Source organism: Diabrotica virgifera, chromosome 1, assembly GCF_917563875.1.
Source record: "Diabrotica virgifera virgifera chromosome 1, PGI_DIABVI_V3a".
Taxonomy (NCBI): domain Eukaryota; kingdom Metazoa; phylum Arthropoda; class Insecta; order Coleoptera; family Chrysomelidae; genus Diabrotica; species Diabrotica virgifera.
Window position 1 is genome coordinate 310,827,510 of NC_065443.1, and position 72,089 is coordinate 310,899,598.

General features: G+C 33.1%; 1 protein-coding gene and 1 pseudogene across 1 annotated transcript; both read left to right on the forward strand.

Moving 5' to 3' along the window:
• Positions 1 to 28,110: 28,110 nt before the first annotated feature.
• On the forward strand, positions 28,111 to 39,037 carry LOC126879232 (probable 3-hydroxyacyl-CoA dehydrogenase B0272.3). Its single transcript, XM_050642285.1, has 3 exons — positions 28,111 to 28,374; positions 32,864 to 33,440; positions 38,753 to 39,037. The coding sequence occupies exons 1-3, from the start codon at positions 28,261 to 28,263 to the stop codon at positions 38,989 to 38,991; spliced, it is 930 nt and encodes a 309-aa protein (XP_050498242.1). The 5' UTR covers positions 28,111 to 28,260; the 3' UTR covers positions 38,992 to 39,037.
• A 5,460-nt stretch (positions 39,038 to 44,497) lies between these two features.
• Positions 44,498 to 52,923, forward strand: LOC126879233 (hydroxyacyl-coenzyme A dehydrogenase, mitochondrial-like; annotated as a pseudogene).
• Positions 52,924 to 72,089: the final 19,166 nt, after the last annotated feature.

Sequence of the window (72,089 nt, forward strand, 5' to 3'; positions counted from 1 at the left end):
AATTAAATTCAGATATGGAAAAAGAAAAATCAGAACAACTTAAGGTACTATTGAAAGCATTGAAAAAGTCCATACCTAAAATTATAGAATTCTGCACGGAAGGAATAACATAAAATGTAATTTCCCTACATAAATCTGCCACTGTGATTTTAATTTGGAGTTTGCCCGTAATGGACTGAACTGTACCATCTGCAGTAGATACTTGCAAAGATGAAATGGGCATAATGGGAATACTAGAATTTTTCAATAAATTTAACGAATGTGCCCCTATCAATGAAATATTAGAGCCACTATCTAACAAAGCTAAACACGATTGTCCTAAAATTTGAATAGGAAGATATGGCCTATTATCATTTTGTTTCCTAACTAATAACGAATTAATATCTAGATCTAAAGTATTTGGTTGTCTACAACCGTTATATGGAACTAACCCAGACGTATCATCATCATTAACAAAACTAGAATCTAATATAGATAATGGAACCACATTACTATCACAATTATTATTGTTACGTTGAACACTACCAATCAAAGAAGCGTTTGTAAATGACCATCTGTGATCATTTGAATCAAGCGAATCTAACGTATTATTTATAGAAATAAATTTCTGGTTTAATTTTGTTTTGTGGTGTGTGCTGCTTTCTTGAACGACACCCCTTTCCCTTTTCGTGAAGATGGGTTTGGGTTGCTGGATGTGCTTGGTCCAGCAGTTTCGTTTGACGATGGGGTTTGATTCCCTGATTGGATGTTGGACGGAGAAACGTTCAGGGGACGGACCTCCGACGTGTCGTTTCCCGAACACTTAGAACAGTTTCTTTTAAGGGTGTTCTCTCGGCCACAACCATGGCAGAAAATACGATTTTGAGGAATCCCACAATTGTAAAATGGGTGACCAGGCTGATCACAATTCCAGCAGACAAGAGAACTAACAACCGAAACATTATGTTCATGACCCTTATTTAGCCAAGAACGTTGCCTAAAGGAAGTTGGCTGAGAAGAAGAGTTAGAAGAGGATCGAGATGTGGATGGAGGTTGAGAAGACCAGGATAACGTTTCCTCCAAACGTTTGCATTTTATAGTAAGGTCATCAATGTTCTGAATGTCCATAAGAGCTAATTGTTGATGATAAAAGGGCAATAGACATTTAAGGATGATTTTAATTTTAGCTAAATCTGACAAAGGAGTGTCTAAACGACTACACATACCTAATATAGTATTAATAAACATAGTAACAGATTCCCCAGGTTTCTGCTTATGATTCTTAATTTGATCTAATAAATCATCCTGGAATGAATACGGAAGAAAATCCGACTTCAACTTTTTAATCAGATCAGACCAACAAGAAAAATTACCCCTGTTATTCATAAACCATGTAAAAGCGGTCCCGGTGAACAACTCAGCAGAAGCAGCAAACAAATCCTCTTCAGAAACACCTCTAGATATTCGAAGACATTCAACCCTTTCTAAAAATGACATCACATCAGTGTGCTGTTTTTCACCTGAAAATGAAATACCCCATTTGTGTACTTGAACAGGTTTGGAGTACGTAAAGCTAGGTACATTGACTGAAGCATTAGGAGTAGAGGTAGCAATGGGGTTAACTCTAGAATCAAGTTCACCCTCTAGTGTTAATATTTTAAGAGAAACAGACCTCTTGAACGGTTCCTGTTCTTCAGAAGGACAGTGTAGCAAGTGTACACGGGCAGAAATATGGCCTAGACGAGATGTTAATCGCGCATACTCTGTATCCTTTACAGTTCCCCTAAACTTTTCGATTTTTTTAGACAAGCTGTCCAATGTTTCAGTGATTCCTTTTTGTTGTTCCTCAAAAGGAAGGGATACAGCTGAAATTTGGAGAAAACTTCTATTGCCAGCTTCTTGTTTCAAAGCACCTCTCAAAAGATTGCGTTTTTTATCGACAGTTGTCGACTCCTCTGGCATTATGTCCCGAATCTTTAATTCATAATCCAATTCATCCACCAGAAGATGTTCAGCTTTAAAAGCACACATGATGAGAGCAAAGTTATTGACAAATAGTCCAAAGAACAGAAATATGAAAAATATGAAAATATGAAAGTTTGCACGCAAAATATATATAATATAAACCGAGAAAATATCAGCAACACACCAACAAAATCAAAATAGCCAGCAAAAAAAAATATATATATAATGCAGTATATAATCTAATAAATAAGATCAAATAAATATATAAGATCAAATAAATGGATAAATAATCCAATAAATATTGTATACTCAAGTAAACCTACTACCTAAATACTGGAAGTAAATTTTTTTATTTATATGTAACTTACCACCACTCTAGAAAAAATATATATCTATAATAATAATAATAATAATCAACACTTAGTTGTACCTCCAACTATACCACTATTGACTGAAGAAATAAAATTGTTATATGAATTATATTATTAATAGCAATATTAAATATAAGTTCCCAATAAAAATTCAAAATCTAACCCAGAATGTAAGCTGCACAAACATATACTATAATGAGGTCCCAAAATATAAACAAAAATCAAAACAGCGTTTAAGAATACCTGATATGTATCAGAAATTAAAAATAAAATAAATAAGTAACAATATGTGTATAGGATACCAAACGGAAATAACAAAGAGATTTCAGATAAAAGAGAAGAATTGACCTAAATGAATACTGTCTCAGACCAAAAATAAAGCCACCACGTTGGAAAGCCGATGTAACAACTAGCTGATGATTTTCTGTTGGAGTGAATGAAAAGGGAGTGGTAAACTCCAACAGAAGTAGTAAAAAGAAGAAGATCTACTTAATGTAGCCAAAGGACAAAAATGTGTGGCTTCTCCGTTGAAGAAGCTGGAGTAACTAAAATACAACTTTGTAGTAGTATTTGTATGGAAGGATGCCAAGACAAAGAATATCGAATTGATACAGGACTAGAGATGAGAAATCATTAATAGATAGATATAACTTGAATGGCTAGCTAAATATGTATGAGAAGGGCCACTTGACACTCAAGGAAGGATTCGGCCAATTTGCACGGCTATTTTTGGCCAGACAATAGATTAAAGGAAGTGACAATGATGGCTCGAAAAGAAGATATGAAGATAATGTTCAGAAAATAGATAGAGTAAATATAATAATATACTGAAAATAGAATGAATTTTTGGGCGCCAGAAGAAGGATAACTAGGTTAACGCTCTTCCAGGTATTCTACGCTGCTATAGAGTATGTTAAATTTGTAGTACAAGTATGTGAAAAGTTATTAAAGATTATTAAATTATAAAAATATACTACTAAAAATAAAGGAGTAATAAGAAAAAAAAAATCACAATAAATGTATATTTATTGAATGTAACTACTAGATCTTTTTAACAATCTCTGAGTTAGGACAAGTAACTAGTGTGTAACTCTAACATGACAGGAAAAAGTGATACTAGTGAAAGTCAATTACAAAATCATCATACAACTATGATCTAAGAATACTCTTTATAAGGTTAGAAAAACTGACTACGGGTACCTCTAATACAGGAAGTACAACTTACAACTAGGTTAGTAGAACCCTCACCAAATAATAATTGTACGTTTATAATACGTACACCTTAATTAAATACTACCTGATACTATATATAACATATAAATACCTCACTGTGAGTGGGACAGGCACAAGCCTTATTGAATAAATAAACCTACGAGTGGATACACAGATCCTTTTCCTAACTCGTGGTTTATAATAGTAATAATAACAAGTGAAACCAAAAACTAATCTGAGGGATTAGAATCCAGAAGTTCATATGAATTTAATAAATTAAAGTTAAAGTTAAATAAAGTTAATAAGTTAAAGTTAAGTAAAGTTAATAAGTTCAAGTTAAATAAAGTTAATAATTACAATTTTGACTAATATGTGAAGTTAATTTTTAAAAATTTAATTAAACATATACTAAAATAATGGAATGAGTTTAAATAATTATACAAAAGTGGAACACAGCCTAAAAATAATCAAGATAAGAGTACCGACTACTATTATCAGGGAAAATATCTGAGCTCAGAAATTTATACCTTTATAGATTGCAGAGTGTTGGGGAACGCTATCAATTAAATATTATGTTGTAAAGAAAAAAAAAACCTATAAAAAATATAAAGCAGGAAAAATGTGTGTGCAATTGAACTATAAAAAAAAATGTACTAAATATCACAAAACCAGTCTGTCTTTAATAAGAGCACAGTAAATGTTCCCAAACAAACCACTCTTTCCTAATCTTGAAGTTGATGTAATGAGCACCCAAGGGTGCTAACTCTCGCTAGCAGCTGTCCTGCTGGAGGTACAGGAGAGGAAGACTGGTAGAAAGCAGCTGAAGGTACTCAAAACTGTTGGAAAGCAGCTGGAGGTACTCAAAAAAAGAAAATGTGGAAATAATCCAGGCTGGTCGCCTATTGATTGTTTCTCTCTGTGTGGTCTGGCCTTGGTGTTGTTGTAGGGTGGCTTTAAGATTTCATGGTAGGTGCTAAAAAAAAACACAGTGTGGTGTTACTACCAATCTACCAATGTCAAAAAAAAGAAGCAAGAGATACGAGGAGGTGTTTTTATTCCTATGGGAATAAGAAGAAATAGGTCATTAAGTCCAAAAACTTGAATGACTAGACAGCTTGACCTTTTATCAGGTTGCTATCAGATGACCTTGGTCAAATAACACAAGTAATTTCCAATTGAAATACAAAATATAATTACTGTGAAAGAATATTTTATTATAATATATACACCGGTATATAGATATATTATACAAGGATGAAATATAGTAAGACTAAGCGATGGATACTTATTTGATCATCGTTCAAAAGATAGGAGTTCTGTAGACTTGAAAGGAATATAAAAAATGGAGTTTAAATTAGCTCTATTTTCCAACTGGAAGCACAAATTAACAACGAATATTGAATTATCTCTAGATGAGTTTGATCCATGAAAATAAAACATAAAAACCATGAAAATAGACTATGTGAAACTTAGTTAGCAAATGTCAAGGACTTCCAAAATGGCTGAATAAAATACTTAATAAAATGTGTATTTACCGGGGTAGAACTCATTGGATATAGTATGCTCTAAAATTCTTCAAATCCACTGCTGCTGGATAACTTCACTATACTTTTATTGTAATATTTAATCAATTTGGAACTGAGAATTAGAGGTGAATAATTGAGTCTAATGACCCCGCACACTACGATTCAGACCGAACACTCGAGAAACAATGGCAATCCAAGGCTCACGTTCACAGCTGAATCCTTCGTACCCCTCTACTAAGCATTGGCTGTCAAAGTGGGGAAACCAATGTTGCCACGTTTTAAATGTGACGTCATCAAGCATTTAAAAATTCTGAGATGGGTTTAAGTTCTATTTGAATAAACATTGAAAGAAAATAATTCTGAAAATAATTAAATAATATTTTGGATAGTTAAATAATATCTTCCCATCAATAATCGATTCTATAAGGGGCGGAACGTCACACCAAAATGTGTGGTATAATTTATGACCAATCTTTTCGGGACACTAAAAATTAAAGTACGGTAATGTTACTTTTCAATAATGATATAAAATACAGAGTGTTCCCTTTAACATTACTGAGAAATAATTGATGGATTCGACCGTTACTTGATGGAAGTTCATTTTATCTAGCAATAAAAAACTGAAAACGTTTGTTTTCTATACTTCCACAAAATTTATTATATCTAAGTGACTACAGCTGTTTCGGCGGAGTGCCTTTCTCAAGTAATATAGTTTACAATGTGTTTGCCTTTTTAATCTTCAACTGAAGAGGTTGAGGAGTGGGGAGCTGTTTGTCTCGAGTTGGTCATTCAGAATTATATCTGTATTTTTCAGTTTATTAATTTCCATAGATTCTAAAAAAGATAGCTTAAGGCCTTTATTTTGAATATGTAGAATTTTAAACTCTTCATTGAAAGAATGATTATGATCTAGAAGGTGAAGTGCGTATGTAGAAGTGTCTGTTTTTCTATTGTTGAATGCCCTTTTGTGTTCTGCTATCCGTTTGTCAAAAGTTCTGCCAGTTTGACCGATGTACGTTTTCGGACAGTCACCACAAGTTAGTTTGTACACACCACTCTGTAGTTGCTTTCTCTTTCGGCTTTTATTGTTCTTAATATATTTGCTTAAGTTGTTGTTAGTTCTGAAAGCTGGTGTTATTCCTTTCTTTTTTATGTATCTGGCTATTGTTGTTGTTATCTTGCCAGTATATGTGAGAGAGCAGAAGGTACTGGGTTCTTTCTGTGGTGGTGGATACACTAATTTCAGGGCTTTCTTATGGAGTTTTTGGTTTAAAATTTTGTAAACAACGGCTATAACGAACAAACAGTTAACAAAATTTTAAACCAAAAACTCCATAAGAAAGCCCTGAAATTAGTGTATCCACCACCACAGAAAGAACCCAGTACCTTCTGCTCTCTCACATATACTGGCAAGATAACAACAACAATAGCCAGATACATAAAAAAGAAAGGAATAACACCAGCTTTCAGAACTAACAACAACTTAAGCAAATATATTAAGAACAATAAAAGCCGAAAGAGAAAGCAACTACAGAGTGGTGTGTACAAACTAACTTGTGGTGACTGTCCGAAAACGTACATCGGTCAAACTGGCAGAACTTTTGACAAACGGATAGCAGAACACAAAAGGGCATTCAACAATAGAAAAACAGACACTTCTACATACGCACTTCACCTTCTAGATCATAATCATTCTTTCAATGAAGAGTTTAAAATTCTACATATTCAAAATAAAGGCCTTAAGCTATCTTTTTTAGAATCTATGGAAATTAATAAACTGAAAAATACAGATATAATTCTGAATGACCAACTCGAGACAAACAGCTCCCCACTCCTCAACCTCTTCAGTTGAAGATTAAAAAGGCAAACACATTGTAAACTATATTACTTGAGAAAGGCACTCCGCCGAAACAGCTGTAGTTACTTAGATATAATAAATTTTGTGGAAGTATAGAAAACAAACGTTTTCAGTTTTTTATTGCTAGATTACTGAGAAAATAATGTACTTGCGTTTTGACTCACCCTGTATTTGATATAAAAAAAATTAGCAATGTCAATAATTCTTGAAAATGTTGATAATAAATAAAAAATATGGCATTAATAAACCATTGCTGTTGTGCTTATTTTTATTTATACAAGGAGTTGAACTTGTTACGATTTTCATACAAAATTGGTTATAACTTTGGAAATACCCTGTATAACATAACAAACCTTTATATTTTTGTGATGGAGAAGTTAACAGAATTTTGAATTTAAAATAAAATATAGGGTGTTCCATTTAAAAAAATATAACTTTTGTCTGCCACTGTATTATCGAACACCCTGTAGCATTCTAACTAATTTCGTAATGTAAAGCTCAAAGTTGGCTACAATTTTTGTTATTAACTTTTATTGCTATTTATTACTATAGCGGATCTATTGAGCTTTACTCCACTAATCAATCACCCTGTATATAACATAAGCAACACTGATGATGGAATTATCATTCCGAAAACTTTCTTTGATATACCTTGAAAGGACTGGAAGGGACATTTTTTAATAAATATACCTTTTATAAAGGATTTTTAATACATTTGTTTGATTTAAAACGTATTGAAGTTTCCAGGGGAGAAGAGATCCCAGTGACAAGGGCGAATGGTGGATGATTCTGAAGAAGGCTTTTGCTCATAACGAGCTGTGATACCACTGATGATGATGATATAAATATTGAGAGCGAAAAGAAAGATATTGTGCCTAAACGTGTTGGTTTTTATAGGTGATTTTAACTTGATTATTACTATATTATTCTGTCAATTAATAAATAGGTATAATACTGACATTCTATTATTTAAGTACTTATGTAATTTTATTTCTTAATTTATTACTCTGGTATTTTTTATATCTGTCGTAATAATGATGTAAGTTTAATGTTTTTATTACAAAGCAATTACAACGAGTTATATGACGAGATAATTTTATGATGTCTGACTTGGCAAAGAAAATAATAGAACAAAAGTAAGTAAGAATGGAGTTCCTGTTTTCTAGAGCAAAAAACAAAAAGCCCGCAATAAATCATCCGACTTCACCTACCACCCGTCAAATTAGATGTGTTTCTTTATCTTGCAGAAGTTCAAGACAAACCAAGTTCCGTAGTGTATCCGTATGCGGTTTGCAGCAATGACTCAAAACTTTTTACACAGCCAGAGTGTCGGCAAACAAAGTTCTACATACGGCCACAACTTCAAGAAGACAATCCGTTACTCCGTACAGAAAACAACAGCAACTTCTTCTCCGCCATCGGCCCATAAAAGCTGTTCCTTGTATTTTTCATAAGACAATTTATCTAAAAGTAACTGGTGAAATATTTAAGGCAGTTTTTACCCTTTAAGACTCGCTTGTGACAGTGATTTTTCCAACTTCTTATTCCGACACTGACGTATAAGCAAAAAGAAATCAAGACAGTCGCAGCTCCGAGTTTTCTTTTTCTTATTTTTCCTCCGTTTTGTACACTGCGAACCAAGTTTACACGTTGATAAATTTGAAAAGCAGATGATGAAATATTTAACTTTTCACACTCTTTGCTATGTTCCGGAATATTTTATTTCGTTAGACGTCTGGGAACTAGATGGCTGGTTTGTGTATTAAAATATATCGACTTTTGTTCTTTTTCTTTTTCTTTTTCTTCTTAAATGTCGTTTTAGTATCCAACTCGAGAATAACGTCATTAGACTACGGGGAACTTTCCAGAATTATTAAAAGACTGTTACTTGGTACATGCTGCATCTTTTGAAACTCTCTCTACAAATATAATTTTTCTGCGACTATTCTAAAAGCAATATTTTATGCATTAAATCGTGATTATTAAACTTATTGTAACGGAATCGACTTGTGAATTTTACACTATAGAAACTAGTGTAAAATTGTGAAGCGACCAAATTAATTCTGAGAATGTGGGAATTAAAATTTCTGTGGTAAAGTCTACGAGTCTTTCCTTAAGGATCCTCCGGAAGACTTTGGCCAAGACATTTGGAAGAGATATCGGCTTGTCAGAGGTAAGATCGGCCCGGGGTTTGCCCTTTTGAGGGAGCAAAATAGTGTTGGCTACTTTCCAACGGATTGAAAAGTAACAGAGTTTGAGTGCAGCGTTTGAGTTTGAGTCCAGTCGGTTAGATGGGAATCTTTCATGTTTCTTCATAAAACAATTAAAAAAAAATCAAATTGCTTGCTGTGTATTAACATAAATGTTTTTAGTGGTTTTATTGTGATGAGACTGTAATAAATATCTTAGATTAGGGACACATATATAAATATACAGCCGTACCAGTCAAACGCAGCTGAAAAGCAGTCCCCACAGCATAGTTTCAGACAGAATAAGTCACCGCGCAAACATTCATGGTCGCCCTAAAAGGTGCAGATAAGTACATAACTACACCGACGCCGACCTAACAACTACCCTGACCGAGATGGACGTATCCGTAGTCCGAGGAATGGTTCTTATGTCGAAGTCAAACACACCTACCTCCTTCGTGAAGGTAATAATCACGAGCTAAATAAAATTCACTGAGATGTTGACCCGCGGAGGTTTCATTTTTGGCCTCCGTTTACACGTTGAGCTGACTATAAACGCTAACTCAATCTCAGCTAGCTCCAAGTATTGCAAGAAGTGCTGTCACAATGATCATACCATCACGGAGTGCATTGTTAGGCAGTAAATCCTCAGTCTGTCCCATACCACAGACTACCAAATGCTCTAACTGCAGCGGTAAACACGTGGCCTATTCGGCCAAGGTACCAGTAAAGTCTACAAATTGAGTCGAAGCAAAGTTGTAGCTCATGAAAAATACGTTCTTATTCGTCTAATTCCAAATCGAATAATTCAACGCGAAATCACCGAAGAAAGAAGCGTTTTACGGGAAAACCTTATTAACATTTTTAAAGTATCAAAAATAAGCTTATTATTTGATTTTTACAAAAGTTTACAGCATCAAAAATAAACGAGTTACACTGAAAAAAAGTTGGCCCCTTTTTTTGGTAAAAAAATCGTGAAAACCTCCCTCTATTTAGCACCCTAAATGAAATTAATCGTTTGGCTTTACCATCTATTTTAACTGTGTGTGTATTATTTATATGATCTGTAAGTTTGATTGGTTTAAAATGCTTATTTTCGAAAACATTTGGTTTTATAGTAAAAAAAATTTCTAAAAATTTTTGAAAAATTTCATTTTTTCAAAATAACTTAAAAAGTATTAGTGATAAGAAAAAGCTTAAAGAGTAAAAAATGTAGGTTTTGCTATTATACATATATGCTAGTTTCATTTTGTTTCTCCGTAAGACAAAAATTGGATAAGATATGGCTGTTCAAAATTTGCATACACTCGTGATAAGTGACAAATTAAAGCTTTCTCAATCATAACCCTTTTAAAAATAAACACTTTAAACCGGTGAGACTAAAAGATCATATAAAAAATAGATAGGTAAGTAAATTGTTTGTAAAGCGGTAGCGATTAATTTCATTTGGGGAGCTAAACACGGCGAGATTTCATGATTTTTTACAAAAAAAAGAGGGCCAACTTTATTTTGAGCGTAACTCGCTCATTTTTAATGCTAAAACTTTTGTTAACAATTAAAACAAAGCTATTTATAAACACCTTAAAAAAGTTTAAATGGGGTTTTCCCGAAAAGTGCTTAATTTTTCGATGATGTAACCTTGAAGTAATCGATTTGGAATTAGACGAATAAGAACGTATTTTTCATGAGCTACAACTTTGTTTTTATTTGATTGATAGACTTTACTGATACACCATTTTTTTGGGTTTTTTTATAAGCTACACTTTTGCTAAGGATATTTTTTTCGATAAAATATTTACTTTTTGAGTTATTTGCGAAAAACCATCTGAAAACGTAGTTTCTTTTTTGTCGAAAAATCAACATTTTCAATGGCAAATAACTCGAAAAGTATTGCCTTACGTAAAAAACTCTATAGAACAAAAGTTGCTTAAAATCAGCTAATTTCTCCATTTCCGGTCTTATTTTGAACGTATGTTTTTTCACCCCCCAAGAAGGGGTGGCTGTCACCCCCCAAGTAAGAGCAACCAACGGCACAATTTCAACTTTGAAGTGGAAGGTAAGTAGAACCTAAATCCAAATTTTCATGCAATTCGGAGTTGCCCCTGAAAATTACACGGTATCGCCGAATTTCCCGTTCATTTACTGGGCTATTAATGAAAAAATAAATAAATATAAAATAAAATTTACACTATACCATTTCGGAAAACACTAACCTAGAATGACCATTGTCATTTTGCCCGTTGACATTGTGAAAGTACTGCCACGATCGAGTAATTTTACGTCAAATTATCTTTAATCGCATCCTTGGTTTGTCATCTAATATGCAACTACCCGTCAACGAATATGCAATTTTCTAAGTTCTGGTTTGAAGTATACTATGTTTTTAATATAGTATTATGTAAATAAACAAACTTTTCGTTATGATTATGCTCGCATTCTCAGCTCTGCCGTGCTTAGCGAAAACGCCGTATCTGCAAAAATCTGAAAAAATTAGATTTATACATTTTTCTAACCCAAATGTGCATATCTATCTTATTTGCTTACTAAAAATGACGTAAGTTAAGCCAAAATACATTAAACACAACGCATTTTATGCTTTATCTGCAAAAATGTTCATGGATACTTAGAATAAATGCGTCATCTGAAAAATACTTAGAAAAAACGCCGTATTTAAAGGACACTTGCCGCGTTTATCCTAAGCAGGCACTAGATGCGGCGTTCTGCCTAAGCATTTGACAGATTTTTACAGCATGTGTAAAATTTTTAATAAGGTTAGTTTGTTGCCATTTTTCAACGTGAACGGTTGTTTGATATAATTTTTTAAATATGTCAAATAGAAAATAGAACAAAGTTAATACTGCAGAAGACTATTTTTTCTTTATCAATAGAAAATCTAAACACATATGTTTGAGTTGTTGGTGATCAAGAAATAATGTGAGGTATAGCGGAGTTTCCTATGTGTATGAATATTGTTGTTGATGCGACATTGTATTATTACGTTACATCAGGCATTTTAAACAGTGCAAATTTTATAAAGTTTGTTCGAGATAGGAATTTTGGTACGAAGTATTTTGATCGCCGTAGGTCGTAGAATTTCCAAATAAAAAATGTGTTATAAAAGTACATAGTTAAATCAATGTATAATAATTAATAATTAAAAATAAACTTGATCGTAAATGTTAATCGTTTCTGGAATGTTTTTAATTTTAAAATTCAAGAAACGCCCCTTAGCGGCAAACTTATAATTCCAAAATTATTTTCAACACGTTTTTTATCCATTTTCATGACACACTTTTATAAAAAATGTTTTTTATTCTCCTTTTTCATCGTTATATTGTATTTATTATACAGTAGACTCCCTCTATAACGAGAACTGAAATGGCAGACTAATTACCTCGTTATACGCGGATCTCGTTATATCAGACAACAATTATATTGTGCATACATACCTATATCGTTGTCTAAAATATTAACTTTCTATTATATAGTGATGCCATTCGGAGCAATATAAGTTGCTAAATATTGTTTCTTCCACAATAAGGCTTCGCCATCATAAATTATAAATTTTTTTACAATATTCAGTATCGGCCAATAAATAAACAGAACAGGAAGAACTTTATTATAGGTAGGCGTGGATTTTTACTAAAGCACTACCCTCGATATCTTCAGTGGAGTCGGCCTCAACAGAAAACTGTGGAGGCATGTTGTCGAGTCGGCTAAAACCCACGATGGGTTGTAACGCCACGGAGTATTAATTAAGTACTACCCTGGAGAACCGCACAGATGTTGGGAATTTATGTATACAGGTAGGTAGTTGGTCTATTTACTTATAGCCATTATGGTCTAAGAGCTAGCAACGTTTTCGAGCAACTATTTTAAGACGGCTGATTCTTTAATATAATATTCCCTATGCATCCTAGAACACCTTACCGGCCATCTGGCTACTGAGACAGGTTGCGTTCATTACTGCGCAGCGCACCTGTGCAGGTAAATATATCGAATTTAAAATTATTTTAAGACGAAAAATTTTTTTGCCATTCTTTTTTAAACATTATTAGAAATATGAATTATAATTGCCAGACATTTCTGTGGTTGCTAAATACGTGCCAGACGCTATAGTCTAAATGGCTCTCAACGTTTTCGAGAAAGTATTTTAAGACAGCTGGTTCTTTCCCTATGAATCCTCGAACACCTTCCCGGCCATCTGGCTACTGAGACAGGTTGCGTTCATTACTGCGCAGCGCACCTGTACAGGTAAATATATCGAATTTAAAATTATTTTAAGACGAAAATTTTTTTTGCCATTACTTTTTAAACATTATTAGAAATATAAATTATAACTGCCAGGCATTTCTGTGGTTGCTAAATATGCGCCAGACGCTATTTTTTATAAATAATAATTGAAAAATTTAAATCATTTTAGTATGTCTGAAATTTTAATATCATGTTATTTACACATAAATAAATGCAAAATTAATTTGCCAGACATTAACTCGGTTGCAGTAATCAGCCAGATGGATTTAAAATCATTTAAAATGATATATATTTTCATCAAAACGTACGCTGGCTGTGTTAAGAAATAAGACAAACAAAAGATTCAGGTAAATATATTTGAAATTAGTTTAAGACAAAATTTTTTTTTGTCATTACTTCTCAAACGTTATTAGAAACATGAATTATAATTGCCAGACATTTCTGTGGTTGCTAAATGCGCGCCAGACGCTATTTATTATAAATAATAATAGAAAAATGTGACTCATTTTAGTATGTCTGTAATTTTTTTTTTTTTTTTTTTTTTTTATTTAAAATTAATGTGCTCGGCTACTAAGGCCACTTGCACAAGAACGGTTACAACAATATTACAATAAATAATATGTTACACAATGCAAAAAAATATGGTACAATGAAAATTATATTTTATAATACAACTGAATGTCTTTTAGAAATTTTATGGCGCACTTGATTTGATCCGCATTATTTAGTATGTCTCGTATATTGTCTTTGAGGTGAAAAAATAGTCTTCTGGCAGAATATTGGAGGCATTCGGTGAGAATATGATTCACTGTCAGTTGTAATTGACAGCTTTCACAATTAGGTCGGTTGCTGGATGACATTAGGTAACCATGTGTTAATTTTGTATGCCCGATACGGAGTCGTCTTGCCACGACAAGATCTCTTCTAGACAAACTTGTAGGTCCAAAAATAGGAGGACTATCGATTAGCGGTTGAATTTGATGTAAAGCTGAGCAGTTGGTGTCCCAGTGTTGTTGCCATCGGACTCTTGTTCTTCTTTTAATGTAAGCTTTTAAATCCTTGCTAATTTGGATGTTATCGGCGATAACAGATGATGTTGAGGCAATCTTGGCATGGTGGTCTGCAAGCTCATTACCTTCTATCCCAATATGAGATGGTAGCCAGATCAGAGTAACTGTTATATTTTGGGAAAGGATACGTTGGTAATGGTCATGGATCTTTTGGACGATAGGATGATCAGTGAATATGTTTTGGATAGACTGGATTGAGGCTAGAGAGTCTGTGCATATAGCAACTTGCTTATTTGATAGAGAAATGTTTTTGATAGCTTGAAGTATGCTGAATAATTCGCCAGTATGAACGCTACAAAAAGGGGGGATAAGGGATGCCGTGATAAGATTATGTGACGTTGTAACAGAACAGCCTACCCCTGTATCATTTTTTGAAGCGTCAGTATACAGAACTAAGTCGTATTTCTTTGTAGAGATTATTTCTTTAAATCTATTCCTAATGAGTTCCCTCGGAGTTGTAAATTTATCGTATCTTGAGAGTGATGTGTTAATATGAGGAATGACTATAGACCAAGGAGGATAAGGGGTTGGGAGAAGTGGAATTATTTGTGATAGAGAAATGTCATCAAGTAACTGCGCCAAAATTAGTGGGACGGGTTTTATCGAAGGTAATTTAGAGTGGTCATGTAGTTTATTCGCGGATGATACAAAAAGAGGATATACTGGGTTAGAGGGATTAGAAGAAACAGATACTGCGTAGGACAGCAGCAGCTGCTCCCGTCTAATCCAAAGAGGGGGTTCATTTGCTTCACAATATAAGTTCTCTACGGGACTAGATCGGAAAGCTCCTATACAAATGCGGAGAGCTGTGTTATGTATTGAATTTAGGAGGTTAATATATCTTTTAGGAGCAGAGATGTATATGTAAGAACCATAATCCAGTTTGGAACGAATAACAGATCTATATATCTTCAGAAGAGAATTTTCATCTGCACCCCATTGATAGTGTGAAAGAGTTTTGATAATATTTAGTCTTTTGTGAGCTTCACCTTTTATTTCTAATATATGTTGCTTCCAGGTAAGTCGTGAGTCAAACGTTAAACCGAGTATTTTACATTCTCTGACAGAGGGAAGATAAGCTTTGTCAATCGTAATACTAGGAGATGGTGATGGTGGTCGTCTACTAAATTTTATTATTTTTGATTTTGTATATGATAATGATAAGCCTATGGAGCTTGTTTTCTTAATGAGGGTATCTACTGCGGATTGAATGAGCTTAGAAGTTGTAGAGATAGATCGTCCGTGGCAGTAAATTATTAGATCGTCTGCATATAAGACATGTCTAATGGGGGAAAGTATATTAGAGCATAAATCACTTATTGCTAGATTAAAAAGAGTTGGGCTTAATACTGATCCTTGTGGTACCCCATCGGTTTGAGTGTGAACTGATGAAAAAATACCATTGACAGACACTCTAAACGATCGAAGTGATAAGAAATTTTGTATAAAATTGAATATGTTACCCTTAATATTATAAAAGGTTAGTTTGTTCAGTATAGATTGCCTGCTAATAGTATCAAAGGCGCCTTCGATATCAAATATAGCAGCGACGACTTCCTGACTTTTGTTGAAAGCATCAGAAATATGACTTTGGAGAAGTATTAGATTATCTTGAGTCGAGCGATTTCGTCGGAAACCTGACTGTTCTTTGGGAATTATGTTATATTTGTTGAAGAACCATATAAGTCTTTTGTTAATCATTTTTTCTAAGATTTTGCACATGGTGCAAGTGAGTGATATTGGTCTATAAGCACTGGGTGACGAGCGAGCTATGTTAGGTTTTTTAATGGGTATTATAATTGAGGTTCGCCACTGGTTGGGAAATTTGTTGGATGACCAGATTAAATTAAACATTTCAAGAAGTTTAAGGAGACCTAAGTTGGATAGTTTTTTTATAAAGATATAGGGAATATCGTCGGGGCCAGAAGCAGTGTTTTTGAAAGTGTTAATGACCGAGGTAAGTTCTGCGTAAGAGAACGCCGAATTCAGATAAGTAATATCCTTAACTGTTTCGGAAGAGCATGGAGGAAGGGTGTTGACTAATGGCTCAAGTAAAGAAGAATTTATTTTGCTTTTAAATTTTGTATCGAAGTGTTTTGCTAGGGTTTCGCCAATTTCTTGATTATCACTGATAGTAATATTATTTGAGATAAGACTAGAGATTTTAGTGTTTGTATTGATGCCTTGGATTTGGCGTATTTTTTTCCAGAGATCAGTAGGATTGGTATTTTCGTTAATAGAAGATACATAGTTTTTCCAAGAAGATTTTTTACTTTGTTTTATAATGAACCGTGACTTGGCTCTAGCTTTTTTTAATGTTGTGAGATTTTCGGGGTTTTTATTTTTTCGATAATTTTTTAGTGCCACTTTATGTTGTTCTACAGAGCTTTGGCATGAGGTATTCCACCAAGGAACTCTTTTTTGTTTATGTGACATAGTACTTTTGCCAATGTGCAAATTGGCAGCTGAAAGTATGATGTCTGTGATTAATGATATGTTATTATCAATATTATCTGATAGTATGAGAGAAGGAAATGCGATATCTGTTTGGGATGTATAACTTGTCCAGTCAGCATTTTTAAGTCGCCAGTAGCTTCTGGGCAGAGTTTGTTCAGTATTGGGAATATTAGATGATATAAAGACAGGATAATGATTGCTATCATAAAGGTCATCAGAGACTTTCCAAGTTAGTAAAGGTGCAGATTTGGGATCACTAAAGCTAAGATCTATCGAAGAAAACGTCCCAGAGGAAAAATTTAAATGTGTATTAGAACCTGTATTTAATATGCAAGAGCCTGTACAGTTAATTACATTCTCGATAGTTTTGCCTTTATTTGACGTATGATTGGATCCCCACATAGAATTATGAGCATTAAAATCGCCTACTAGAATGTACGGTGTAGGAAGCTGATAAATAAGGTCTAGAAGTTCAATTTCCTTTAGTGAGTGGTTGGGTGGAATATATACACTACAAATAGTGAGCTTATTTGGACACCATACGGTTATGGCGATAGCCTCAAGTTCGGTGGTGAGAGAGAGGTGAGATGAAAATAGTTCGCTGGAAACAAAAATTGAGGTTCCACCACTGGCTCTATTGCAGTCAGTTCGAACATAGTGATAGTCTTCAAAATTTTTTAGTTTAGGAAGTTTGGATAATTTGGAATTAGTTTCTTGTAAACATATGATTTCAGGTTGTTCTTCGGCAACTAATTGCTGGATTCTTTCCAAGCGAGGAAAAAATCCATCGCAATTCCATTGAATTATTTTGAAAGCGAGTTTTAGTTAGCTTGAGAGGTAGAAAACTGTGAAGATGGAAGAGCTTGTTCAGAAATAGGAAAGGTGGTTTCATCTTCAGTTTGGTAGTCAGACGAGGCACTCATATTGTCATTGTCATCAGGATTAAGTTGTCGTTTAATTTTTTTTTTGTAGTCTAGTAATGCGGTTTTTAAAAGACCTCTCAGTTGATTTTGAATGGAGAAGTGATAAATCGTTTAGTAATCCTTCAATGTTAGAAGTGAAATTAAGAGCTTCTTTAAGTGGATCTGGGATGCCATATGTAATTTCTAGGAAAGCTGTAAACTGAGTTTCGGTAAGAGTTAGTCCCGATGAATTATTTTTGTAGATGCCTTGAACTGCATTAAGTGAACTGACTGTTAGTTTATGTTCTTCTGTTATTGTTGTTTTGGATTTTTTCTTTTTGCGTTTACAGGGAGTATTAGTTTTGACAAGCAAGGGTGGAAGCATTTGGTTGTTAGTTAGATCCGGTGTAGTGACCGGAGAAATTTGAAGTGGGGTGCTTGCATTGCTGTCAGTAGATATGGGTCTTTTATGGCCGTGTGTTAGGAGGGGTAGTGACTCTGTAATGTCAGTTTGTGTTGAAGTACTTGGAATTTCGGAAGAAGTTGCATTTAGTAAATTAGTTTCAATATGACTGCTTTCCGTTGGAGATAATATATCGGTGGGAAGAGATACGGGGGTAGCGGGTGTAGAAAGTTCGGTATGAGTTACTGTGATTGGAGCATTTGTACAAGCGTCAGCAGTGTGGCCAGCTTGTTTGCATAAGAAGCATTCTAATTTGTCAGTAGACACAAATATTCTATTTGGCGCGTTGTCGTAAGTTATTAAGATAGAGGTTTGAATTGAAAAGTTTTCGTTATCAGGAATAACATAAGAGACTCTTCGGAAGCTCATTATGTGGGCATAATCATCACTAAGTGAGCCACATTTCACGAATGATACAGGAGAAGCTATTTGTAATCCGATATCTTTAAGTGCTTTTTCTATTATAAGGTGCGGTATTGTGGGCGATACATTTGATATGAGGATACGTTTAGCTGGAGTAATAAGTCGTCTGATAGGGACAACTATTGAGTTTATGGTAATACTTTGGTGGGTACTCAGAAGTTCGTCGACTACTGCAACGGAGGTTAAATAAATACAAATACGATTATTAGAAATTCGAGATGCAAAGGTAATATTCTTGGGGGTAACAATGTCACCTATAGCTTTTATATACTCAAACAGAACGACATTTGGAAGTGCATGTAAGACAAGGGCTTGATTTTTATGAGGAAACGATGGAGGTGCAGGTTTAGTTAAGGTTGCGGCGACATAAGACTTATTCATTGTTACGTTAGTTTGTAAATTTATTTGAGAGTTATTTGAGGTCATTTTTGTGAGTGGTCCTGGATGCCAAAACCACTACACGTAAATTTTATTAATGCAACAGACGTCCTAGTAGGACTCTGTGGATAAAGTGATAAAAGAATAACAGTTACCTGGTATGATGTTACGCCACTGGATAATCAAATTGTTCAATTAATGTAGTTTACGATGCACAGTTTTTTAAAAAACAACACTGATCTGTAATTTTAATATTATATTATTAACACATAAATAAATGCAAAATTAATTTGCCAGACATTAACTCGGTTGAAGTAATCAGCCAGGTGGATTTAAAATCATTTAAAATGATATATATTTTCATCAAAACGTACGCTGGCTGTGTTAAGAACTGTGACTGACCATCTTAATAACATGTGCGGACAACATTCACCCCCGAAATTGTCGTATCTTTTGTGTGCCTAGTTTCTTAACCCAAGCAGCGATCGTTTTGCTGAAAATACACATTATTTTTATGATTTTAAATCCATCTGGCTGATGAATGTAACCGAATTAATGCCTGGCAAATTAATTTGGCATTTATTTATGTGTAAATAATATAATATTAAAATTTCAGACATACTAAAATGACTTAAATTTTTCAATTATTATTTATAAAAAATAGCGTCTGGCGCATATTTAGCAACCACAGAAATGCCTGGCAATTATAATTCATATTTCTAATAATGTTTAAAAAGTAATGGCAAAAAAATTTTTCGTCTTAAAATAATTTTAAATTCGATATAATTACCTATACAGGTGCGCTGCGCAGTAATGAACGCAACCTGTCTCAGTAGCCAGATGGGCGGTAAGGTGTTCAAGGAAGCATAGGGAATAATATATTAAAAAACCAAGTGTCTTAAAATCACTGTTTTCCCGACGTTGCTAGCTCTTGGTCCATTACAGCGCTAAAAATAGATAAAGAATAATAAAGATACATATTTTACGATTTCATTTTTCCTCGTTATAGAAATGTTCAGTTCAATAGGAATTTTATGGGACATCTAGTGTACCTCGTTATTAGCGAAACCTCGTAATAACCGTGTTCGTTATAGAGACAGCCTACTGTATTATAAAATAAGAAAAAGCTTAGCGCAAACGCAGTACTGCATTCTTCCTAAAGAGGAAGAAGTTAATTTTTATGTAGTATACTTAGAAAGAACGCAGTAACATGAGTTTTTAGAGTAAATAAAATATATTTTGCCAATCTTATGTATAAATATGAATTATATGATATTTATTATGTATATAAAGTAGAAAACAAAAAAAAAATCTAAATAGTTTTCAACGGCTAGACATTTAAACAAAAACCGATTTTACTCAAATGCGATCTCTCTGCACATACGGCGTTTTTCCTAAGGACGGCAGAGCTTGATAATATTCTTTTATTAGCAGCAAGATATTTTAAATCGCTCTGTATATGTTTATTCCACCACCAAAGTCTCCAATCTCATTATTTAATCAATTCGATATCATTAGTTAGAGAAAACAACAGATATAAGCCGTTTTGGAAGTATGAGCCAGCAAAAAGGAAACATGGAAAATTATAACCACGTTATCAGATGATTAAAGAAAGTGGAAGGATAGAGACAAAGGAGAAATTTATAAATATACATTGCTGACGATGATATTATGAGATTTTCGAAAAGAAGATTAACTGTATTTATTTAATGCTGATTTTCTACATAAATTGAGTAATATTATGTTGGTTATATAGTAGAAAATTGTTGAGTATATTATTCATAAGGTATTGCTTTCTGCTAATACCGAACAAATCAATCATTTATCAAAGAAATCGTATCAAGAATTAAAGTAAATATAGAATTGATTATTATCAATTAATTTGTACTAATGAAACAATTTGCTACTCCTGAGTGGTTTATTCAAATATTTAATTCTTTGTCATAGATTATATGGATATCCTCATTGATAAAAAATGGAATACACAAATACAAAATCAGTATACAAGAAACCTAAAAGGGACCATTATGACACACATTAAGGGATATTTTTGAAGTTATACTTCTTTACGATCGAGAGTGAAATTTTATAATACCGGGCGCAAGCGCACACAGACAGTAGTATATTTAAAGTATTTTTGTATACTTCACTTGGTCTATTAAATTTGTCAGTATGTATGAGAAATATTGTAACCTGTAAAAGCGAAGGGAATATAGCTCAGTGGGAGAGCGTGTGACCGGAGATCGAGAGGTCCCGGGTTCAAATCCCAGACGATTCATATTCTTTTTTTTTTATTTTTGGTATCGTTTTAATAAAAAAATTTTCAAAGTGGTAGGCAAGAAAGTTAGTTTAATATTTAAATAAAATACAAATAACCTGTTAAGTATATTTATTTCTTTGAAATTATATAATAGAAGTATCACTTCTTACGTGCGTACAAAGTACACACACATTCTTTTTTTTCTTTAGTTTAAACTTTGAATCTTGATTTTATGTCGAAATTTCCACTACTTTAAGTTTAAGGAAGGTTCCACATCCACAGAAGTAGAAATAAGAAGGGGAGTTAGACAAGGATGTGTTCTTTTACCCTTGTTGCTTAATTTTTACTCCGAGTTTTTATTTAAAGAGGCACTGGATGATTCCAATGATGGAGTCCAGGTAAATTGCGTAAATATCAACAGCATCAGATACGCCGATGATACGGTGTTGATAGCGGATTCCAACTTGGACTTACAACGAATCATTAACAAAACCAACTGGACCTGTGAGCAATTTGTTATAAAAATAAACATTAAAAAACCAAAGTGATGTCAATCCGAAAAACCCAAAACGTCCCTCAACCTTTCACAACAAATGGGCACATTTTAGAACAAGTCAATAGATTTAAGTACTTGGGATGTTGGATCTATAGCAGCCTAAATCCTGATCTAGAAATAAGTTCGAGAATAGAACAGGCCAGAAAATCTTCGAAAAATCTAAAAACTGCTTTGTGATTCTCGAATAAAACTCGAAATTCGACTACGTTTATCAAAATGCTATGTCTGGTCGACTCTTCTCTATGCAGTTGAGACATGGTCCCTTAAAACATCAACCGTAAATAAATTGGAGGCCTTCGAAATGTGAATCTACCGGAGAATTCTCAAATCGTCGACATCGCATACCTCAAACGAAGAAGTGCTGCATAGCACTTATATAGGCAAGGAAATTCTTGCCTATATTCTACCTGATATTCTATAATATCATCTAAAACCTATCCAGGAGCGGACATATCCTCCGATCACAACCTTGTTGTTTTGTCTATGAGAGTGAAACTAAAGAAGGTAAAGAGCCCTAGCTTCAATAAAATCATGGATACAAGGCGGCTCAAACAAAACAACACATATGCGGAAACGAAACTTAAATTAAACGAGAACTTAAGGAAAGTCAAAGAAGATAGTGCGGAAACTCTGACTGTTCACCAAAAATGGGGAAAAATTCAATATGCCTTAGTGTCAGTTGGAAAAAAAACCCTCGAACCACTTGGAGAAACAACAAAACCTTGGATGACAGTAGAAATTCTTGAATTTATGGAAGAACGAAGAAAACATAAAACAAAAGAACAAAAGTCCCGAATAAATACAAAGAAATTCAGAGAAACATCAGAAAGAAAATTCGAGAGGCAAAAGAGAGGTGGCTCTCCGACAGATGCAGACAAATAGAAGGCCTGGATAAAAAGTATGACAGCTTTAATTTACACAAAAAAATCAAAGAAATGACAGATTCTAGAAAAAGCACAAGAACGAATGCCCTTAAAAATGATAAAGGGGATATTATTACTGACGTGAAGGAGATATTGTGTCACTGGACCAATTACATCCAACAACTATTTAATGATGAAAGAGGAGAACTGTCATTAGAAATCACAGAGGATACCGGATTACCAATATTAAGAGAAGAAGTCATCTATGCCATTAAAAACATGAAAGAGGGTAAAGCTACTGGACCAGATGATGTGCCCATCGAATTATTAAAACTTATTGATGAAGATGGTATTGATGTCATGGTTGAACTCTAATCTAATATATCAGACTGCCACAATACCCAGACAATGGCTGCAATCGACCTTTGTAGCAATTCCCAAAAAGCCAAGTACAACAACCTGCTCGGATCACAGATCAATATCTTTAATGAGTCACACACTTAAAACATTTTTGAAAATAATACACAGCAGAATTGTTAAAACTTTCGAATATGAAATCAGTGACACACAATTTGGCTTTAGAAATGGTATGAGCACACGAGATGCTTTGTTCGGCTTAAATGTGCTGGCCCAGAGATGCATGGACATGAGTCAGGATATGTACTAATGTTTTGTAGACTTTGAAAAGGCATTTGATAAAGTTCAACATAAAAAGCTTGTAGATATATTAAAAAGCAAAAATATTGACAGTCGTAATATGAAAATTATATCTAATATATATTGGAATCAAACTGCCAAGGTAAGAGTTGACAACCAGGACACCCAAGATATCAAAATACAAAAAGAGGAGTCCGTCAGGTTGCGTACTGTCTCCACTACTTTTCAATGTCTACAGGTCTACAGTGAAGCGGTATTTCAAGAAGCGCTCTCAGATTCAATAGAAGGTATATCTATCAATGGAGAAGTTTTGAACAACTTACGTTTTGCAGACGATACAGTAATAATAACGGATAACAACAATGATTTACAGATCGTAATGCAACGCCTTAATTAACGCTGTCATGAGTACGGACTGGAGATGAATTTAAAGAAAACTAAATGCATGATCATAGCTAAATCAGCACACGCAAATATCCAATTAACTATTGAAGATACTGTAATTGAGAGTGTGGATAACTACAAATATTTAGGAACATGGATAACATCAAATGTAGACCAAACCAAAGAAATTAAAACACGTAGCATCATTCATTAAACTTGAAAAGTTTCTTTGTTGCCGGGATATAAGGTTAGAACTACGCCTAAGGATGCTTCGATGTTACGTGTTCTCTACTCTTCTTTATGCTTGGAAGCGTGGACATTGAAACAAGTCCATTTGAACAAGTTGGCCGCCTTTGAATTTTGGTGTTACAGAAGAATCCTATGAATATCATGGATTCAAAGAATGTCGAACGTGGAAGTAACTAGAAGGATAGGAAATCAACCGGAAATAATACCAACTATCAAAAGACGAAAACTTGAGTACTTGGGACAAGTGATGAGAGGGCAAAAATACTCATTATTACAACTTGTTATGCAGGGCAAAATCCTAGGAAAGCGAAATGTGGGAAGACGAAGAACATCCTGGCTTAAGAACTTACGAGAATGGTTCGAATGCAGTAGTGCAGAGCTATTTAGAGCGGCAGTCGACAGGGTCCGCATTGCCATGATGACTTCCAACCTTCGATAGAAGATGGGACTTAAAGAAGAAGTCAAGGAAATTACTTTTCAACACAGTGAAAGTTAGAAAAACGTCATACATAGACCACATACTGAGAAATAATAAGTACCTATATGATCGACTTATAGTGAAAGGAAAAACCGAGGGAAACAGGGACTAGGAAGGAAAAGACTATCGTGGCTAAGAGGCATCCGGCAGTGGACAGGGCTAAATTTTGAACAGCTAATAAAAACGGCTGAAGACGGAGAAGAGTTTGCAATTGTTGTAGACAACCTTCAGACTTTAAGAAGAAGAAAAAAGTTTAAGACATAAAGTCAATTAGATTTTGCTGTCACAGAGTTTATTTCCACTCTTCCCTTATGAAATTTATTACATATCTTTATTCATTCCATTACATTTTATTAAAACCATATCTTTGACACCAACATTTAGTTCACTATCTGTATCCTTTAGTTACTTTTATTTTTCCACAATTCCTCTCCCACTTTTAACAGACATAATTAATCAGTACAATAGTATGCTAATAAATTTAACACACTAAAATAGTCGCTTTCTGCATATACTGTTTATCTCACAATACTCGAACCCTTACCATCTTTTTAGGCAACCAACAGTACATTTCATAAAAAACTCTTAAAATTCTGAATTTTTGGTTTATTTAGCTTCCTATTCTTCCACGTCAGTCCACTGTTTAGTATGTAGTATATTTCATTTTATTTAACTAAATTTAACTTTCATCTTGTCATTTCACATTCGATGACGTCACACTTTGAACCATGAAATATACCCACATTAAATCTATAAAATCCATAAGTTTTTCTGGAATAGAGAGTTTCTAATTGAGACTGTACAATAGATTATAATATTGTTTTCTTTCTCATAATCCTTAGTGCCCTTCAGGGCGTTGGATGTCGGGTTCCGCCTTTTATCCACTTCTTCCAATTGCTTCTATTGGTGGCCAGGTTCTTCATATCCCTCATACTGATGTGTCTCCTTTCACCTATATCTTGGATCTGGTCCATCCATGTCTTCCTCGGCCTTCCCTTTTTTCTTTTGTTTCCCATTTTGGCTTCATGTACCTTCTTTGTAAGTCTATTTTGCTCCATTCGTTGTATGTGTCCAAACCAGCTTAATTGTTTGTTTTCGATCTTCCTAATTATCGGTTCTTGTTCCAACTCTCTTCTTATATGATTATAATATTGAAATAATTTAAATTGTAAAATTTACAGGAAAAGATTCCTCTTATTGGCTGTATACCATAATAAAAAAAACTTACTAAGGAAGTAAAACTTCACTTGTAGGTAGATGGTATATAATTTTATTAAAATTTTTATCTAAAATGATGCAAATTGGATTGAAGTGGGTACATCTATAGTACAAAAAACAAACAAACGTTTTCGGACCAATCAGTCCATCATCAGGTAGAAAATTTAGATCCAAAGTAGTTGGAACCAGGTACATAGTTAGGTCAAAAGGCCTTGATATTACAATAATTAGGCCATTTCGGCTACAACAATGTCGACAATAAGTCGATGTTTAAAGAATTTAGAAATGTAATGGTACTATAGTGTGGTCTTCATCTTGGCTTCAAACTGACCTTCAATTTAAATTGTAATTTCAGATATTTATTAACAACCTTTACATTTTACTAAAAATCCAAAATCAAACTACACTTTTTAAGCTTTAACCAAAAATTGGTTTGATCTTGTCATGTCATGTCGCTCTTGTCATATTGAATCTCCATTTCCTATTTTCTCAGTTGCTCTGTGTCCATTGAACTGGCAAGTACCTAGCATTTTCGAGAAGGAAAACATGTTGCCCTTTGATCATGTATTCTATTATATCTAACAACATCGACTTGTGGTCACCATATTCTATTAAAATTTAATATGTAAACCATATTATCGTGTTACCACTTTAAATAGTGTGCTAGTTTCAAACTACTCAGCAGAATTTAAGTATTCCCACATGTTTTTTCTTTCTAACAGAAACAATTTTAACTTTTTTGCTTTAATCTAACGTGGAAATACTTCATTCTAGGCACTGAAGATGTTCTAAATTAGAACGAAAACGTTTTGCAATCCATTTGGATGACATTTTAGATAGTTTTTAATAAACGATTTTATACCAGAATACAAATTGAAGTTTTTACTTCTGTATGAGTTTTTTCAGAAAGTTTTGTTTTAAATGAAAAACTAGACCATCCCTATTATGATTTTGTCCCACTATAATATTATGATAATTTTATGAGAGAATAGATTATTGAAAAAAGATAACATCGAGGAAAGCTGGGAAAACTCAAAAGTAACATAATTAACGCAGCAAAATGCAAATGGGAGCTAAGGGAGCTTGAGCCCTTTGAAGATAGCTTCTTGTAATTAGTTTTTTTAAATACCTTCAGAACGCGTCTACTTAGAAAAACGAAAACTGATGCGCCTATTTATTTTCCAGAGATAAATCGATTTCATAAATTGTGAATTTCTAGTACCGGTCATAGGCGTGCGTTTTGGACAGGACAACGGTTATTTTATGGCATAACTTTTTGTTTTTACCTTTTAGGCATTTTTGACAAGAGAATATTAAATTGTGAGGTATTCTAGTACTAAAAGGTATTCTTGCTTTAAGTCGGTAGGATACACCGTTTTCCAGAAAAATAGATTTGAGAATTTTGAGTTTGTTGAATTTGAAAAAAAAAATTAAATAAAAACTATTCAGAAAAACAAAAACTGGTACGTTTATTAATCTTCCATAGATGAACCGATTTCATCAATTGCGAATTTCTAGTACGGGTCATATGCGTCCCTTTTGGGTAGGTCAACGGTTATTTTATCGCATAATATTTTTGTCTTTAATTTTTGAGAATTTTGGCACTAGATAGTACCAAAAGTTACTTTTGCTTTAAGTCGGTAAAATACACCGTTTTTAAATTGTTTTTTCAAATTTTGTTCAAATTCAAAAATCGAAAAATTTTCAAATCGATTTTTCTAGAAAACGGTGTATCTCACCGACTAAAACCAAAAGTACCTTTTATGTAGGACTAGAATATCTCTCAATTTAATAATCCAGTGTCAAAAAGCTTTAACAATTATAGACAAAAAAGTTATGCGATAAAATAACTCTTGCCCTACCCAAAAGGGACGCCTGTGACCGGTACTAGAAAGTCGCAATTTATGGAATCGATTGATCTGTGAAAGATACCTAAATAGACATACCAGTTTTCGTTTTTTTAAATAGAAGCGTTCTAGAGGTATTTAAAAACAAACTAATTAAAAGACGCCATCTTCAAAGAGCTCTACAGCTCATTTAGGCAGTGGCGCACCTAGAATTTTATTCTAGGGGGGTTGGCTTGGGTACAGAAATTTTTTTGTATTGTTTGTGAAAGACAAGTTACATTTTCCAACTATTCTTTATATATTTTTTATATGCTCTGGGAGAGCTTTTAACCACCAACCCCCTGGGTGCGCCACTGCCTTTAGGAAGCATTTTCGGACTAGGTGGTTTGGGTTAAGCCCCAATATTTTGAGCCCAGAAATCTACAGTTAAAATAGTTCCAAAAAATGAAACACCCTGTAGATGTAGAAACTACCACAAATAAATAATAACAAAATAAAATATTTCCCGTGTTTACGGTTACATAGCCACGCCAAGAATACATTTAAATAATATTAAGTCAACAAAAAACAGATAAACCTGTTCGCAACACCGCTATTTTATTATCGAATTGTGTTGATAAAGTTCAACATTTTTGTGCTTTTAATCAGTCACATTTTTGTTGCTGAGTGTTGAACGCATCGTTTCAAAAAAAAATAATACAATGGCAGCAATAGGTAATGTTTTGTCTAGAGGATTTTCTACAACTACAGCCAGGAATGTGATTCAAAATGTGACCGTCATTGGTGGAGGTTTGATGGGGTCTGGAATTGCACAGGTATTTAATTTTTTTAATTAGTTGATGCTAGAATTCAGGGCCTTCTAGCATTATTACTGCAAATTTGTTGCCTTGGTTGCGTTGCTTCCTGTTCCGTTTCTTTGTAGGTATTGATAATTTTCCATGTTTATTTTACTCTCACTTGGCTACACAGTACCTACTGCTGAAAAACAATAGTCAGAAAGACGTATCTACGGTTTATTTTTCATTATTTTGTACATGTATTTTATTGCGAGCTATGCCGATATCATTTCACATTATTTAACTATTTACTGGAGAAAATTTCTCCTTGTTTATTTAATTATTGGGCGTTCTTTTTACCCAGGTTGCTTTAGCTTCCTCTGTGGTACAGTATTAGTTATATCTATTTATTTATAGCCTATTTCTCCCATTCTTGAACGTAAGACTCCCCTTTTTCTTTCCAGAATTCTCTGTCCTGGACTATACTCATCCATTTGGAACGAGCGTGTTTTTTGATGTCGTCGATCCATCTCATTTGAGGTCTTCCCCTTCCTCTTCGGTATTCTCAGGGTCTCCAGTGTAGTATTTGGTTATTCCATCTGCCGTCCTTTTGCCTTGCATTGTGTCCAGCGAATTTCCATTTCAGTTCTGCTTTTTTTTCCTTTGCATCTTTGACGTTAGTGATTTTTTTATTCATTCGTTACTTTTGTTATCCTTCCGATTTACTTGTAGCATTTTTATTTTTCTTTCCATGGCCTTTGTGTTTTTAATACGTTATCCATGCTATTTTCTGTCAGTGTCCATGTTTGCGCTCCATATGTCAATACAGTATTAGTTAACGATCTGGAATTCAGGACCTTCTAGCATTATTACTGCAAACTGACTTCGTTATTTCCTGTTGCATATCTTTGTATTTATCATTTTACAAGTTTATTTTACTTTTTCTAACTTGGGTACCTACACCGTTAAGTATTAATGAAGATCAATAGTCATAAAGACGTACGTATTTAGGGTTGCCTTTTTCATTAATTTGTATAGATATCTATTTTATTGCAAGCTATGCCGATATCATTTCATATTATTGAACTATTTACTCTACATTTTTTTCTGCTTACGTTTTACATGTAGGTACCAAAGATTAAGTTGGTTGATAAGATAGGCAACATATCTTGTTTACTGTTCATGTATTTATATAACATTATCTCTAAAAGTAATTGAATTCATATCTTGGCACTAACCATCTCAATTAACGTAAAAAACATGTTTATTTTGTGTTAAACTTTTAAAGTCCAAAGTGTTTATTGATATATAAAAAAATGACATTTTTATTTATTTATTGGCAATCAAAATTAGAAATCTATTTATTGAATTATTCATTTTTTTTTCGAAGAAACTTTTTTTTCAAATTTTATTTTGGTAATAAGCTTATTATCTTTACTTGAAGTAGTTTGAAAATTTCTAGAAAGTAAATCAGCAATCATAGTGGAGACCACGAGAAGAAGCACTATCAGGGGAGGCTCACCAACCAGATGGACCGACGATCTGAAGCGTGTTATAAGTAACTGGATACAAGCCGCACATGGCAGAGATGATGGAAAGAGCTGAGGGAGACCTATGTCCAGCAGTGGAAGTGTACGGGTTAATGATGATGATGATGAAATCAACAATATGCATTTTTTGTCCTGGCTTACATCTTACCTCAATATTTACCTTTATTCTGTAATATAATCGAGGTGAACAAATTTGAAATTTTCTCATTAAAGCCTTTAGTGGACGATGAGCAAAATCAATTTTAATATGACCTCCATAAACATGTTTATGAAATTTATTGCAAATCATTAAAATGACTATATTTTGGCTAAACCGTGTTTCATTATCTGTTAGTAACCTTGATGTTGATGCAAAAGCAATCGGTTTTTGGTTTTGTAGTAACCAACACAACACCCTAGCCCGTTTTGACTAGAGTCAGTTTGAATTGCTATCTCCTGAGTTTCTTCGGAATGAATATTTTTTCTCTTAGTTCTTTGTTGTTTATGGCTATGAGTCCTATGACAATCCTGTCACGTTAGGCAAAAACTATCCTGTCGTATTATCTGTATAAAAATGAAAAATGATCAAGTTTCCCCTCTTGCTGATTGCAAGTATAAAAAAGAAGTCTTTTAAACATTTTATGTATTTCTGTTATACAGGGTATTTCATTGGGAAACGGAAATACTTGAATGGTAAATAGAGGTCAATGAGGCGCTTCTAGAGTCACTACATTTATTGCCTCACCGTTGTTTATAACCGAGTTAAAGGGTGTTTAATCGATTTTGCCATTTCTTTATGGACCCATAACTTTAGAATCACCCTGTAGATTTTTTTGATATTTGGTACACATATGTCTCATTTACAACCCAAACCATCCAACTATTAATCACAAGAAAAATCCAGGTCCGGACTAAAATAAAATTATAAATTCATTGTGACCTTGAAACAACACCCTTTATAAATTTTCAAAATTCGTTTGCATAGTTAGAAAGACCAGAAAAACCAAGTTTAACTGTTCACTTCAATTTTTTGGCCAGACAATTTAATGACTTTAATTTTGAAATTTTAATAACATTTCTAAGAACTCTGAGATTAAAAAGCAGGTTTATTAACTTTTACTAAGAGATTATTAAAATTAATGAACAAATACTTATTTTAACAATAATCCATAAATATTTACTACATTGAAACGACCCATTTAGTAATCACAAGAAAAATCCAGGTCCGGATTAACAAACAAGTATATAAAGTAATTGTGACTTTGAAGAAACACCCTGTATATTGATTTTTTTAAAATCCATTTGAAAAGACCACAAGCAACTGAGTTTGCAGTTTGGCTTTAATTTTTTGCTCAGAAAATTTAATGACTTTAATTTTGAAATTAAATATGTACATTAAAATTTTTTAGAACTCTGAGATTAAAAAGCTGATATTATTAACTTTTAATAATAAATTGTCAAAGAGTAAATGATATATACTCATTTTAAAAATGGTCAATATTTATTTACTACACTGGAACGACCCACATACTGACCACAACAAAAATCCAGGTCCGGATTAACCAAAAAAGTATAAAGTAATTGTGACCTTGAAACAACACCCTGTATATTGAAATTTTCAAAAAATTTGAAAATTTGAAAAGAGCACAAAAACTAAGTTTAATGTTTCTCTTCCATTTTTTGAACAGGCAATTTAATGACTTAAATTTTGAAATTATCTCGAAATTTTTTAAGAACTCTGAGAACTATCAAAAATTTGGATTTTATCAAGAATTTCAAAAGTAATGTCATTAGATGGTCTGCTCAAAAAATTGAAGGAAGCCATTAAATTAAGTTTTGTGCTCTTTTTAATAGTCAAACGGATTTAGAAAATTTCAATATACAGGGTGTTGTTTCAAGCTCACAATTACTTTATGTTTTTTTGTTAATCCTGACCTGAAGTTTTCTTGTAATTAGTAAGTGGGTCATTTCAATGTAGTAAATTATTTTCAATAGTTCAATATTGATTATTTTTAAAATGTATTTATTCACTAATTTTAGTAATTTACTATTAAAATTGCTTTAAAATCCTGCTCTTTAATTTCAGAGTTCTTAAAAATTTCAATGTATTTAATTTCAAAATTATTGTCACTAAAATGTCTGCGCAAAAAATTAAAGCGAACTTGTGCTCTTCTTAAATGTATAAACGGATTTTGAAAATTACAATATACAGGGTGTTGTTTAAAGGTCAAAATTACTTTATCTTTTTTTGTTAATCCGGACCTGGATTTTTTTTGTGATAACTAAATGGATCGTTCCAATGTAGTAAATAATTATAGATTATTGTTAAAATACGTATTTGCTCATTATTTTAATAATTTATTAGTAAAAGTTAATAATACCAGCTGCTTTTTAATCACAGAGTTTTTAAAATTTTTATTAAAATTTCAAAACTAAAGTCAATAAATTGCTTGGCCAAAAAATTTAAGCGAACAGTTAAACTAGGCGTTTTGCTCTTTTCAAATATACAAACGAATTTTGAAAATTTTAATACACAGGGTGTTGTTTCAAGGTCACAATGAATTTATAATTTTAGTCCGGACATGGATTTTTCTTGTGATTAGTAGTTGAATGGTTTGGGTTCTAAATGAGACATATATGTGTACCAAATATCAAAAAAATCTACTAGGTGGTTCTAAAGTTATGGGTCCAGAAAGAAATGGGCAAAATCGATAAAACACCCTGTAACTCGGTTATAAACAACGGTGAGGCAATAAATGTAGTATATCTACAACCGCCTCAGTGGCCTCTATTCACCATTAAAGTATTTCCGTTTCCCAATGAAACACCCTGTATATAGAATGCTTCTAGTTCTTTAATACTGTTTGAAAATTACTCTTTTGTGCAACTGTAGTTTCAAATTGTTTGTAACCTTAACTCCTCTTCACCTGTAAAATTTAATTTTTTTTGTATTAAGCTAAGTAAAACGAAGATTATTTACATTTAAAATATTTTTGTAGGTCGCAGCTCAATCTGGTCAAAATGTAACCTTAGTAGACGTCAGCTCAGATGTCTTGAAAAAATCAGAAAGCAGCATTCAAAACAGTCTTGGTCGAGTTGCTAAAAAACTACACAAAGACAACCCAGCTGAAGGAAAAAAGTTAGTAGATGATATATTATCTCGCATCCAGTACTCAACCGAACCACAAAAAGGAGTACAAAACGCAGATCTAGTTGTAGAAGCCATTGTGGAAAATATGGATATAAAACATAAGTTGTTTAAGAGCTTAGACGAAGCTGCACCAGAGAAAACTCTTTTCGCCTCCAATACTAGTTCTCTATCCATCGCAGAAATCGCATCTGTAACAAAACGGCTGGACAGGTTTGGAGGACTTCATTTTTTCAACCCTGTACCTATGATGAAACTTTTGGAAGTCATCAGGATTTCTGAAACCAGTGACCAAACCTACAATGCCATGATGGCTTGGGGCAAGTCCATTGGCAAAGTCTGCATCACCTGTAAAGATACTCCCGGATTTGTTGTCAATAGGTTGCTGGTTCCTTATGTTGCTGAAGCGGTTCGTATGTTGGAAAGAGGTGAGTTTATGTGTGCTTTTAAATTCTCGAAATTTTACGATTTTGAAATTGGGAAATCTAAAATTAAAAAAAAAACATATTCTCAACTATAATTAATAGCTGATCTACGCGGAGGGAAAATGAGGAAATGTTACCGTCAAAGTATTTTAATAACAGTTTAATGCCGTATTTATTCGGACTATTGTATACAGGGTGAGGCAAATAAATGGCCTATTAAAAATATCTCGAGAACTAAAGGCAACAGAATCATGAAAATTTGAATAAAGGGGTTTTAAGGGATGATCTATTAAATGAAAATACTTTCAACTCTTTGCAACTTCCGGTTATACCGGAAGTTGCTTATAACTTCGTTTTTTTAAATGGGACACCCTGTATATTTTTACATTTTTGGATTCTCTTCGATGTCTTCTTTTTTAAAATATGAGGTTTTGTAATATTATACAGGGTATTTTAAAAGATAATTACGTTTTTTTATTAATTTCGTAGCAAAATTAACACCCTGTAGAATTGTAGTAGTTTGACATCTAAAACTCTACTTACGTTCAAATGATTTTTAGTATACTCTACTATTGTTAAGAACCATTAGTATAGCTAAATTTTTAATTTTAGTATACAGGGTTGGTCGAAACTAGGAATGAGTATTTTCTGAGTTTTCTTAAATGGAACACCCTGTATTTTAGTATTGTAATGAAATGATATTTTATGGTACTTTTTTATTTCTTAAGCATTCCCTATACCTAACTGCTTTAATTTGTGCTTAATTGTTAATCGCACCTACGTAGGTATTTTGATAGCTAAACCATTATTGGTAATTTTATGGACCAGTCTGAATTAATATGTATTTATTTCTGAAAAATTATTTGGGATTAAGTATTTTCACGGCCAACCTAATAAAATTTTACGTATTTTTTGTTGCAATTAATGTTTAGCTTGAATCACCAATAACTCACAAATTAAAGCAGTTAGGTATAGGGAATGCTTAAGAAATAAAAAAGTACTATAAAATACCATTTCACTACAATACAAAAATACAGGGTGTTCCATTTCAGAAAACTCAGAAAATACTCATTCCGAGTTTCGACCAACCCTGTATACTAAATTTAAAAAATTTGCTATACTAATGATTCTTAACAATAGTAGAGTATATTAAAAATCATTTGAATGTAAGTAGAGTTTTAAATGTCAAACTACTACAATTCTACAGGGTGTGAATGTTGCTACGAAATTAATAAAAAAAAACGTAATTATCTTTTAAAATACCCTGTATAATATTACAAAACCTTATATTTTAAGAAAGAAGACATCGAAGAGAATCCAAAAATGTAAAAATATACAGGGTGTCCCATTTAAAAAAACGAAGGTATAAGCAACTTCCGGTATAACCGGAAGTTACAAAGAGATGAAAATATTTTCATTTAATAGATCATCCTTCAAAACCCCTTTATTCCAATTTTCATGATTCTGTTGCCTTTAGTTCTCGAGATATTTCTAATAGGCCAGTTATCTGCCTCACCCTATATAGAGTGGGCCAAAGAAAACAGTCCACCTCGATATTTGGCAGTATTTATTATATTTTAAGGAAATGGAGAAACATATCGATTTTTGATCTAAGGGGACACATTTTTACGGTACATACATCTGTCATTTTTCAACCCCATCTCTTCCATTTTTCCTAGCCCTTATTTTTAAATAGGGAATAGGGGTCGTGTGCTACCTCATTTGAAAGGTTATCCAATTCGCTATTCAGTAATATTAACATTGACATACTTATTTATGGAGGGTGTCCAAGAAAAATTATTTTGAATTAAATTAATTGACACAAAAAGAAGAATGTATGCAATTTATTTAACTCAAAATACATTTTACTACTGACAGAAAACAGAGAAAAATGTTTATTTGAAAAATAAATATTGTTTTTCGCTTAAATTCAATAGGTATTCAACCTACCAAGAGGCAGATGGGTGGCAGCTTGAACATTGAAATTAAGCGAAAAGCAATGTTTATTTATCAAAAAACATTTTTTCTGTTTTGTGCCAGCAGTAGAATATATTTTGAATTAAATAAATTAACATACATTCTTCTCTTTGCGTCAATTAATTTAATTATTTTCTTGGACACCCTGTAAAAATAATTATGTTAATGTTTATATTACTGAATAGAGAATTGGATAACCTTTTAAATGAGCTAGCACACGACCACTATTCCCTATTTAAAAATAAGGGGTGGGGGAAGTGGAAGGTAGGGGGTTGACAAGTGACAAATGTATGTACCGTAAAAATGTGTCCCCGTTAGATCAAAAATCGACATGTTTCATAATTTTCTTAAAATCTAATAAATACTGCCAAATATCGAGGCGGACTGTTTTCTTTGGACCACTCTGTATAATTTACGAAATAAAGATTTTTCTTTAAAAACTTCCGATTTTTCGTCGACCGTTGCAAATTTAGGTATGTAAGTTATACCCACCCCATATGATTGACTAATTGCAGATAATTTATCATTTAACTCTTTCTTTCTTTTTAAATTGCCTTGTTGTCGAATCTGAGACATATGACCTAGAGATATATCAGACATATGGAGACATAGAGCTGTAGAGCCAAGAAAGAAGGAAAATTACGTTTCTACTACCTACCTACCGTTACTCATACATAATTATATCTTGACATTTTAAAACTTTAACTCTGAGAATTAAATAAGCTTAAACAAAAACTAAAGTTAAATTGTTCCTCTAATATCTTCATAATTATAATAATTATATATATCGTTATACTTATTTATAATTAATATGAATATAATTTCAAATGTTTTTGCTTTTTAATTAGTTTCTGTTTGCTGTTTAATTAACAATAATTTTTAATAGGTTACGCTATATTTTCAGTTTTTTCATAACTCCAATAACACAAAACTAAATGTTTATTTATTATTAGATTTATCAGTCGTCGAAAAATATTCCCATGAGATTTTTTGCATAATAACAATCGCGAAACATCCCAGAATAAGGTTCAAGAAGTCGCCCACGTTAGAAGTGGTCCAAATTTTTTTTAACAATTTTTTTTGATCAAATTGCAAAAATCTATATTTTTGGCCATTACAAATTTTTGTTAGGTTTTTTGGACTATTCTGGACAAAAAAGGTCTCTTGTAATTTTTCTCTAAAGTTGATAGTTTTCGAGTTATAAACAATTTAAAATTGAAAAAAAAAACGAAAAATGGCGATTTTCAAGGCTTAATAAATTCGTTAAAAGCTATTATTCTGAAAGTCAGAAAGTGACTAAATCAAAGTTAAAAGACCCCCCCCCCCTACAAGATCCTGAAGAAATTTTTGTCATTATTTTGTAACTAAGCTGTTATTTTTAAGTAATAATAACGAGCGCCTGCACGTATTAGGACGTCTATGGTAAGTGCGAGAGAGATGCCATTCTTATCGGCTTATTGTTAATAATTAAAAATAACAGCTTAGTAATAAATTAATGACACAAATTTCTTCGGGATAATGTAGGGGGAGGGGGGGATTTAAACTTTGATTTAGTCACTTTCTGTGTTACTTTCATAATAATAATTTTTAACCGAGTTATTAAGTCTTAAAAATGGCCATTTTCGCGTTTTTCAAATTTTAAATTGCTTATAACGCGAAAACCATCAACTTTAGAGAAAAGTTACAAGAGATCTTTTTTAGCCGAAATGGTCCAAAAAATCTAACAAAAATTTGTACTGGCCAAAAATATTGGTTATTACAATTTGATTAAAAAAATGTTAAAAAAAATTGGACCACTTTTCTTGTGGGCGACTTCTTGAACCTTATTCTGGGGTGTAATACAAATGTGATTATGCAAAAAAATCTCATGGGAATATTTTTTCCAACGAACCCGCCGTTTTCGCCTTGTCTAGTCGGTTAGGACAAGACTTTACTGGTAGCTCTAACCTTTAACTACACGCGCTGGCGTATTTTGTACGGCAAATATAAGAATTCTACTACAAGTATATTTAAAAATTTAATTGTTGACCTTGTTTATCTATCTAACCTATTACTGGAATGTGCTTTCATTTGATCCTAGGTTGATGGAAGACCAAACAAATTGGAAAAAGGTTGTATAGTCAGCTAGGACCTACACAGGGTTGTAGCGCTAAGTGATGACCCCAGGCAACCAAGTGACGTCATATAACGTTGAGGAAACGTCAGTTTTTGGATGAATGTAACACGTGTTTGAACATTACGTCATATAGACGTCTTTTGTAGGTGATTTTAAATACGTAAGATTATTGACGTTAAAATTACGTTTAAAAAACGTTTTAATTTCAGACAGCCTAAGTCTGACGTCAAAAAATTGGTAAATTTCGTTCAGGTATGACGCTAAATGTTCATAAGAAATTTCTTATTTATTGTTTACGCGGTTTGTGTCTTGTGTGATAAAATAAGACTTATCATTTAGATATTTAGTTGAAGAAACGTGTTAATTAAGAGATTTTTAATGCCTTTTTGCTCAGTGAGTTAGTTTAATGCAGTAATTCTTCTTGACAACTATTTGAGGTTATGTTTATTTGTTTTTAATTAAGCGTTAAATGAAGATATTAAGACAGCGTTAAATTAAGATATTAAGTATGCTGTATAATTTGTTAATAAATTATTTATTAGTTTCACATATATGTTGTTTCAGTTTTGACACAGTAAGTAGGTATGTATAGGTAACTAGTGAAAATTCTATAATGTGAGGGCTGGTACAATCATGCAGAATCAATGTTGCTTCTAGCGCACAAGCGATCTTAATCAAGTGGTAGTATATCTTCGACACATGGGAAGTAGGCCGAGAAGTTTCATGTTACCTATATTTTATACTATTTTGAAACATCTGAAAGAGGTCACTTTTTGAAAGTATTAACGACGTGATTTTACCGACGTATAAAGGTCGTCATCTTTTTGACGTTTGAAAATCGTCACAATTATAACGTCAAATCGATGAGACAAATACACGTGATTTTCAACGTCAGTACTACGTCATGGAAACACGTCAATTGGTCATTTTTATGACGTGTTATCTACATTATAAAAACGTCGTTTGGTTGTCTGGGACATGACGATGATGAATACTCTGTGTTTCTTTTGTCTCCTAAACTTTGATGTACATGTTTCCTTTTGTTGCCAGTAATTTCTTTTAATTTCTTTCGGAAGTTGAATGTGTTATGTTTCTTCTTAGTTTTTAATTGCATTAAATTCTTTTCTGTGAATTTGTGTTTTCTCAATTTCATTTATGTATAGATTATCCATTTATTGAAAACTTTTTTTCGGCAATAAAACAAAGTTAAATTGTTTTCTAGGCGACGCTTCTGCTCAAGACATCGACACTGCAATGAAACTAGGAGCTGGTTATCCAATGGGCCCTTTGGAACTGGCCGATTATACTGGTTTAGACACTGGTGTGTTCGTCCTCGAAGGTTGGCACAAAAAATTCCCGGAAAATCCGCTTTTTAACCCAGTAGAGCTCCAAAAGAAACTCGTAAAAGAGGGTAAACTAGGAAGAAAGACTGGAGAAGGATTCTATAAGTACACAAAATAAGATAGCTTGTTATAACCTATTGATTTTAAATATATTTTTGTTATTACGCCTCGAACTTTACTTTAGAATGCATTAATTCCACAAAATTAAATCATATATTATGAATTACTTTATAAAATAATAGAAGCAGTACGTAAGGGTCATGGTTACATAATGAGAAACAAAGAAATCCAAATATTATGTTATGCAGACGATGCCGCATATTCGCCGAGACAGAAGACGATGTCTAAAGATTAACACATATACATATTCAATACACAAGAAATACATTATGATAATATCAGCAGAAAAAACCAAATGTATGACAACGTCTAAATATCCACTACGATGTAAAATAGAAATTGTTGGGAAAATAATAAAGCAGGAAGCAAGGTTTAGATATCTGGGAAATAGATATAACTGTATATCCAGTTACGGATATGTTGAAGAGAAACTACGGCAACAAAACTTAAAAGCAAGTAAAGCGGCGGGATCTCTTAATGACACAATCTGGAAGAACAAACACCTAAGACAATAGACACAAAAGCAAGGATCTATAAAGCAGCAATTAGACTTATATTGACATCCACGACGGAGACAAGACCTGACACATCTAAAACGAGACGACCACTAGAACTAACAGAGATGAAAATACTTCGGCGAATATCAGGGAAAAGTCTGTTGGATAGGGAGAGAAGTGAAAACAAAAGAAGATCATGCAATGTAGAAGACATAAATGTATGGGTGACAAAACGGAAACAGGAGTGGAACGAACACATTAGTAGAATGACAGAGGATAGGATAGTACGAATAGCACGAGATAAGTCATCAAATGGACGAAGAGGTATTGGCAGACCAAGAAAAAGATGGTGCGATAACTTAAACAATTTAGGGAGGCTAGAAGGAAGAAGAAGAATTACTTTAACTAAAGACCGCGTTCAAATTTTGGTAAATCTATGGGTGAAAGGTAATGGTCCTTGGCCCTTGGGGCCACAATTAAAAAATATTACCACCCATGTGAGACTCTTTTTAATCAGTTATTCATGTTGAGTCGGACAACTTTTCTATTTCGGAAATATTTCGGGAGGGGGCATTTATATAGTTTTCTAAACTTTGGTGCGTCCGACAACTATGGAGTACCCTTAAAACAACAATATGTATTATCATAAGTATTTTTATCAAACAATCCAAAAAATCATCATTTATTATGACTCCCATAAGAGGGGCGCACGCTTACAGCTGATTTTTGCAGGATTGTTTAATAAAAATATTTACAATAGGGAGTCTATGGAAATGGCCAGCCCATCTTAGACGTTGAGATTTAAGTTCTTGGGACTACCTCGCTCACCCTATACATCTGCTTGACCTCAGCATTTTGTTCTTATTCGGTATTAGTTGCTCTTAAGGTCGTGATAAGGTCCAAAGATTCTTCTGAGGATTTTTCTCTCATCTAAGTTTTCTTTCAATTGCTTTTGTCAGAGTCCACCCATACATGAGCACCGGTCTAATCACTGTTTTATATATTCTGATCTTTGATGCTCGTGTTAGACTCTTGGATTTTGGATTTAATAGTATTGTGGAGGCTATACATACATCTGTTTGCTGCCTGAATTTTCCCTTCAATTCCTTCCGTGATATCGTTATCTGCAGTGACTGTTGCTCCGAGATATTTAAAACTCTCCACTCTTTTAAAGTTATATGGGTCTATAGTAACATTTTGCCATAGTCTATCTCGTCCCCTTTGTCTGTTGATGCATATGTATTTGGTCTTCTCGTCATTTACCCTTTAATCAGTTTTCTTTGCCTCTACCTCCAATTTATTGAAAGTCTCCTTCACATTGGTGACTGTGTCTCGCACAATGTCGATATCTCCCGCGTATGCTAGTAGTAATTCTTGTCCATCTACTGCCAGTAATTCTGTTCTAATTTGTGCTGTTCTTACTATTTTCTCCAGGATTATATTAAAAAGGAGAGGTGACAACGCATCTCCTTGTTTCAGGCCACTGCTTATTTCAAACGATTCTGAGAGTTTATTACCTAACGTACTCTGAATCTACACCCATTTACACATGCATCATAGTTTACCAAATACCTATCTACATAATTTTGGTTAACCATGTAGAAATAAATACGGGAATAATATATCGTTGCAAAAGCGGTTAGGAGACCTTTCAAACGAGATATCACGGATATCACTTGCCATAATGTGCCATTTAAAATTATCGGCCACAGTGGCAGTGGCACTATGACGTCATCTGTCACTGTCACGTCACCTGTTATGATTATTTGAGACGCTCAAGTCCGTTTATTTCCTTCTTCCCACTATTACATAAATATAAGAATATCTAAACGTTCAAAACCTACGAGGAGGCAGGAGACTTTTGGTATATTAAATCATATGATTTTGTAAACATTCGATGTGGATTTGTTTAGTTTCCGAAAAAAAAAATCACGATAATCGACTTCTAATACCCCCTTCATTTACTACAGTATACGCCTCTGTCGTCAGCTGTTTGTATTGTATTAAATGCAGAGAACAATAACCACAGAGAAACGACACGCCTTTGATCTTTCGTGGCTAAGCCGACAACAACCAGAAAGCAACCAGAGCGGCCATCGAAGCAATAGTCAGTAGGCATATCACACAATATAAATTCGTAAATAAAATTAAACATTTATGTTGACTTTCAATAAATATAAAATATCTCACCGAGAAAAAAGTTGCGTACAGGGCCGGCTTTTGTTGGCATTCTTTATAATAATGGAATTATTTTTGATTTACAAAAGGTTGCAAATATATCGCACAATGCAAAGTAATGGTGAAAATCATATGGATTGGAACCATAAATGAAAATACCTTTTTGTTTATCCTGATTTTGGCATTGAAAGACCAATAATAAAATATATCTATTTATTACGGTAGGTGTGACATTCACTGCTTGTTTTTGGCTTGGCTGATACAAGATATAATTTGTTCGTCGAGGTATTTCCTAATAAATTATATTTTTTAATATAGGTTATCGAAAAAAAAAACACAGCCATTGTAACGGCCACGGAAATGTCACAAACTCTGAAAGTTCCAATTCTCTTTGGGTGACAAATGTTCGTGATCGATAACAAGAAACTTTATGTTGAAATTGAATGTCAATATTGTTCTTGTCTTGGAAACCTATCAAAAGTACATTTTTCCTTTAAAGTCGAATACCGGAGCAAACGAATAAAAACCCAAGAAGTACTGTAAGAGTATATTTCTATAAATATAAATAGGCAACAATCTAAACAATAATAAAAAAAGTCTTATACGAATCGTTACAATTACACCGATTTGTAACATTACATACACTACATACATTCAGTATCATTGTAAATCCAAGATGTCCACCGCTATAAAATGGCGGATTACATATTTTTCACAACTACTTCAATATGGGTATCAAATAAAAGTGCTTGACTATTAATAAAGAGTTCATTATAGAAAATCCAAAAGGGCCGCCAAAAAAAAACAGAGTTTGATTCGTACAGCCCGTATACAATGAAAATTTACCTGTTTAGCAATAATATGATTACAGCGGTATTGTTTAAGAATCAAGCTACAACATATTAAGAAATCACTTAAATCGGCCAACAGGTTTAGGAAATACGAGATATCAAAATGACCAAATTTTTAAATGGGCTGATTTCTATGCACGCAAGTTTATTTCTCCCTCGCTTTTTTGCGGCACTCCCCATCGGCTCGTGCCAACAAACTTCTGCGCTCGTGAGAAATATGTGTTTTTTCTCACTTGTTGTACAATATACTATTTTTAACTGAAATGTACACAAACCTAAAACGATAATCTTTTTTGGTGGTTCTTGAATATCTCCACCGTGGTCAATTATATTGCTTATATTGCATGGAAATATTGTAGGTACTGCGTCAGAGACTAATGTTTTTCTTGTACCTATTTCCTTTTAAAATAAGCTTGTCTTCAAGGTGCAGTTCACAAATCCTATAACTATTATATAGTGAATCCATTTTAAATAGCAAATCTTGTCTGTTACAAGCTTTTATCCATGCTTGGGCACTACAAATGTTAAACAAAGAATTTATAGATTTTTAGATAGAAAGATATTTTTAAATTTTATGGACTATATATGGACTCTGATATATCTTTGGAGCAAAAGTATGAAGACATTTTACATTTAATTCTCTCCATGTTTCATAATTTGACAATTTTTCTTGAAGTTGAATTTTATCTCTGTATTTTAAATAATAGTAATAATAATAGTTTTAATATTTTAAATAGCTCTAAGCAGTACAAATATTGCCGAACGTCAAGAACCTAAAGCTTGTCACGCACGGGGACCTATACTATAATATTCGGTGATAAGTGCGCTAATACCCGAAAAAATAACGCAAAAAACGGAAAACATAATACGTTGTGAAATAAAACACAAGACTACAATATAATATCGATGTATCCACCTTTGTACCTTCCATCCACAAAAGACATGTTAAACTAAAAAATCGTCTATTTTCTTTGTTTCTAAAGATATCAGGTACATTCAAAAAACAAAATGTTAACAAAACATATGACTACAATACGATTTAGATGTATACTCCGATCGATATATTTAATCTTTGTTATATTTAACGAATTAAAAGTTGGCAGTATTTTTGTAAACTGCACTGCAGAAGGTAGATAAGTATTTAATTTTTTCATAATTTAATGTAAGTTTGTTAATTTGCAACCGTGTTTTTGCAATTTTGAAGTCTTGTTCTGCTATAATTTTAAGATTTTCAAAATTATCGCCCCAATTATGTCTCCAACAATTTTTAGTTTGAATAGTATTTTTTTGCGTCGTTTAAATCAGATCAGAAATTGTCGTGTATATAGAACTCTTTATATATTTTTATTTTATAAAAATAGAATATCTTGGAATGCGATGACACCCGGACAACATCTGTTTTGACCTGGTTGGCCCTTTGCAGACTTGCGTCTGTTATGAAATACATGCACTGACACCAAATTTATTATTTTTTGAAATATCCGTTGCTTGGCAGAACGAAGTTTAGTTTTTTTATGCATTACTTAGGGGTAATGTATACAAGAAAATGAATCACTTTCGTTATGATTTATTATCAATAATATTTAATCAAGTCAAATTAAGACTATTAGAAACCTAATAACTAATATGTATAAATTACAAAGCAATAACAATTACCTGTTATTATTCTTAGGAAATCTAAATAAACTTATTCCTCTTCCTGTCGCAGAGGAACATCCGTGAACCACACACGAGTAACCAGACATTTTAACTATTATGTATAATTATTATATAAATGCTCAAACAAACTTGTTAAGTCGAGTATTTACCATACACGCCTACGGACTATCGTAAAACAACCAGAGCGACAGAATTAGCTGGAATTAGCATGTGTTGGGAACACTTAAAGCAACCAGGTTCACGCATGCGTCTACAAAAACAGTACACGTTTTAAGTACGGTCGTGACGCTTCTCTGTGGTTATTGTTCTCTGTTAAATGTGTGTAGTCTGTGCAAAGTCCAAACTCCAATATACAAAGTTATACAACCCATCCTACGTGGAGTGGATAATAATCAATTTACTGTTTTTGTCTGGAGTTTGCCGGGGTTGTAAGTTGTTGTTTGTTTGTGTAAATACTTCTTACTACTTCCTATACGATGGCCACTATTTCCAATATTGCTAAAAGGTGTTTTTCTACCAGTTCAACCTTAAACGTTATAAAAAATGTTACAGTTATCGGAGGTGGATTGATGGGTTCTGGAATTGCCCAGGTAACTTAAAAAACAATATTTTTTAATTACATACAGTAGGAAAAATGAAAGAATACCCATGAACGAACATATAAAAGACGATTTATTTTTCTGTCACCGTGTCACAAAGAAAATTGCCCAGCGCAAGTACATGTAATAATAATTATATTACATGTACTTGGCCAAGTTTTTGTGTGACATGGTGACAGGAAAATACAGCATGTTTTATATGTTCGTTCATGGGTATTCTTTCATTTTTCCTACTGTAGCTTGTTTCATGACAACCACTTGTTGAACCTTTGTTCAAAGGTCAAAAATAATTATTCTATAAAATAAATTAAACATAAAGACAAATAGTTCTGAAATGTGAGGTTATATTATAGTCCATCAAGAATTTATTTTCCCATTTAAGAACCATTTTTTCACTGATAAACAAGTTTGATCAATCAAATTATATGTTATTAATTACTTTCCTATGTCAAAGAAGGCACAAGTAGAAGGAGTAGGTACCAATGAAAAGAGAGAACAATGATATTTATTGTCCATTGTGAACTCTACCCACTAAAGACTGGTAAAAATTGCTCACTTCTTTATTCCTTATCTATTGATCCCAAGCAGTGTATCTGATTGCTTAATATTTTATGAAATTACTACTCCTAGAAGTAGAGGTTTCCATAGGCAGAGCTGTAATGTTAAAAAAGTAGAGATTAAGAGCCAACATTGTCTTAAAATTTATGTACAATCACAGATGAGGCATGTAACGCTTAGGCAATCTCCAGCTCAAGGCTGAGACGCTGGTATATGAGAAAACTTTATGTTGCTTATATATAAGTCGCTTGGTAGCAAGCGTGTTAAGTGCAGTTTTTGGATAGAGACATTTTGATTCATATCACCTTAATTGTTTAAGAAGATTATAACATTGTGTAGTCCATTATGTGACGCATTTAAAAACACAGTAGACTTCACTTGTACAACAATAATGAAGTCAGCATAGATGTTTTATTGTTGACTATTGGAGTGATTATACCTAGATATTCTAAATTAACATATTTAATATTGAAATACACCCATACCTCACTATACAGCCGCTCTTTATACAGCATTTTGCTATAACGACCCTCGTCAATTAAGGCACGTTTTCGGTATACAGCCTAAAATGTTTCACTATAACGGCTAGCTGGAGAGAAAATTTTTGAAATTTGCAATTAAAAAGAAGACATTAAAACATATTTGCATTTTGAAAAAAAAATGGCCAGAATGTGTAAAAGTACACATCCTACTGAAGCAGAAGTTAGTATCCTTCCTGAAATTAGGCCAAACATTTTGTATCTAGCACATAATCTCGGCTTTGAAAGTTTGAACGAACGAGATGTGCTTGATCTACTTGGAGCTGATAGGGAACCCGCTTCATTTGAAGAACTCACTCAGTTGTAAACAGAACTGGCACTTGATGAAGAGGCAGAGCCTGTTGTTTCCAAACAGCTAACATCAAAACATTTGTCGAAAGCTTTTCCTATTTCGAACAAGGAATAAATATCCTTCTTGAAAACGATCCTGACGTCAAATGTAACGCAAAAGTTTCTCGAGGAATTAGCTGTTATAAACAACTGAAGAACAAAATAGACAACATGTCAACACAAACAATGTTGGACAATTTTTCTAAGCCAGGTCCATCCTTACCAGCGAAAAATGATGACGGCAGTCATCTGCAGGTTACCATGAAATTTCTTCATCGTTCTTCAGATTAAAGCCATTTAAAAAAATGTGTGCATACATACACATATTTTATGTAACATGAAGTTGTTTCATTTTTGTTTATAGATTTTTGTTGGCTTTTGGAGTATGTTACATTTAACATATTTAACAAATTTGGAACCGATCCCATTGAATTTATATGAATTTGTATTAGAATAATTGATTCGTTATACAGCTTTTCAATTTGCGGCCAAGTTTTGTGGAACGTATCTAGGCCGTAAAGCGAGGTATGGGTGTAATCAATCAGATATCAAACAAATAAAAAAAGTACACTCTTTTTTACACAGGTGCATCAAAAGATTCTTTAGTATGGCATGGGCGTGTCATTTATTGTTCCACTGCAAGTACAATGCACATTTCTTAAACATGAAAGCTATAGAATTTATAATAGAGAGTAATACTACATACTCCATAATTTTTTCTGATTCCCTTTCAGTTTTAAATAGTTTACAATCACATTTGCATATCAACTCCACATGTATTCATACTTAAGTATATAGCCAAAATAAAAACGTTGCTCTCTCAAATGTAAGTAAAATTTGTAAGATACAAAAAAACTGATTTTTGTTTGGGTATAAGCACACTCAGAATCGCATACAATGAACAAGTTGACAAAGCGTACAGTTGGGAGATGTTATATCATTGAAAAAATACTGGTTTACAAATTATAACTATCGGACAAGTTCCATAACAACCATCTCCCGGATGAAGTTTGGACATGGGCCTATCTAGCCCATTGGACATGGGCCTCTCTGGCCCATTTATACAAAATAAATATAATTGACAACAATATTTGTGAAATTTGCAAAGATGTACAGACATCCATAGAAAAAATCGAAAAAGTTTAAACATTTCCAGTCCCTACAATGTTATGAATTTTTTGGCACTAAATGATAAACATGTTTTAGATTTTATTTTATTTTTCATATTTCAGTTTAAAATTAAGTTGTAACAACAAATAATCATAACAAATTGGACGGTCAGTCTGAGATAACCTTACACTAAAAATTAAAAATAAAAAAGCTAGACTTAATAACTTACTTTGTTTCTGACTGCATGGGCTAATTTTAAAGCCAAAACAAAACAAAAAACATTGTGCAGATTTCTATGTGGTTCTAATAGTGTAAATAAATGAATACATTGATTAATCTCACTCCCTCCTCCTAAGTGCCTTGTCTATTGAGGTTGACGTTCAATATGGCAAATTTCTCTCTGTTCTGGGCTTGATGAATTAAGTCATTCCCTGTTGTGTGGGTCCAATCTCTGATGTTTCGGAGCCAGGATTTTTCTTTCTTCCTATACCCTTTTACCTTCGATTTCGCCTGCTAACATTACCTGGTGCTGCTCAAATTCCCTATTGCACATTATGTGTCCTAGATGTAATGTCTGTCTAATTTTGATTGTATTGACCAGATGACGATGTGTGTTGATTATTTCCAGTACTTCTCCATTCATAGTTCTGCGGGTCCAGCTTATTTTTATGCAGCACATCCACATTTTGAATGAATTCAGTTTGTTGACGTCATACTGCTTTAATGTGCAGGTCTCACAGCTATATAGTAATAGAGACCACACATAACATTTTAGTGTTCTCAATCTTATTGTGACTCATATCTTGGGGTTACAGAGTATTTTATGCATTTTGTACTAGCTGTACATTTTACAGCATGTACTAGCTGACTATTTAGCTCTCTGCCCAGGTATATGAAGGTTTAGGAACTCTGAAGGGTGATACCATTACACTACTACATAATATTATTATTTCAGGTGGCAGCTCAAGCAGGTCAATCCGTTACCTTGGTGGATCTAAATGCAGACATCTTAAAAAAATCTGAAACTTCCATCCAAACAAGTGTGGGCCGTGTTGCCAAAAAGCTACATAAAGAAGATGCAGCTGCTGCCAAAAAGTTTGTAGAAGAAACTATAGCAAGAGTTAAATATTGTCCGGATCCCCTAAAAGCTTTAGACAATGCTGACCTTGTCGTGGAAGCCATAGTTGAAAACATTGATATCAAACACAAACTCTTCAAGAGCTTAGATGAAGCTGCTCCTGCAAATACAATATTTGCTTCCAACACCAGCTCATTATCTATATCGGAAATAGCTTCGGTCACAAAGAGGAAGGATAAATTTGGGGGACTGCATTTCTTTAATCCAGTGGCAGTGATGAAGCTGTTGGAAGTAATTAGGATTCCAGAAACTAGCGAAGAAACCTACAAAGCCATGATGGAATGGGGTAAATCAGTGGGGAAGGTCTGTATTACTTGCAAAGACACCCCTGGATTTGTGGTTAACAGGCTTTTGGTGCCTTATTTAGCTGAATCTATCAAACTGTTTGAGAGAGGTAAGTCTGCTAAAACTTTATTTACAAAACAAAATAAACTATGTATGAAACAATACCATGATCATGCCCCTAGTTGCCCCTTTTTATTTACTATCTAGCATTCTGATTCTTCTGCCAATTGGTGATTTATTTCTAGCTATTTTGACCACATGAGTCTCCTCCTGCTTATGTGGTTATTCCATTCTTTTTTCTACTTAGTGTTCACTCTATTATACACTGTACAATACATTTTCTTCTGATGTCTTCACTTATTCAATTGTATTTTAGTAATTCTTCTCGGTGCATACTCTCATCTCTGCTGTTTCCAGTAGCTTTTGTGTTATGGCTGTGTCAGGTTTTTTCTAATGCATGTCATTATTGGTCTTACACTGGCTTTATAGATTCTTGGCTTCATCTCAGTGTTACTTATATTAGTTTCACCTTATCGTGTTATTAAGACATCCTTCCAGTCTATTTGCTTTTTGTAGTTGAGCCTTCACCTCTTTGTTCAGGTTTTCATAGCTGGACAGTACAATTTCAAGGTATTTTACTTTCATTACTTCTTCAATATTTATGCCATCAACATCTATTTTATTTAAATCTGATTTTATTTGTGTATTGTAATTATAAAGTGATTTTTCAATTTTAACTTTAGTAGTTTTAACATGTTTCTTGTAATTTTTGTGTAGGCAGTAAAAGTACATATCGCAATTATTTGTATATTATGACTTGTTCATAACATAACCAGGTTAAATTGTCTAATGTCATAAACTTCTTAATCATTACAATTATTTTGTTCTGCCCATGTTTTTCTCCAATTTAGGCAACCATTCTGTTCTATTCTTGGGATTCGGTTTCGTATCTTTTTAATAAAAATCCTAAATCACCTAAAAATCCCGAAATACAACATTTCATATAACCCTTTTGTTGTAGGTGATGCCTCAGCTCAAGATATTGATACAGCTATGAAACTAGGTGCTGGATACCCAATGGGACCATTGGAATTGGCTGATTATACTGGCTTAGACACCACACTCTTCATTATTGATGGATGGCACAAGAAATTCCCTGAAAATCCTCTGTTCGAACCACCAGCAATATTGAGGAAGTTTGTAGCAGAAGGAAAATTGGGCCGTAAGACTGGTCAAGGCTTTTATAACTACTCGAAATAGTAGGAGACTGATAGATAATGTAAGGTAAGTTGTAATATATTCTTCTTTCTGTCGGTGGTTCGATTCAGACATTGTGCCACCTTCAATTTTCAATTTCTCCTAAACTGTCTCCATCTTTCTCTATCCTCTGCAACTATGAAGCAAAGGTCTAGTGGAGCTCCGATCTCTTTTGTAATGTGGTCCACATACCAAGTTGGTGATCTTCCCCGGACTCCCGCTCCTTGCACCATCGCCTGCATTGTCAGGTTCTCTAGACTCTAGACCATCTCTAAGGACCACATGACTAAAGTAAGCAGCGATTTTGTCACAATGTTTCAAAAACCTACATGCAGCTGTCAAAGATTAGACTCGTTGGTTCTTCTTGTGGTCCAGGGTATTCGCCATCAAAAACATTCTTTGCCAGCAAAACATTTCAAATGCATCTATAGTGCGTTTATCAACGTCCTAAAGACCTTAATATGCATTCAGATCCATATAGAAAAATGGAGCTCATTGGTTTTTAAAGTCTTTGTATCCACGGTGATGTTGTGGCTTTTCCATATTTTGGTGAGCTTTGTCATGCTCGCTTGGCCATGGACATGGCTGACCTTTTTATTTCTTTGGTGTATCCGGAATTTATTATGAGGGTGTCCAGTATAATAGATTATATCTAAGCGTGAATTTAATGTAAAGTTTTAACACAATATCTTGTTCGCTCAATACACTGATAAGACACCTGATCATCCTTTTTGAATAATAATTTTGCTAGAGCTCCTCAAAATAGTATGAAATTTCAGCCATTACCTCATCTATTGTTGCAAAACGGCTTTCTCACACCTTTTTTTTGTTTGAAAAAAGAATATAGTCACACAAGATTAAAATTGGAGTACACAGTGAGGGGTTGACCAATGAGTGGCTTTGTTTTTATAGAATGGTTTTGCAAGATAAACGAGGGCTTATTCCTGTACTGTATTCCGGTACTGTGTAGTATCGCATTGTGTTGGACATTGTGATCGCAACTGTGTTGGAAAATACGGGGTGAAAAATTTTTTCTCGGGGGTGAAAAAATATACGTTCAAAATAAGTCCGGAATTGAATAAAATGACTAATTCTAAGTAACTTTTGTTCTATAGAGTTTTTTTACGAAGTCAATACTTTTTGAGTTATTTGCGAGTGAATGTGTTCTCATTTTTAACCAAGAAAAAATGTTTTTGGACGGTTTTTCGGAGATAACTCAAAAAGTAAGTATTTTAGCGAAAAAAATATTCTTGTGTATGCGTGTGGTCTGCAGACCCAATAGAAGCAGAGTTGCAGCTAATGAAATGTAGGTTCTTCTTCGTCAAATTCCAAATCGAATATTTCAATGTGAAATAACCAAAAAACGGAGCACTTCCCGGGAAAAATTCATTACAACTTTTTTTAAGTGTTTAAAAAAAGGTTTATTTTTGTTTTTTAAAAAAACTTCTAACATTAAAAGTAAGTGGCGAAATCACCCTTTAATTAGCTTCTCAAATAAAATTAATCGTTACCGCTTTACAAGTTACTTTACTTATGTATTGTTTATATTATCTATAAGTTTCATTGGTCCAAAGTGCTCAGTTTTGAAAAAAATTGGGTTTAAAATAAAACATTTTTTTTCATTTTGAAAAAAAATCGTAATTGTTTATGGAATTAACTTAAAAACAATTAGGAATACCAAAAATCTCAAAGAGTAATAAAATGTACTTTTTGCTTTTTTGAATAATTTTGATTTTTTGTTTTCTTGTTAGACAAAAATTGGTTATGCTATGGCTGTTCAAAATTTGCCTAAACTCGTGATTAGTTACTCGTTCAAGCCATTTTAACTACAGCTTTTTCAAAACGAAGCACTTTGAACCGATGAAACTTACAGATCATATAAATAATACATCGACAAAGTAACTTGTGAAGCGGTAATGTTAAAATGTACATGTGATGCTAATTAGGGGTTGATTTTCGCGACTTTTTTACCAAAAATAAAAGGGACCAACAATATTTTGAGCGTAATTAACTTACTTTTAATATTACAAGTTTTTTTAAAAAACAAAAATAAACCTTTTTTTAAACACTTTAAAAAAGTTAAAACGAATTTTCTCCTAGAAGTGCTCCGTTTTTGGGTTATTTCACATTGAAATATAAGATTTGGAATTTGACGAAGAAGAACCTACTTTTCATTAGCTGCAACTCTGCTTCTACTGGGTCTACAAACCTCATGTATACACCATTTTTTTCAATTTTTTATGGGCTATATTTTTGCTAAGGAATATTTTTTTCGCTAAAATACTTACTTTTTGAGTTATCTCCAAAAAACCGTCCAAAAACATGTTTTATTTTGTTAAACATGAACATATTCACTCGCAAATAACTCGAAAAGTATTGACTTAGTGAAAAAACTATAGAAGAAAAGTTGTTTAGAATTAGTCATTTTATCCAATTTAAGTTTTATTTATTTTCCCCTTCATGAAGGGTATTCCCCTTCATTTTTGTAAAATGGAGGAGATGTAGAATTGTAAACTTTTTCTTATATAATAATAGACAATTTCAACTACCTATTCCCAAATGTTCATCCTTTCTTTATTTTTTTTGGTCAGATTGTTCTTTGATCGGGCTATTAGAGGAAAGCATTCAATTAACCTTTTTCTCAACAATTGGTGGAGATTAAAGTAAAAATTCTAATAGATTCTACAAAGAAACCTATCAGCTAAATTATTCAAATAATTACTAACAATACACAATTTTTCTTTAAGTTATACATTTTCTTTCTTTCAGTTTTACACCGGGTGTGCTTAAAGTCGGCAGAAATGATATTGTACATCATAATAATTTGTTTATTATATATCTTTTTATATTATATTTGTGCATAAACTGCGTTTTTTTATGTAAAAAAATTGTATGAGTATCTTTTTAAAATAAATAGTATTTGTATTAATTCGTTTTTTCCTAAATCCTTCAATATAGTGGATTAAAGTTGAACTAATAGAAAAAAGAAAATAAAGACAAAGCCGCATAGTCGTCATTCCCAAGAAATATGTTTTAGTTTCAAACATCCTTGTTTGGATTTTTTATTATTGGGTTTTACTATTTGTAAGAGTGAGACAGAACGAACAACGAAAAAAAGATGGCGTCGTGACTTCGCTGTCCAGACTGCTCATTATATTTATATACAGGGTGTCCAGAAACTCTACCGACAAACGAAGACAGGAGATTCTTCAGATAATTTTAAGACAATTTAGCTCAATTTGTCTAGTCCGAAAATGCTTCCTAAAGGAGCTAGAGCTCTTTGAAGATGGCTTCTTGTAATTAGTTTTTCTTAAATACTTCCAGAACACTTCAATTTAGAAAAACGAAAATCGATACGTATATTTATCTTCCAGAGATAAATCGATTCCATCCATTTCCAATTTCTAGTACCGATCATAGGCGTCCGTTTTGGGTAGGGCAACGGTTATTTTATTACATAACTTTTTTGTGTTTAACTTTTAGGCATTTTTGACACTGGATTATTAAATTGTGAGGTATTCTAGTACTAAAAGGTACTCTTGGTATAAGTCCGTAGGACACACGGTTTTCTAGAAAAATCGAATTGAAAATTTTTCATTTTTTGAATTTGAATAAAAATTGAAAAAAAATTTCAAAAAAAAAAACGGTGTATTTTATCAACTTAAAGCAAGAGTAACTTTTAGTACTAGAATACCTCATAACTTATAATATAGAGTCAAAAATGCTTAAAAATGAAAGACAAAAATGTTATGCGATAAAATAACCGTTGACCTACCCAAAACGGACGCATATGACCCGTACTAGAAATTCGCAGTTAATGAAATCGATTCATCTCTGAAATATAAATAAACGTACCAGTTTTCAGATTTCTAAATAGTTTTTGTTTGAAATTTTTTTTGGAAATTCAAAAAAAGAAAAATATTCAAATCGATTTTTCTAGAAAACGGTGTATCCTATCGACCTAAAACAAGAGTACCTTTTAGTTGTATATCTCACAATTTTATAATCCAGAGTCAAAAATGCTTAAAAATTAAAGATAAAAAAGTTATGCGATAAAATAATTGTTGCCCTACCCAAAACGGACGCCTATGACCGGTACTAGAAATTTGCAATGCATGGAGTCGATTTATCTCTGGAAGATAAATATATGTACCAATTTTCGTTTTTCTCAATAGAAGCGTTCTGGAGTTATTTAAGAAAAACTACTTACAAGACGCCATCTTCAAAGAGCTCTAGCTCCTTTGGGAAGAATTTTCGGACTACGTGAAATGGGTTAAAATATCTTAAAATTATCTGAGGAATCTCCTGTCTTCGTTTGTCGGTAGAGTTTCTGGACACCCACTTATACGTCTATGTTCTGCATTTTACAATACTGCCAAGGCCATAACCTTGTTGGCTGACGCGATAGCTCTGAATTTGCGAGGTGAATGTGAACCCTTATGCTTCGAATATCTTGAAGATTTACAACAAATGGTTGACAGGGTGGTAGAAGTCAACAAAGAAGATGGATTGTCCCTAAACACAAAAAAGAAACGAATGTATGGTGATTACAAATGCCTAACAGCTCCAAGGAAGCCTAACAGTATATGGGGAACAAATTAATAAAGTTCAAAACTATAAATATCTGGAAACAATAATAATGAAAATATTAAGTACCCAGAAGAGATTAAAGCAAAAATAGGACAGACAAGAAATGCTGTCAGCAAACTGGCAAAGTATTATGTAGCAGGGACATTACAATTCCTTTAAAGATAAGATTTCTGGGATGCTACGTGTTCTCTGTATTATTTTGTGGGTTGGAAGCTTGGACATTAAAGATATAGTATAGGAAACAGGTTGAACCTCGCAAAATGGACACAAGTCCGGTTTTATTTTTTTTCTGGTTTATCAAGGGGTGCTTATTATGAGACTAACTTTTTCTTAAATTTCGCCCCGGAACCCCCCTTTTCATCCCTTTAAACGGGGGTAATTTGTGGTTTTTGCGAAACGTAGCCCTTCCTGTACTTTTTGCAAAAAATTTACTTAATAGTAAAATGAAGAGGACTATATTTCCTACTATTTATTTCCAGGCAGCATATGTCTGTCACCCACCATTTAGCGGGGGTGGCGCCCCAAAGTTGACAAGTTTTTAAAAAAGATGTTCAAAAAAATATTTTTCCCTAACTATAATGATAATTAAGAAGAAACCCTAGGGAGATTAACCACAAATAAATGGCTTATTTTTGGTATAGGTTTCATTTAAGGACAATTGTCCATTTTTTAATTACAGGGTGTTACATTTTAAAAACCCCTTTTTATACCATCTGAACCGCCTATGCTGAGGTAAAAAAACTTTCAGCGAATATCCATGCACTGGTATTATTTACAAATTTCTATAATTCACTCCCATTTTTTCCAGAACCACCCAAAAAAAAAAGAAGAATTAATAAAGAAGGTATATCATTTTGTGCACGTTCTTATTACCCATACATACGGTGACCATATCTTTTTAAAGAAAAAAAAGTACAAAAAACAAAAATGTATTAAAAACGCAAAATGTATCTTGTTATTGGACAAATATAACTTTTTGGCATTAAAAATAAATAAGCTATGTAGCTAACCATAAAATTTTTTATAAATTAAACTAAACATAACACGTTATATTAACTTTGAAAAAGTTACACGCCTGTAATTAAGAGTTTTTAGATGAGGGACCTGGAATAGCCTCATCTTCTTCCGGTTTTCTGCATCATTCATATTTTTCTGAACTTAAAATTAATTTAAGAAGGTCCGGCTTCGACTGAAGTAAATGAAACATTTCATACAAGTCTCATCAAAATTTACGTACACCAGCATCGCTGCCTTGAGAGTGGATATGGACATTTGTGACTTTTCCGACGTCCAATAATTATTTATTACAGAAAATAAACGCACGATAGCCGCAACAGTACCCGGAAGACAAAAAATAAATTCGCATAATATTTGTAAGTTTTTCAGTTTGAATTGATCTACACCATGGACGTATAAATAAAGATTTTTAATTATAAAGATCTTTATTTATACGTCCATGATCCACACACTTAAAAACTTGAAGCCATCGATCCTGACTATTTTCTTGTCTGTTCCACTCAGCAATTTTTTCTTTTGTAGCCACGTCTTTCAAAATTCCCAGTTCGTCAAAGAGTTGATCTTCATTTAACATGGTTGCCTTGATACCTATACAATTTAAAAGCTTCGAGAGAATAACAAACATCGTTCCATGTTATTTCACTTCTTAGATCTATCCTTTTGAATACTGTAAATTCATGATCATTTGTACTCCAGTTTTCTAGGTAGGTAAAAGGTAGGTATTTTGTGTAAAAATGTTTAACTTGTGCAGTAAAGTCTTGTGCACGACCACCGCACCATAAGCCTGATGTCTCACACACTTAAAATGTTTTTAAAGATCATTCACAAACGCATTTACCACACACTTGATATGGATATTGAAGAAACCCACTTTGGATTCCGTAGAGGCGTAGGTACCCGTGAAGCTCTGTTTGCATTCAACGTACTAATCCAGAGATGCTTGGATGTGAACCAGGATATGTACGTCTGTTTCATAGATTACGATAGGCTTTCGATAAAGTCCGCCACAAAGAGCTAATGGACGTCCTTAAAGCAAAAAAATTGCAATACAATGACTTTTGAATTATAACAAATCTATATTAAGTATAAACAGCAGGCACACATACAACAGTTCGAAATTAAAAGAGGAGTGCGACAGGGGTCTGTATTATTGTCACTACTACTATTCAGTGCATACTCTGAAGAAATTATGAAAAAAGCTCTTGAGGGAGGAACAGCAGGAATAAAGGTAAATGGAACGCCAACTAACAACATTAGATATGCGGACGATACTATCATAATAGCGGACAACCTCCAAAAGCTAATGAACAAGATAGTTGAGTATGGAGAAGAATATGGATTATCAGTAAACATCAAGAAAACTAAATTTATGAGGATATCAAAAACCCAAAGTAATGATAAAAGACTGACAATTAAAGGTAAAACTTTAGAACAAGTTGAAAACTACAACTATCTTGGCACAATAATTAATCACACAAACGATTACTCCAAAGAAATCAAAGTTCGAATAGAGAAGACAAAAACAAACTTCAATAAAATGAGAAAGGTAGTTTGTGCAAGAGAACTGAAATAATTAAGTAGGTCAAAACGGCAATTGAAACAGCAATATTTTTTCCAATTGAAATAATTAAGACTTGAGAGTTAGGCTGGCAAGGTGTTATATTTTCTCGACCCTGCTTTACGGGATAGAAGCATGGTCAATTAACGCGTCGACTACTAAAAATTTGGAAGCATTTGAACTGTGGGTGAAGGTACCTGAAGATAGCATGGACCGAGCCTATAACAAACAACGAAGTCATGAGAAGAGTCAACAAAAGAATGGAAATATTGGAAACCATCAAGACACAAAAGCTGCAATACATGGAGCAGTATACAATGAAATTTGTTTAAAAGTAGTAAAAGATAAAAAAATATTCATTTTTTAGAAAAAATAAGTACATTTGCGTGCCCTTAGAAAGGTTTTAAAGTACATTAGGACAATATTTAAAAATAAGTACTGTCCTACTTAAATAAGTACATATGGTCACCGTACCCATACATGGACACCAAAATCGATTTATTAATGCAACCCCTGTAGCCAAAATAAATAAAGGGGGGGTTGAAAATTTTTTTTTTTTTGCTTTTTGACCCATATGGACATATGGGTCATCAATAGGGTTTTTCATAAATATATATATTATTGCAACATCCCTGCGGGAACTACCCTTATCCTTGAAAATAAACTGCAGAAACTACCCCTATCCCTTGGAGAGCATGTTTTGACGATTTTCTCATCAACAAAACTTATATAGAATTAAAGACCACTATTTTCTCTACAAATAAGGTCCTATGCATTTTTTTTGTATAAGCAACCAGTTTTTGTTTTTTTGAAGTTATACTTTTTTAGGCGCGATAGAGAGTGAATTTTTATTATTCTGCGCGCATGCGCACATAGACAGTATGTTCTTCGTTGCTAAATCTTTTAAGTTACATGTATCAGTCCAAAAAAGGTGTGGAAAAAATATATTAGTGTTTTTAGTAAATATATTTATTATAAAATAAAAATAAAAATGTATACCATTTTACCAGTTTATTTTTATTTTATAGTCGTATTACTCCGTAGAGTAACTAGGTGCATTTTTCCGTTGGAACTTTACCAGCTGCAGACGGGGGATGTGAATTGAATAGTGTAGAATTCCTTGCCTCTCGTCTTCACTGCAGCATCCATTTGACTTGCAAATTGTAGAAGTCTTGGAGGTGTCACCAGGAAAGTGTACCAATAAGTTTTCAATTTAAAAATCTTTTCGTAATATTTTTAATATTTTCAATATTAATAATTTACTATTAGGATTGAAAACTACTTCGTCATATTTATTATAATTTTTGTGTCTTTGTATTTGTCTTCCTCGGGAGTAAGGTAATAATACGTATTATTAAAACATTTTTGAAGTTATACTTCTTTAGGCGCGATTGAGAGTAAAATTTCATAATACCGCGCGCATGCGCACACAGAGAGTATGTACTTAGTTGCATTGAATTGTTCAGAACTAAAAAACGGCTCCGAACTCTTGGGAGGAAACAGATAAGGCCGATGCCACATTATGCGTTTTGACCGGATGCGTTGAAAACGCATCCGTTTCCAACGCAACCGGACCGACCTGTCACACTATGCGTTTAGTCTGGTGCAGTTTGTAAGCGCGTACCGATGACTCAAAACGCATCCGTTTCCAACGCAACCGGACCGATCTGTCACACTATGCGTTTTCACCGGATGCGGCGGAAACGCATCCGGCCAAAACGCATAATGTGGCATCGGCCTAAGAAGTAGAGCATTGGACTAGAGATCGAGAGGTCGCGGGTTCAAATCCCGGACGATTCACGTTTTTTTTTAATTTTTGGTAGTTTTAATAAAAAATTTGTGAAAGTGGTAGGTAAGAAAGTTAGTTTATTATTTAAATAAAATGCAAATATAAACAGTTAAATATATTTATATCGTTGAAATTATATAATAGAAGTATAACTTCTCACGTGCGTACAAAGTACACACACATTCTTTTTTATTTAATACGACATACTTCATTCACTTCGCCTACTTTTTACCGTGGTTTGTCATAATGTCCGAAAAACCGTCAAAACAATGCCTTCGTAGCCTCGTTGGTACATCATTCGACTACGAATCGAGAGGTCCCGGCTTCAAATGCGGACAATTGCTGTCTTTAATTTTTGGATTTTTGGAAAGTGGTAAGTTAACTCAGTTTAATATTTAATAAAATAAAAATAAACTGTTAATAGTTATTTATGATAATATAAGTGTTAACAGTACTTTTTAACACGCATATTATACAATATTTTTTCTACAAACGTAATTGCAGGACAATATCTACAAAAACTTTTACTTGAACTTGACTGACATTCCATTTTTATATTTTTTGACATTACATCAAAATTGCCTATATGGTCAATACGAACTGCAGTGCCATAAAAATTTTAAAGCACTAATGCCTTAAAGTAGCATTTTTAACGCTCGCATGGAGTGCTAAAAATTGCATTTTTAACACGGTTGTAGAAAAAAGTATTTTATTTCGCTGAAATCATATAATAGAAGTATAACTTCTTACGTGCGTACGAAGTACACACACATTCATTTTTTTTTTCGTCACCTATTCATTTTATGGATAACGTACTTACGGAAAATAAAAGAACACACTGTCTGCTACACATTGTAATCTATGCATATTTTATTTTCTTTGCACCCTAAAGCCACAGTGGTGGCCCAAAATCAATTTTTGATTATTTTCTTTATTAATTCTCCTTTTTTTGGGGTGGTTCCGGGGAAAATATGGGGGTGCATTATACAAATTTGTAAATAACACTAGTACATGCATAATCGGTGAAAGTTTTTTTACTCTAGTATAGGCCGTTCAGATGGTATAAAAAGGGGTTTTATAAAATATAACACCCTGTAATTAAAAAAAAATGGAATTGCCCTTAAATGAAACATATTCCACAAAATCAGCCACTTATTTGTGATTAATTGCCGCAGGGTTTCTTCTTAATTTTCATTACAGTTAGTGAAAATTAATTTTTTTAAAAACATCTTTTTTTTTAATTTGTCAACTTAGGGGCGCTGGCTGATAGACATATGCTGTGGGGAAATAATTAGTAGGAAATATAGTACTCTTCATTTTACTATTAAGTAAATTTTTTGCAAAACGTACAAGAAGGGCTACTACGTTTTGTAAAAATCACAAATTACCCCCTTTAAATGAACGAAAAAGGGGGTTCCGGGGCGAAATTTTTTAAGAAACAGTTAGTCTTGTAATAAGCACCCCTTGATATACCAGAAAAAAAAATAAAACCTGACTTGTGTTCATTTTGCGAGGTTCAACCTATGTTTCCTACACTAATAGACTTTTTGATGTATTGAAAGCCTTCGAATTAAGGCCCTACAGACAAAGAGGTTTTAAATACTACTGAAATTAAAAAATTGCAATATCTGGAACACGTAATAAGGGCGAGCGTTATAACTTACTGCAATTAATAATATTAGGATGAATACAGGGTACAAAAAGTCGTAGAAGAAGACTCATCTCCTGGTTAAACAATTTGAGAACTTAGTTTAACTCTCCTGCTGATCTCTTTGGAGCTGCGGTAGGTATACAAAGAACGAATTGCCATGATGATTGCCCACCTTTTGGTGTATGAAGATTAGGTTTAGTTAGATGGGTAGTTGAAATAATGAGAATAGTTTACTGCAGTTGGTTATTAAAGGGAAATTAGAAAGAGGCCTCCAGAAGACGACTTATTTTCTAGATCAATAACCTAAAAACTTATTCATTATGACGACAAAACCTATTTCGAGCATCTGCAAATAAACTCAAAATTCCCATGGTGATCGCCAACCTCAGGAATAGATAGACACCACAAGAAAAAGTATGTATAGTCAAGTAATAGTTGACGAATGTGAAAAGAATGGAAATAACGGAATAGAAATATGAAACTCGCTAGAAAAATTAGCGAAAAAAGGGGACAGGGTAAAACATTACAAATAATAGATGGAAACCATAAAGGACAAATGTAACGAAATTAAAAATAATAAAATGGAAAATAAAATACTGCAGTAATAAGGAAGCAGTAACAGTATGTAATTGGTTAAAAAAATAAACTATTATTGTAGTTTTAAGCTTACAATTATGGCGGCAATTTTTAAAAAGTATCTTTTATATGTTAATTTTATATTTTACGATAAACTGTGTTCAAATACATTTTCCAGTATGTATTTCTACTCTTCCAGTTATCTCACACAGAATGGAGTAATGAAATTTTTAAAAATTACGGACTCTAAACATTACATTCATCCACCACACCAAAATTCACTTACCGCTTAGCGCTTACAGATGAAATGATATTGTTCGTTGTTTTCACGTACCTGCAACAGAAAAAGCATAACGTCAGAACAACGTGATTCGAGAAAAATGGTCAGTCAAGCATGAAATGAATTTAGGTTGATGTGATAGGGAAAAGCGTTGGAAAGTGTTATATAGGGTGAGGCAGATAACTGGCCTATTAGAAATATCTCGAGAACTAAAGGTACCAGAATCATGAAAATTTGAATAAAGGGGTTTTGAGGGATGATCTATTAAATGAAAATATTTTCATCTCTTTGCAACTTCCGGTTATACCGGAAGTTGCTTATAACTTGGTTTTTTTAAATGGGACACCCTGTATATTTTTACATTTTTGGATTCTCCTCAATATTTTCTTTCCTATAATATGAGATTTTGTAATATTATACAGGGTATTTTAAAAGATATTTACGTTTTTTTTATTAATTTCGTAGCAATATTCACACCCTGTATAATTGTAATAGTTTGACATTAAAATCTCTGCTTACGTTCAAATTATTTTTAATATAGTCTGCTATTGAGAATCATTAGTATAGCTAAATCTTTAATTTTAGTATACAGGGTTGGTCGAAACTCGGAATGAATATTTTCTGAGTTTTCTTAAATAGAACACCCTGTATTTTAGTATTGTAATGAAATGATATTTCATAGTACTTTTTTATTTTATAAGTATTCCCTATACCTAACTGCTTTAGTTTGTGAGTTATTGGTGATTCAAGCTAAACATTAATTGCAACAAAAAATACGTAACATTTTATTAGGTTGGCCGTGAAAATATTCAATCACAAATAATTTTTCAGAAATAAATACATAATCCAGACTGATCCTTAAAATTACCAATAATGGTTTAGCTATCAAAATACCCACGTAGTTAAGATTGTTGGTGCGATTAACAATTAAGCACAGATTAAAGCAGTTAGGTATAGGGAACCCAAGTAGCAATTTTTCGACGCATTGGTTGTCAGTACAAACAAATGCACTGTCTACAACGTTGCCCGAGAGCATTTTCAGTTGTTTCGGCCAACGTCCCCTACCCCGACTGACATTACGATGTTACAACCTGTAGTTATACGGGCAACTAATTTATTACCATTTTGACAACTGCATATCACACTTCAGTTTTTTCAGCAGTCGCAACGACTTAAAAATGTTATAATGCTAAAATAATTATTATATATTTTATTTTGATAGAAATTTTCGATTTATTTAACAACCTGTTTATTTGTTTTTTTAATAGCTGGTTTCCATACCATTGTTTTATCAGTAGATTTGAGATTTGATAACTATCTTTGTATCTGCTTTGGTAGACAGGGTTGCCAGGTCAGTTTTAACTCTTTCAGTAGTTTTGTTTTCACAAAATCAGTAGATTCTTTTTAGGCCATGTAAATATACAGTAATACAGGGATATGCACATCCGTCCTAAATGTCCCAAAAGCAATTCAACAAAATTGGAAACCTAATTATTCCAAACCACCAACTGGTAATTATCATTTTTTAGCTAAAATCTACTAAATCAAAAACTAAAATATACTTAAGTATTTTTGGGATATATTTGTGATTTTTTATAATAAAAACAACAGATAACTTAAGGGGATAGGCGCAAAATGTCGTCTGTTAAAATGTTCAATGTATTTTAAATGTTTTCGTTTTTTGCGAATCCTTAGAAAACTAATAAGTATTTTTGAAAAATTTAAACGCACAAAGAAAGATTACGTTATTACCGAGGACCGAAAGTCCCTGAAAACTTCTATAATGTTTATTTTAATACGTTACAGGGGTGAAAAAAAGAAAAAAATTAGTGACTTTTAATTCCAAATATCTCGTTCAAAAGAAACGTTTTGGTTTTTCTAAATAATGCAGTCTTTCATTCTGCGTTTAAATTTTTCAAAAAGACTTATTATAGTTTCCTCATGATTCGAAAAAAATGGATCAAATTCTGTTGAAATATACCAAAAATCTACTAAAAAATATTGCCTACTAGAATTTTTTAAAAAATATCAAAAATCTACCAAAAAAGTAGAAATCTACTAAATGTGGCAACGATGTTAATGAGAATGATACACTTTTGACACTGGTCACATGACCTCTGTCACCCAATAAGAGGGTGCGTTCTAAAATGGTTTTGATAGTCGGCGCGGCCGGGTTTGGTTGGCGATTGGACTTCTAAGTTGTCTTATCCGTCTAAGGTTGGTAATTAGGTATTTTTTTTAGTAATATTGGTAATATTGTTTAATGCGCCATTTTGGTTTTACTTGCGATTTTTGGGATGTAAAGAAAATAAAAACACAGAATATAAAAAATGCAGGCATTTTCTGATAACTTTAAAAGCACCATCAATACATTAAATTTATACAGAACATCTTTAACATAAATTTTGACTTTTATATTAAAATTTGATTTTTTAAATTTGCATATTTTTTGTCAAAAATGTCATAAAAAAAGCAGCGCGTGTGTTTTTTAAAGGTGAAATATCCATATTTGACGGTAATCTGAGATGCGTTTATAAATTTCATATCAGGTAATAAGTCCTTTATGTATTTACATCATATAAATTTAAATACCCAATACGATGTCAAAACAGTTTACTTTTTGGTTTTCGCATTCACCTTACAGGTGTTAAAAATATTGGTAAAAAAACATAACTAGTCTGACTCCTTGAGCAACCATTGCACGCGCAGGTGCTTTTTATAGTCGCTTCAGTTGTCTTATGCAACGGTTACGAAACGATGTTGCTTAAAGAGGAAGTTGCCTAGGCAACGTCAAGACAACTCAAAAATCGTCCACCAAATCAGTGCAGAATAGGGTTGTCTTTTAGGCAATAACAACGTTGTAAGAAAACGTTGCCACGCGGTAGACAACGTTGTCGCGTCGACAAATTGCTACTTGGGAATGCTTAAGAAATAAAAAAGTACCCTAAAATATCATTTCATTACAATACTAAAATACAGGGTGTTCCATTTAAGAAAACTCAGAAAATACTCATTCCCAGTTTCGACCAACCCTCTACACTAAAATTAAAGATTTAGCTATGCTAATGATTCTTAACACTAGCAGACTATATTAAAAATCATTTGAACGTAAGTAGAGTTTTAGTTGTCAAACTACTACAATTCTACAGGGTGTGAATATTGCTACGAAATTAATAAAAAAACGTAATTATCTTTTAAAATACCCTGTATAACATTACAAATTCTCATATTTTAAGAAAGAAGACATAGAAGAGAATCCAAAAATGTAAAAATATACAGGGTGTTCCATTTAAAAAACCGAAGTTATAAGCCAAGAGATGAAAATATTTTCATTTAATAGATCATCCTTCAAAACCCCTGTATTCAAATTTTCATGATCCTGTTGCCTTTAGTTTTCGAGATATTTGTAATAGGCCAGTTATCTGCCTCACCCTGTATAGTTTGGTGTTTTAAACGCGAATTAAGTAGATTATGGTTTTCAGGTAATATATAAATATAATGATTTTCTTACATTTTGTTACAATGAAGTAAAAAAATTACAATATCTAAAAAATACATAAACCTATACTAATTTTCATTAAAGTATAATAGTGAACCATTGAAAATGTAATACTAACGTATATGAACAATTATGAAAAAAAAGGGAATATTATGCCGACGTTAGTATTTTTTACTTGCTACCTGTCGAAGAATAAATCAGATGCGAGCAATGATGCGATATTCGACCAGAGTGGTTCAATCCATTCGATCTGAAGGACCATATTTATACCTAATAATGTAGAAGAATAAATAAAAGTCGAGCAGTGGACTATGGGAAATTTTAATGATAAGCTATTGACCTACACTTCTTAGGTCAGTAATTAATCTCTATGCATCGATGCCGAGTAAATAAATAGCAGGGACGAACTGTTGGAGAAATTAGTAGACAAAATCTCTCCATTATTAGTGGTTAAAAAATGTGTAACTTCATGCATTATTTAATTATTAACGGATATATTGAAAATGTTGCGGACGCCACAGAATTTAAGGCAAGCCGCACATTGGGATGCAGGTGGGTGACATAGGCGACGCAGTGCAGAGCAGAGCAGGTTACACAGGTCAGAAAATATACGTGTCACGCAGTGTGAGCGCATATTTAGAAGCAGTCCTCTCGAAAATTTTGAGGTGCGAATATCAAATATATTATGTGAACACAGAAAGAGAATTTTATAATTTAAATAATGGCGTTATTTCTGGACAGTTCCGAGTCAGAGTCAGACGCTGAACTTGAAGAAACAGTTTTATTATTCAACATGTCAAAGAGAAAAAAATCATTTTGAAAAAGCAACTATATGAAAAAGAGAAATACTCATGGGGAATTTGCACTATCATCGAAGTACATAATATAATAGAAAACAATATTTATTCAGATGGTTGTATTGCCCAAAAACCAATAGGAACTAAAGAAAAACTAGCTATTTTTAAGGTATTATTTTTATTAATTTTATGTTTTATTAAAAAATACAAAAATATCCATTTAAACAATCATAATTATATACTCTATAATTTTCCACAACATTACGAATATTACCGGTATTAGGTTTGAGGAGTTGTAAGCATTTGAGCATAAAAAAGAGATGTTGGTAATAGGAGCTACAGGATTATCATAATGTTGATTCTCAGTACGCTGGCTACTGTGACTGGAACTTGGTGATGGAAGAGGTGTTGACGAGTAAGGCTGCTGTTGAATATGGGTAATTATTCATTTCGAATATAACCATACAAAATTTTACTAGAAACAAACAAACTGCCCTGCACGTGGCAGGTTTTCTTAAACACAGTTCTGTGCTGCCCTGCCCCGCGTTCCAATTCGCGCGGGGTAATGTAATTGTACGGAAAACAGAAACCTGTGCTGTCCTACGCTGCGTTGCCTGCGTCACCTGCGTCTCAATGTGCGGCGCGCCTAAGTCTCGCATTTAAAATTTTGGCTTCTTTGTTATACCCCTTTTCAGACATACAATTTTCATTTGAAGCCTCTGCCAAGATCGTTTATCAGAAAAAAATATCTTCGTTTATCTTCCTTCCTTCCTGATTGGGGCAGATTTTTAAGGTAGTGTATTGCCAGTCTGCTGATTTCTGCCGCAGCAAACGACATGCCAGAGTCTTCATGCAAAGTTTTGTATACTGATATACCACGGCGTGTTAAACTTTCGGAGTACCTATCTTGGACTGGATTGCATAGTTACTCCATATGTCCCTATAGGATTTTTGAAGTTATACTTTTTTACTCGCGATTGAGAGTAAAATTTTTCATAAATCTGCGCGCATGCGCACACAGACAGTATGACGTTTAGTTGCTAATCTTTCAAATTATGTATCAGCGCAAATAAGCCATTAAAATAATATATTAGTGTTTTTTAGTAAATGTATTATTTATTATAATTTTTGTGTCTTTGAATTTGTCTTCCTTGGGCGTAAAATAATAAAATATCTATTTTTATATTTCACTTGTCAGCGTTATGTGTAATTATGTATATCCGAAACGTCAATAACACGTGCCTTGATAGCCTGGTTGGTAAAGCATTGGACCAGAGATCGAGAGATCGCGAGATAGCGGGTTCAAATCCCGGACGATTCACATTTTTTTTTAAATTTTTGGCATTGTTAAGTTTTGGTTAATTTTTGGTAATTATTGTTAATTTTTTGTATTGTAACTGTTAAGTACATTGAAATTATATAATAGAAGTATAACTTCTTACGTGCTTACAAAGTACACACACATTCTTTTTTTATTTTATTATGTATAACTTATACAATTTATATATTTATAACTTATATATTTTATTTTATTATGTATAACTTATTTTATAGAAGTGATTAGGCATTGAAGTCTTCCGTCACTACTTTTATATTGGTTCTTTTAATTTTTTCTAAATGTTGCTTCAAGACAATCGTAGAAAGCCTCTTTTTTTGTTCGGTTCCTGTCTTAATTTGATCCTAAATATTACAGTTGTACCTATTTAGTCTGAAACTGGTTTCCATTCCATGATATAGTTTTTTCTCGCCTTACTGAATAGAATTCCTACTTATTAGATATTTTACAGTTAGGTATAGCCTCCCCTATTGTAAAAATCACGAGCCGCCACTGCTTCACTGACACAAATGTACCGGGTGTTCCAATGAATGGCTCACAGCCATATCTCAGGAACCGTTTATAGTAGAGCTTTGAGAAAAAAAAATTATAACAAAAGTTGCCTCGGGAAAAGCCTGGAAATTATTTTCATAATTGTAGGTCCACCGCTAGAGGGCGTAATTGAACATCAAAAATTGAAAAATCAAAATTTTACAAAATTTACCTAATGAAAGGGCCCTGGAAATCCAATCATCGTATTCTTCATACAATTCTGCGCATATCTGATTTCACAAGTTTAAGTCTACCTTTGCAAATAAGAGGGGGGGGGGAACCTTCTTATGAAAAAATGGCTGTAAGTCCGGTTCTGCTAAATCGAATTGTGCATACTTGGTCTTGTTGAAAACAGCTCTTTTTCGTCAATGTAAGTGTCTTATTTTCGAAATAGTCTTATTTTCAGAAATCTAGTTTTCTTTGGAATATATTAAATACAAGTATGCATTTTTAATGATGTATTACAAAATTAGAACAAATTAGCAACATAATACCGAAAACCGCATGTTGATAACATTTTTCTATCTCGAGATATCTTAAGAAAGTGTAAATTTTAAACATAACTGTTACTGTCACCGGTATAGTAAACGAGGTTAAGGAAAATATGTGTGCTATAGAAAAAACAAATAAATGTTTTCCAGATGTAAACGTATATAAATAATTAAAACAACAATAAGACAAACAACACTATAAAATATAACAAAGAAATAAAAGCAACTACTTACTTAGTCTTAGTGACTGCCTAAATGTTCAAATTGTTGCTTAACATTTTCGATGCAATCATTTATCTTTCAAGAGTAGATTGAATAGCAACAGATTTAACTGTTTTAGACTTTTATTTATGGGGACGGATTAAAGACCTTGAATTTGCCTCTAGGCCCACTACTCGATCAAACATGATCTAGAATCTACAGAATACGAAACGCCATTCAAAGCATTGCGAAAGCAGAAATTGAGACTGCTGTCCAATCTACTCTTGAAAGAGTAAATGCTTGCATCGAAAATGATGGGCAACAATTTAAACATTTAAGTCGTCACTAAGTAAGTAGTTGCTTTTATTTCTTTGTTATATTTTATAGTATTGTTTGTCCTATTGTTGTTTTAATCAATTATATACGTTTACATCTGGAAAATGTTTCTTTGTTTTTTTCATAGCATACTACTTTTCCTTAACTTCGTTTATCGATGACATTTACAGTTGTTCAAAACTACACGTTTCTTAAGATATCTCGAGATATAAAAACGTTATCAACATGCGGTTTTCGGTATTATGTTGCTAATTTGGTCTAATTTTGTAATACATCATTAAAAATGCATACTTGTATTTAATATTTTCCAAAGAAAACTAGATTTCTGAAAATAATTAAATAACGCCTCCTAGCTTGCATATTACTTATTAGGTTATTTCGAAAATAAGACACTTACATTGACGAAAAAGAGCTGTTTTCAACAAGACTAAGTATGCAAAATTCGATTTAGCAGAACCGGACTTACAGCCATTTTTTCATAAGGGAGCGTTCAAGTATTACGTAATGCGATTTTTGAAGATTTTTAACCCCCCCCCCCTACGTAACGCACTATTATGGGAGTTTAACTGTTGCGTAACGCAATTTTTGAAGATTTTTGACCCCCCCCAACCTGCGTTACGTAATACTTGAACGGTCCCTAAGAAGGTTCCCACTCACCCCCACCTCTTATTTGCAAAGGTAGACTTAAACTTGTGAAATCAAATATGCGCAAAATTTTATAAAGAATACGATGATTGGATTTATAGTGCTGATTGGATTTAATAAAATTTTGTCAAACGACATTTTGTGCCTTTTCCCTTAAAGACTGTTTACGTCTGTTGAAATCGTATTAACAGCTCAAAGTCTAAGAACACCGCACACATCTTATGGAAACTATAACGTCACTCAAATGCAATAAAATTTATATCAATAGATTAGTCTCGAAATTACAATCATTTCATATCAGTGCGGCAACTCTGAATTTTGATTAATAACGTCATAAATTGTAATTAAAGTTTATGGAAATCACATTTGTTAGTCCATAAAACGGTTATATGTATTCAATATTACTATTAGTCTAGTCGCTATTGCAAACAGCTTAACCCAGCGTAAGATAAGCCGATTAGAGGAACTATTTACTTTAGTAAGACGCGACGGACCAAATTATATTTACCTACTTTATTATTTTTAAGATAAGAGTCAGCCTCTGTCTTAATACCTGCAGAAAAATATATGAACTGCCGATTCACAAAATTTCTTTTCTCACATATAACTCACATACATACCCATTTAGTTTTAGATTTATTTATATCAATTTACGCCGTTATTAATCAAGATTCAGAGTTGGCGCAATAATATGAAATGATTGAAATTTTAAGACTAATCTATTCATGTAAATTTTATTGCATTTGAGTGACATTACATTTTCCATAAGATGTGTATGGTGTCTTTTAATTGAATATAAGATCAGATTGAACTTAGTGAGCCGTGCCTTAAACCTGATCGTTTCCATAAACCACGCCATCGACAAGACATCTTTATACGGATCTTCACATTCACCACCGTCGTAGATCTCTCCTCGGCCGAAGTGCATGTTTTAGTGGCGAAGGAAATAAATCTCCTCTCCGCGTGGCGTTAGAGTTTATTACCGTATTTAAGGCGATCCTTTGGAAAAAGAAAAATGTCTTGGGCCCAGCGCGACACGGGCGCCCCGCGGCCCTTATGATATACATCTCTAGCGAACAGTGTAAAAATGTTTCATTATGGATGTTTACGAGTCTATTTTTTGTCAGTTTTGCGCCGATGTTTATGGTGTCATCAATTTATAGCTATTTTGGACGTTATTCGGGTACATTATTCAACTGTTAGCGAGATATTCACTCCAGAACAATACAAGCTATTATTTATGTTGTATGGGCTCGTTTTTGCTGACGTTCGGTAAAAAAATATATATGGATATTGTTTGCGTTTATCAAAAATTTCTTGTTAATTCAAATGCGGTATTTCAAATATTCAAATACAATTTTATACAGCTACACACATCCCAAGTACTTATTTATCAATTATTTTCTCATAACGTATGAGCAGTGGCGGCCGGCCAGGGTAGGTAGGGTCGGCAGTGCCGACCCACACATTTATAGATATAAATTTTTTTAATATTTGTATCTGTGAAGTAAAAAAAATCTGTCAGATAATACAGACTAAATTTTATTCATGGCTTTTAAAAGGATTTGATCAATCCGAGCGTTAAGTGATCCCTGCGCATAACAGACTTCTCAAAAAATGAATGATCCGAACCATTCATCTGACTTTTCGGCTAGCCGTACCCAACTCATCCTTAGCTTGACGATTTACACGTAAAACTCAACGAAATAACAAGTCGATGAGCAAGCGAAAGCGAACATACATACATTCTCTCCGTGGGCATTAAGTGGCCAGGTACGGCACATTTAAATCTGCCAGTCGGTGTTTCATTTGGGGCATCTCATCGGCAGAAATTGTCAAAAATAATCACGCCGTTTTACGTCGTTTAATATTGTAATTTTTTTAAGTTGTCAGGAATTATCATTTAGTGGACATGATGGATCGAAGCATTTGTTAAAAATCAAAGTAATTATAGAGAATTAATAAAATTGTTTTAGAAATATTTACTTTCTGATTCGTAGTGTATTCGTAATACAGAATGAACTAATACATATCAAATAGTTACATTTTGAATAACGTTATTGAATCTGAGATTTAGAAAACCATTTGCTTTTCGCTGGAAGTAGATGAAACTTCTGATTATCATGGCATTCACAATTATCAATTATTGTTGTTCGATACGCGTTACGTGGTAATATTTATGAGAGGTTTTTAGGTTTTAGAGACGTGAGTAAAAGCAATAAGGCAGAATATATTTTTGGTGTTGTAAAGAACACATTAAAATTTTTTGATATCTAAAATAAATTGGTAGGGCAAACTGGGGCAACCTTATGACGGCGTTGCTGTGATGTGTGGTGAATTGAATGGTCTCCAGGCAAAAGTTAAAACTATTGCATCACTGCTATCATATAATGAATTTAGTTTTGCATGATACGTGTAAAAAAATAAAGAATATCGTCTTTTCTTAATAGTTTAGCTCACGGATTACTGCTTTAGAACAAATTTGTTTCTAAAAAACAGCGAACAGTTTGTCAGACGCGATAAAATTTTAAATCTCGGTTAGTTTTATCTAAGCAGATTATCTCTAGTAGTTTTAGTATCTGTAGCAGATTTTCGTGAACAGCTTTTGAAAGGTTTTGATTTTATTATCGAAGGCGACGATTTTAAAAGTGGCGATACCTCGATCCGTGAAGCAATCGGTTTGAGAACTTTATTAAATGATTACTCTTTTAATATTCTTTTAAATATTTTTAAGACAGAGTTGGCCCAAGATATTCATGTTGTTCAAAATTAGTTAACTGACATTATTAATTCCAAAA

What these genes read in the sequence shown, in the direction of transcription:
- LOC126879232 (XM_050642285.1), top strand. Translation starts at nt 28,261, where the DNA reads ATGGCAGCAATAGGTAATGTTTTGTCTAGAGGATTTTCTACAACTACA. An exon ending in TGGGGTCTGGAATTGCACAG is followed by an intron (nt 28,375 to 32,863) that starts GTATTTAATTTT and finishes ATATTTTTGTAG; the next exon opens with GTCGCAGCTCAATCTGGTCA. An exon ending in GGTTCGTATGTTGGAAAGAG is followed by an intron (nt 33,441 to 38,752) that starts GTGAGTTTATGT and finishes ATTGTTTTCTAG; the next exon opens with GCGACGCTTCTGCTCAAGAC.